The 72,089-nt window shown below is 39.0% G+C and overlaps 1 protein-coding gene across 2 annotated transcripts; it reads left to right on the top strand.

Moving 5' to 3' along the window:
• The first annotated feature begins 30,924 nt into the window (after window positions 1–30,924).
• Window positions 30,925–49,203, top strand: MED30 (mediator complex subunit 30). Of its 2 annotated transcripts, XM_039853608.1 has the most exons (5): window positions 30,925–31,263; window positions 37,710–37,868; window positions 39,775–39,879; window positions 44,698–44,788; window positions 48,816–49,203. In XM_039853608.1, the coding sequence occupies exons 1-5, from the start codon at window positions 31,087–31,089 to the stop codon at window positions 48,914–48,916; spliced, it is 633 nt and encodes a 210-aa protein (XP_039709542.1). In that variant the 5' UTR covers window positions 30,925–31,086; the 3' UTR covers window positions 48,917–49,203. The 2 variants fall into 2 exon arrangements, with proteins under 2 accessions (XP_039709542.1, XP_039709543.1); XM_039853609.1 differs by lacking the exon at window positions 44,698–44,788 and having other exon boundaries at window positions 30,928–31,263; window positions 48,816–49,194.
• The last annotated feature ends 22,886 nt before the right edge of the window (window positions 49,204–72,089 follow it).

The raw sequence follows: 72,089 nt of genomic DNA, 5'->3' as shown, positions 1-72,089 counted from the left end.
ATTACCATTGAAAAATCTTTCTTATACATATCAAAGTTTGGAAATGACTGATCTACACCAAAGAAAGAAAAGAGAACGCTAACTTCAGATGTTAAGGCCTGAAAGCCATTCTACTTTTAAGATAACTGTGAAATCTCTGGTGGTAAATGAAGGATCAGTAGAGAATTTTAAAACATTCCACTTTGCTAAATGGTTTGCCCATTCTGCTTTCAAATTAAATCTAAAATTTTAATATATAACAGTGTATCTGTGGATTTGTTGTTGCTATGAGGACTTGGGTGGGGGGTGGACATTGAATCTTATGATGAGGGGATTCTGCTGGAAGGTGGAAGATGCTGAAGTTGACTTAATATCTTTCCCTTATATTTCCAATGAACACAACAATGGTCCCTAAAGCTCTGTAAGGAGGAAAGTTTCAATTCCCTTGATTCCTTCTATGATTTCTTAGTCTGCAAAATTTGAGTCAAAAAGAACCCCCAAAATGACAAAAATGAAGTCAGGAGCCTTATCCTTGTTCTCAGAGAGAAAGCTCCCGGCTCCAGGAGCTCTATTTAGTAATTTCCTCATTTGGGGGACATTCAGGGTCATACAGAACTTCTTCAGTGCTTCCTTTTCTTCCCATCTGCCTCTGGGATGCTCTGACACGCATGTGCACATGCACACTCACACAAACACACACACACCCCACAGAAAATGATAGAGCAGGGGTCCATTTCATTCTTCTCAGGGGTACGATGATGTCTTTTTTTCCTTGTATGTATCCAAGATTGGTTGCCATGTAAAGATTAGCTTCCGACCTGCATCTGGGGACTGGAACTGAATAAATGTTATGCGATGACGGTGGCGATTATGTTCTCACTTGAAAGAGTCCATTCGGAACACCATTTCTCTCATAAAACTCAAGGAAAAATATTGGTTCCAGATGCTAAGTTATAATTACAGGCTTCTTTCTCATGACACATCTCATGAGAAAGAGATGTGTCATCTCTTTGTCATCATTGTCATTATTGAATTTGTCTTTTAAGAGGAGGTAAACATTCCCAAATTAACTAACTCAATAAGGAAAGAAACTTTTATATCAACAATTGTCCCTCTCCGTCATTAGTTTAATGGAAATAGTGCAATTATAGTAAGAGAGGAAATTACAATCTCCCAATCTCCTCTGTTGCTTGCTCTTCCTGGGTTTAAAAATAAAAATCATCCTTCCAGCGAGCGTTCTTTACAAAGATATAAGTCACAGGGTAGAATTATTTCATGACCTCAGAGAAGTTTTCTTATTCCAAGAAGATACTTCCCAAAGTTTCCTGAAGTAAGCCGAGCCACAAGATATATAAGCAGTTTAGATATGACCGAGACGGTATCTTCCCCTCCCCGCTAACCTTTTATTAAAAACCACGTACTTTATTTTAACATTCTGAGCAGATCCGAGACGATTCTGTGCAGGCAAGTCCCAGAGCAGACATAAAAACCAGATGGGAAAGAGATTTACAAGAACCAATCTCAAAAGAATATTTGCAAGCAGAATGTCAACTCAACATTGATTTCGGCAATGTATTTTGATTTACAATACAGATGTCTTTTCAGAATTTTCATTTCTCCTTATGTATGAACAAAGTGCAAGGAGGATATAGTCCCAGCTGTTCACTTTAAATATTCCGGCCCTAAACAACAAAAAAATTATCACTTACTTTTACCCCCTGGGACATTCAGATTTTTTTCAGTAGACTTTATAGGCAAATTGTTAAATCAAGCAAGCGGTTGCCCCTATACTTAAGAATATTTTCCCGAGGATAGCACCTTGTCACATCTCATGGCTCTTAACGAGACAGAGAGAGAATGAAAGCATTTTCTTTTGGTACTCTCTCATTATGTAACAACAGTATATTGAGATTCTTTATGGTGGTGACGCAGGGTACTAAAGATATAAAAAAAACACCTTCGAGGAGTTCAGAGTCCTTGAAGTCCTTGAAAGGAGTGAGGAAAAAAAGCAATGTGCTGTGGAGATTACAAAGAATCATTTGAACGTAGGGAAGGAAGCACGTAACTACCAGGAAAGACAAGGTAAGAAAAAAAAGATAGGGGTAATGAGATGCAGCTGTCATAAGCACACAAATATAATTAAATCTGAACCTCTAAGGACAGATTGTTTCTCATCTTCTTTGGTCATAGGAAGCAAGATTAATTTGAAGAAATAATTCAATATCAGAGTCATCAGCAAACATTCCCTGAGCCAAGTACATAATGATTTCCAGTTGATAAGCAGTATCCGCCCCATGGAAAAAATACCCAAAGTACACTCGGGTGGGTCACATGCAAGGCACCTCGGACTTTTTTCAGTGTTTGAAAATGATAATATTTAATGTCGACATCCTCGCCTGATATTTCTACCATACGTAAGTATAACGACCACCTTCAACCAAGATTTATTGAGCTCCTGCTAATGTAACTGAGTGTGCGACACGGGGAAGAGAGAGATGTGGTCAGGAGCGGACACCGGTGAAATGGAGCACAGGAAGTGCCTGCACGCACCCGCGTGACGCTGTGAGCACACAAGCCGGCTTACTTTGGGGACTATATACATCAAACGCTTTATGTTGACTCTGATAGTGCAATTTATGCTAAGATACTCAAATTTCACTGACGTATCAAACTATGTTAAGTCAGAAATATTCACTCACTCGAAATAGAAATCCACAATAAAAGCTTCAGTATGAAATTTCACTTTCTCTGTTTCTTTTTAAATGAAAAAGGACTGGATTTAGAAAAATAACAACAGGAGGAAAAAAGCATTAATGTGTTTCTAGGGTGTGAAAAGGTAATGCTCTCTGTTGGGCCAAACGTTATTTGGGCAGCCAGTTCTATTGAGCGGTACTTGTAGTGTGTCTCTGTAGTAATGACATTAATTCCACATAGGATACTCATTCACAGATGTTTTTATAAAGCTCAGCCAGTGCTCTGAAAACATCTATCTCATTGCTTCAAAGCTATATCTCCTGTAACAGGTTTCATGGTTTGCAAAGCATTTTCACTTTCATTATTTCATTTCACGTTTGTAACCAACCTTTGAGGAAGGTAAAGTGTCAATAGCCCCATTATTATATGAAGAAACTTTCCAAAATGTTTATGTAATTTAATAAAGGTTACACAGCTAGTAATGAATATTCATAACGGTGAACCTAGGCCGCACGAGAATGGCTGAACATGACCTATAGAGTTGGTGTTAATTATCTGGTCTTACTTTATTCCAATTTATTGAAAATATGCTATCGAGCTTTGACAAAAGGGGTCACTCGGATTAACCAGAATATCTGATTAACCTGATACTCTAAAACAATATTAAACATCCAAAGTGTTCATTTTAGAAATACAGCCCAAATTTGTCAACTTTCCTAAAGAGAACAGAGTGACCCTGGGGTAGAGCTTTGGAGATGTAAATCTCCAAGTTTTCCTTGAAAGCAATAATTCATCAAAAGGTACATTTGATGAAAAACTGGGCTGAGACCTTGAAGGCATTTGATTACAGGCAGTTTATGCTCTAAGCGTCCAAGCACATATTCTGCGGAGCCGATGCGATTCGAGAATGACAGCAGCTGCTGCCGGTTTTCCTTCTTTTCCTCCAGTTCGGCCTCCCTGGATTGATGAATGGGCTTCCTTGCAGCTTTCCTGAACGACATGATTCAGGGTTCTGCTGGTTTAATCTGCCAGCAGTAGTAGGTGGGTGTAGGGAGGGAAGCTTCTGGAAGGTAGTTTTAAAAAGCGTTTTAAAGCTCAGACTCCAGTGGAGGGAGCTCTTACTCAAGTGCTAACGTGGCCTTACTCTGAGGAGAAACACTGAAACCTGTAAGGAATCTCCTGACTCCTAATTACCTATGCCTAAGAAGGATGCAAGAAGTAGGTGTGAGGGCGGAAGCAAAGGGTTGGGATGATGTGAGGAAGGAGCCACGGAGTGCGACGTCCCCAGAAGCTGAAACAGTCAAGAGCCTCCAGAGGGAACCAGCCCTGCAGTCACCCTGACTGTAGCTCAGTTAAGGCTTATCGTGGACTTCTGACCCGCGGACTATAAGATCATAAACGTGTGCTGTTTTAATAGAAAAAGAAGCACTAAGCTATAAGACCACCTCTAGACCTATGTTTATATATTCTTCGATGCAAGATTTTCATTAAAAGAGAGTTTAAAGAGCAAATTTAATTTCTTTTTTTTTTTTTTTTTTTTGGCCTCAATTAAGGCATATTTGGCAAACTGTGTTAGTGTTTTCTAATATGAAATATATGACTAATATATTAATTCCACAATATTAATTATTGCAAGTGAACTAAAGAATTAACTCAATTATCCTGATCATGGAAGCAAAATTTTGTATTTCAAGACCTTATTTGTTTCGATTATCTTGCTTATTACAAGTGTTTTTGTTTGTTTGTTTGTTTGTTTTTATGTCTAGAAAGTTTCACTGCATTCCCTATTAGAAAATATTTTCAGTCTGCTGGAAATCAAACACTTTTAAGAGGTTCTAAAAGAGTTACAAAAAAAAAAATGATAATAATAAATGACTTTATTCTCCCAAGGAACTGAAGGGTCCTTTAGAGGCAATGTAGCTCTTACACTATACAGGTAAAAGCCCATTATAATGAATTCCTCGAGACATACAATTTGGTTGTAGTGGATTTGTGTAGTAATGAAGGCATTGATAGAAATGACTTTCCCAGTCTTCTGGAGCAGGGGATGAAACAGCCACTCTGTAGCCGGCTAGCAAGTGAGAAAAAAGTTAGCTCTCAATCAAGCAGGGACAAAATGGAATGTGTCGTGCACACAGCTCACTCTCATTCCTCTTCTCCCAAGCCCTAGTTTAGATAAATGTCTTGAATAAGCATGTTTGAGGTGAGATGGGGGAGGAACAAGAAAATGTAAAAGACTAAATTATCTTCTTGGTAAACACGCAGCACCTTTTAGACCACTGTGTACATTCGATCTTATCATAGCTTCTACAGAAACTTCTATTGCTCAGCTATTCTTTTACAAAAACAAAACAAACAAACCTGATGGCTCCCTACCGCCTATTAGAGAACAAACATATTCCTCAGAAGAGCACCGAAGGCCCTCGACCCCGGACTGGCCCATTCGCCTGCCTCTCTTGCCTAGTCTCCCTTCCTCACCTCATGTGCTCTCTGTCCCAACCAAAGGGTCTGATGCCCAAATGGCTGCACCCTGGACCTGCTAGAGTCCCTTCCTCCTCTAGGCCTCACTCAATGTGGGCAGCCTTTCTTGTCCCTCATTCCAAGGGTCAGAACAGTATTACTAGGTGCCTAATGTGTTGCCTCCTGACTCCGACATGGCCAACTAGGCATTGGGCTTTGTGGTGGAGGATGGATGAATGCAAGTTACAGCAATTTACATGAAAAGAGAAGACCCAGCATATCCTTAGCTCCTGGGCCCCTAAAATCATCAGTGAATGGCACGTCCCTCATTGTCAAAGTATTTGTCTCCTACGCTCTGGAAAGCACGTGTCCTTCCAAGGGCTCCAGCATGCCAGACCCCTCTCGCTCGTTCTGTGCCATCGATAGGATGCCGCCCATGTGATGGATCGGCATGGTGATCTGCTGGATGCCCGTACGGCCCAGAGCTCGTCTAACTATCACATGACGGAGAGTACGAGTTTTGTCTTGGGCAAAACAGTAAATGAAATGGTGTGTTTTGTTCCAGTGAACAAAAAGAGTGAAGGGGAACTGTTTCTGTTCTTCTTTCCTGATTTAAATAGAAGAGAAAATACATTTTCCAAATCAATGTCCCTACTTTATGTACCTGAGTCTTTATTAATCTACTATAGCAATATAACCACATCAGTTACAATGGCTATGATCAGAGCTAAAACTTGGTTGATTTTGTGGTTGTCAATAGTCATTTTCTAGGATCCATCTGGTTTTTGGATGGGGAAAAGGGATTAACTATAACTATGATAGAAACTACCACCACTGAATCCTTTAGATTCTCAAGGGTAGCATTAATCCCCAACAGAATGTGTGACACTATTTGGGGCTGACCATCCTGGCTAAGGCATATGGGGGAAGTTTCAAAGCTTCCACTTGAACTTCCCCACTATGATAGCTTTTATCTCATAGGACCAGGATGCAGCGTGGGAGTTACTACAAAAGCCAAGTGCGTCAATCCCAAATATGCATTCGGGGAATGGAGAAATGACCACTGGGTGTGTCTGCAGACCCACTAGACCAACCACAGTTGGTTTGGCCAGGGCTCTTTGCATTGCCTGCTTCTGATATGCCCCGATCTACAGAGCAGGCATGATGAGGCATCAGGTCACTAGATGTCGGTTAACAGAACATATCCTGTGTCCAACTGGCCTATATATATTTTGGTATTACCCTTTTCCCAATATATAATCACGCAAGTAGGCTGTTGGCTCCTTTGAAGGACTGGGAGAACCATTACAGTGTATAATAGAGTCCTTCCTCTGTGGACCCCACACTTCTTGAGGTCAGCGGATGCTATTCTGCAAACTGGCTCAGGTCCAGTAACTAAGCAAGGAAATATTGCTTTATTTGGGCAACAGACCTCAGACTCCAGCTCAGCAATTCTTGTTTTCTTTTGATTGTTTTGGCAACCGATGGCAAGACACATTAATGGTCTATTAACCATCTTTACTGTTTTCTGTGGGTTAGGTTCCCTTGGCGGCCACTCTGATCTTATCCATGCTCAAGAGAAGAATGACCTCCTGGCTTCTGGTATTAAGAGCTATTTCCTGGCCTCTACTGCATTGGAACCCGAATATCCTCATTGCTATTAGTGAGCCAATTTCTACAACAGTTTCTTCGACCTTCAGCTATGGTCCACAAAAGAGAGCCCAACACTGAACTCCAGAGTGATGCTAATGTCCCTCTCCCTAGTGAATTCCTGATGGCCTAGTTCAAAGTTTAATCTGGGGATCCTCCTATGGACCATAATCCTCTGGTGATTCTTCTGGTCTCGTGTAATATAACCACTCTGGCATGTCCACTCCACTTAGTCTTTTAATTCCTTTCTCTAATTCCTTTTAACTCCTTTCGGTTCCACTCCAGCCCCTGTTGGTCCATGCTGGCTAGGTCTTGTGGCTCCTTCAGAGTGCAATCTCGTTTTCCCTTATCAGATACAGTTCACCTCTGGCTGGCTATGCTGCTACTTCACCCCGGTTACAGGCCTGGGGTCAGGAAAGCAGTGGGGGTAACTTCTGAGGTGGGATACCTGTTGTCTTATCTCCTGGTTTGGCAAGGGGCTGAGGGGAGGACTGGGCCCGAAGATCAGGTAAGTCTGAGAAATCAACTCTTTGGGCCCATATCCTCATCCCACGCATCAGGGTCCCAGGTTTCCCCAACCAGGGTCTTGACTTTGATATAACTACCTGCCTCATTAGAACATTCAATCATCCTTGCAGTTCAGCCGCTCTAGTAATTCTTATGCCTGATCTTCAGCTTTTTCCACTCCTCCACTGCATAAGACGAGGGTTTCTTTCTCAGTTAACAAAGAGATTCAATGCAGCTTAATAACAGCCATCCGATTCCCTTGTCTGGATCTTTATTATTTCTCAGTACTTTTTAAAACCATGAACTACTGCACTGGTTAGTACATACCCCTCTATCAGGATGCCATCCCGGCTCAATATCCCAGCTCACCATGGGTGAATACTTTAACTTTTGGACCATCACCTGGTGCTAGGGGCAATCTGTGAGGGATAGGACCTTGATCACCAGCCAGCCAGTAAGCGATCCAATGTCAAAATCCCATTTACCACCTACTTTTACAGACTACTCCTAGTACTGACTGTGGCATTTTGGATTCTCCAGGAGGGAAAGTCTGAGATGGACTTGGAACATAACCAGTTTCTAAGAGAGTAACTCCTATAAAGGAAAAGAACTGAAGCAGGATTGGGCAGGGGGAGCCATTAGACTTTGGTACAAATCTCACAAGTCTCTATCTGCCCTAAGGTGAGCTCTGGAGCAGAGACTGCTCACTGGAGGAGCCATGCCTCGGCCAGTGGTGGCCTGGCCCTTGGCTCAAAGGGTGAGGTACAACGGGAGCTGGAGACTGTCAGCTAAGGACAGCGGGGCAGAAAGCCCTGCCTTGAAGGGAAACTAGCAGCACATCTCCGCATCTGCCAAACCTAGCGTCTCATGCAAATGCCCTGGGAGGTAGACAGGGTGAGCTCTAGATCCCAAGGTAATCGCTGTACTGTGTTTTCAGTAGATGCACAAAAAATCTTGGACTTTTTAGTGGAGAATCTCATTCAAAAACTGCTTTACTGCGAGAGAAGGAAAGGTTGGACTGTTTAGTTGTAAGAATGTTTCCCAGCAGCGGTTCTGTGGATCCCTAGGGTTTGCATATTTGTGGCTAGGGGTCCCCAAACAGACTGTGATGTAAAAAAGAAACATATTAAACTTTTTTTTAACTTAATGTTCCACTCAAAGTTATTACTTGCAGAGGCAAACAGTGATTGAACGGGCCCTGTTAGGTGTTTTGATAGCGGTCTCTCAGTCTGTATGACAGGGCCCAATAGGACCATGTTCATTTGCTTGAGTCAGTTTTCAGTTTTTGATGCAGGATAAAGGAGGTCTCTGATAATTGGTGAGCACTTCATTGCACAAAAGAGAGGACAAGAGGTTGATGGTGTCAGCTTATCTCCCTCAACCTCTCATCATGTGCCACCAACTGATTTATGACAAGTTTCTATCCCTAGGAAGGAATTTTTACATGGCATGGCTTAACTGCCCCTGCCACATTGTTGTTGTAAACACTGCCGAATATGGATTGTGTAAATTCAAACTCAAATGTGTTGTGAAGTTTTCATGCTTCGGTTGATTTTCTCATTTAGTTGTTTTTTTTTTTTTAATGCCGTTATGTTTTATATATTATTAATGTTTGTGTTTTAAAAACACACTGATGATATAATGTGGTGAGTTTTTAAGGCAAGTATAAGATGAAAGAGAATCTAGTCCTTGGCCTACAAACAAATCTGAAATGGCAACCGTGGGGGTTCAGAATGAGCCACCCCGAGATGTGCTTTAGTAGAATGCAGATACTTTGAATTAAAGGCATTTTAGCTTCAGGCTCAAGAGACTTCTACCCCTCCCTTTAACTACCTAGAGGAATTTGAATTAGGGGCTCTGTCCATAAGAAGAGATTATCAGAGATTACTTCTTTTGACCTATCTATAGGGCAGGACAAACTGCTATTTACTAAATGTCTGCTCTTCTTATCATCCTGTAGTGACCCTTTGAAGGCCCCCAGGCACCTTACCTCATCCCTAGCTCACGGTGTCTTACATACCCATGCTCTCATTCTATCTCTGAACCTCTCAAGTATATAGGGTCTCTGACTCTCTCATATATGTGGGATTCCCATATATTCATATGTATTAAATTTGGTTATTTTCTCTTGCTAATCTGTCTCATGTCTATTTCATTATTAAACCAGCCAGAGGAACCTTGAGGGTAGAAGAATGTTTGTTCCTCTCCCACACTATTGATGAACAGTTAGAATCTTCTGAGTCATTTCCCTGCACTAGTGAAAAAGATACACACACACACACACACACACACACACACACACACACACAGAGTCTGGCACTGCAATGAAAGCTACTTATCAATGATTTTAAATGGGCTGGTAATCCAAGTTGTCCAATTTTTTTTTTGTAAATCTTCTATGGCCTGCAAGTTAGAATTGCAGTAAAATTAAAAGGACAAAACTACAAATCACTTCCATTTGACAAGTGAAAGGGATGATACTCTGCTCTTTTAAAGGGCTATTGGAATCACAAAACAGAGTAAAGCTTTTATTTAAAAATAAACAAATAAATAGCATTCAGTGAAATGGGCTAAGAGCCAAATTTATTCAGTGATACTTACTATCTAGAAAAGTAAAGCTAATACAATTGTTAAGAATGTAACAATGCCAGCATGTAACATTCAAGTGAGTAAAAATGCTAGGACTTATACAGTATCGGAAGTTGAAAAGGTTCCACCATCACTACAATAAGTCAATGTATTGATGTCAGTAATTTTTTTTTATCTCATCAATAACATTTACTAAACTCTATTTGCAATTTCTATTAAATCTACCAAGCCTATATTTAGATAAATGAAACCCATTTTTTGGCTTAAGTCAGTTATTGAACAGAAATTTATCTTTCACTTAAGAGTTTTAAAAAATATATTTAAAGGCAAACTGAGCTTACCTACCTGATGCTTTTTTAAGTATGGCGACAAAGACACTTTTAGCCTTAAGAAGGACTAAAACCATATAATAGCTCCTTAGCAACTGTGTGGTAGAAATTAGTGATAAGACTTTCAAGTCTACTTGGGTAAGGTTTTAAAAAAATCAATCAGGAATTTAAAAACCAAAGGAACTGATGTTTCCTCCACCTTCACTATGGACTAGTATTAGAGCGTGAGAAGGGAGAACCATACACAAAGCATATCTCAAAGGTTAGCCAAGTAAACCGACCTACCGAAAAATATCTTTCTACATTTAAAAGAGCATTGAGAGTTATTACTGAATTACTATATTTACAACTTACTAATCATACTAATATAAAAAGAGCTGTAGATATAATAATGTTATATAGGAATTCTCTGAGATCTGAAAATTATCTGAAGAGTTTTCTGAGGTAAAGACAGACAGACAGACAGACAGACAGACGAAGAAAGGCTGCTCTGTGAGTTATTCCTCACCCTGCCTCTGCCCTGCCATGCACAACTTCCAAATCAGGGTGAACATTTCTACACAACGGCAACTAAAGGTTTTCAATTTTTTATTTTTTGCTAAACTAACAAACATTCCTTCTTAACTATAGGGAGACTTAGTCTGAGACTCAAACTACTAACTCAAATACTGGGAAGATAGGATATATGAATGGTTAATGGTTAAAATGGACAATTCTCTAGTGAAAGGGACCAAAATATACTCAGGGGAAGGGTTTCGAAATAAAATTAAAGTCTAAACTTGGAAAAATAAATTTGGAGGGATGCCACGGCTGATTTAGAGGCAAGCAAATTAAACTTAGTGCATTTCAAATTAATTTCACAGATGGTATCCAATTCTGGTATGGCTGGCAGGGTTCCAGGTTATATTAGAAACATAAAGAAAAAGCAAAAATCTTCAATTTCCTTCAGAGATATGACATCCTGATCTTTATAATTGTGTGTTTATATGTATGTTTGTGTGTATTTGAGTATATGAGTGTGTGTGTGTTTGTGCATATCTAATCAATGTGATATAAAAATTAACAAAGGGAAAAAGTAACCCCGTCTGCTAGGAAATAAATTTTCAGACACTTGTCAAGGGAAATATCAAGTAAATATTTATTGGGTCTGCTTTTAGGAGCTGCCAGATACATCTTGTTATGACAGTGAAAATAAACTTGATCCTTACTCAAGGGGCAAGGATTACATCTTAGTGACGTATATTATAGCCGAAGTCTTGATTCTATATTTCTTGTATTCAAATTAAAAAATAACAGCTGCCAAAAATATATATATAATGTCTGATATTTAATATTCAATATTATAAATGTGTACATTTTTACCATTCTGGAGAACTATAGGATATTATTTACTGATAGTTAAATACACGAAGATTATTCACCTTTTGATTTATTCTTGTCCACTGGGATACTCTGCTCTTTTTAGATATTCGCGAGCAGACCCATGGCTGCTAAGAGTCCTTCCTAGTCCCCCAGCATTCTAAAGCTTTGGAAGTTCCCACCCCATATAATTTCAAACTCATAAAAACACCCATGTCACATGTTAAATATAACTTCTCCAAAAAGTATTTCAAAAGATTTTCATAATTTTTATAAATTTGAGTTTTCTTAAAGATAAGTTATTTATTGTGTTCTTGTGATTTAAACTTGTCTTTATATTTAATTAAAGTTGAATTAAATTGTGCTTAACTATTTGACATTAATATTACATTCTGCAGACATTTAACTATACTTTTATTGATTCTGATATTCCAGATTTTTCATTTTGAAGCCAATGGACTTATTTTCATATCTCAGAAAAGCCACTGACAAGCTTGTGGACTAATGGAGACACAAAGCCTGTAGAGCCTCACAGCTAAAACTGCTGTTCAGTTACCAGTAATGATGCCGTCTTCCCATTGCATTTGGTACAAAACCAAGTTTTGTATCTTGACCTATAATGCTCTACATGAATTCTTCTCTGCCTTCTCCTCTGACCCCATCTGATGTACTCTTCCCATTTTTACCGTGTCCAAGTCACACTACAAGCTTCTTAATGTAAGGACACATTATGTTTTGAAAAGAGAGAAGACAATAGTTTGAGAAAGTATGGAGGTTGAAGGAAGGGTTCTCAGAGTTTTCATGTTTATTTGTATAGGAGAGGGAAGACCTCAGCACGCTTGTAGACAGACAGGAGGTAGTTGTGGAGAGAAAGACAGAGAAAGAACAAAGGGTCTCTGTCTCTTTTTATTATTAAACTACTGCCTAGCTTAATGCCTAGATTAGCCACGGGAGGAGACCTCAAATTAGTCTTTCTTAAAGGACAGTTGCTCGTTATTGATAGGGTTCAGTTCCTCACAGGCTACTGGACTGATGGCCTCATCTCCTCACCGCCTGTTTGCCAGAAGCCATCCTCAGTTCCTTGATATGTGAGCCTCTCCACAAGGCAACTCACTACAAGGCAGATGATTTTTCCTTCAGAGCAAGCGAGAGAAGCAAGAGAGAGTGAGCACCCATGACAGAAACAAAGGTCTTTGTATAACCAAATCTTCTAAGTGACCTCGCATTATTTCTGCCACATTCTATTCATTAGAAGTGAGTTGATAAGTACAGCCCACACTCAAGCAGAGTAATTACATCAGGCATGGCTATCTGAAGGGGAGGATCATTGGAAGTCTTCTTAGAGACACATTCACTATCTAGTAGAAGATTCAGACACTGCCTAAACAAGTAACGGTATAGGATGTCGAATAATACTTTAAAAAGCAGAAACCCTAGAATATTTATCTCTATCCGGAGCAGAGAAGAAAATCATCAGAGATAGTAACGTTTGAACTAAGGCTTAAAGCGATAATAGAAATTCACCAGGCAGGGAAAACACGAGCAAATGAACTGGTACACAGATGTGTATGCATGTTTCTAGGACTTCAAGAACTTCTTCCATGAGTGAGCTTGAAGGAAGTTGTCGGAGAAAGTGGTGATGGATGAAAGTAAAACAGACTATAGCAGACCATGGAGTGTCTCATCTGTTATTCTGATTAGTTTTAGACTCCATCTTATACTTGAGAGAATTTCCAAAAGGGAAAGAATGAAAATGATATTTTAGAAAAATAACTCTAGTAACAGGTGTAGAATGACTGGGAATAGCAAAAAAAAAAGAAGTCATGTAGATGATTCAGGAGCATATTGAGCCAACCCAGACAAAGATCTGGTGCCCTGAGCTCAGGCAGTGGCCATGGGTATAGAGAAGTGGGAACGAGTTTGACAGATATGGGCGGGGGTTGCTGAAAAGACAGCAGATAAAGGTTCCTGGCTTGCATGACAAGGCAGATGTTGATAACATGAACCATAGATAGTGGATGAAAGAGAATGAATTTCTTTTTGGATATGTTGAGTTTTAAGTATTCTATAAGATGTCATAGATACAACATGGATCTATCTTATTTCATAGACAAGGAAAGGGGGATGAAATAGAGAATAATCATCACTTGGGTGGCTATAAGCAAGAGCAAGTTTAGGTTTACAAATATTTATTGACTAGTTGCTATATTCTTGGCACCATAATAAATATGGTACGGTAATGAGCTATACCAAAGTATTACTATATAGATTACATTATACTGGACTTCCAAAATAAACATGGGAATCAAGGTGAACATGATCAAAACACACACCAAGTAACCATATTTGACTCATGTACACTGTTTCCCAGAGTCTGCTTTTTATATATATTTATTTTCTCTTGATTCAATTAGGAATGTAGCCTGTAATTTTGAAACAATTCTACATTTAAGTGGCTGAGTTTTACACACACCATTAATAAAATATTGAAAAGAACAATACTCAATAGATCTCTTATACCTTAACTTGATTACTAGAATTAAGTCAGCTAGTTCCATTCTGAGGTTGTGTTTAAAATATAATGCTTATGTCGCTTAGGATAGCTTGTATTTCACAGCTTGCTTAATTAAAGTTTGTAGTTACTTGTTAAAATTGTAATTGCACAGTGCCACGACTGGGGGCTTTTAAAAATCAAATTAATATGTACCCAAGTGGCAATGAGTTTGTGCGTGTGTGTGTGTGTGCGTGTGTGTGTGCACGCGCGCATGGTGCACACATGTTTTAACAACACAGTATTCAAGACTTTTCCCCCCTTATTAATCTGTTCTTGGAAACAAGATAAGTGCTGTGCTGCTTAGTCTTGATGGCGGGTCTGTCAGTTCTGCCCCCAAATGCTTCTCTATTTGCTTTTTCTCACTCTTCAGCAACACAACTATAGGGCTTTTGCTTATCTTCTCAGGATCCTAAACATCACACATTTTACATAAAACTATGCACATGCCATTGATTTCAATGGAGTCTATCCACGTGAACCTCACGGTTTGAACCAAGGCCATTAAATTCCTAAAATGCCCCTCACACACGAACGCGCTCTCCGGATTTCTGGGTCCAGGCGGACACCGTCGTACATCTACGGTGACTCTAGCAAAGACGATAACCAGGGGCTGGGGAACTGTGACTTTTTTAGTTTTCCTCAGCAAACACAGCAAAAATGGAAGTACATCTTCAATGACAATGAAAAGTAACACCCCGAAATGAAGAACGCATCTTAAATTTGGTGAAGCGGGGAAACCACCGGATGGCGGGTCGAAGCTGAATTCAAACAGTTCCCTCGGTTTTACACTCTACCCAGAGCAGATGTGCCAATATATTTAGACCTGAAAATAATATAATGGGCACAAGAACACATTTATTTAACTATCTTTACCTTTCCCTTTAGTTTGTTTGTTTTTTTATTTACATGTGCTTGTGAGCAAATTTGGTTTCTTAAGATCCTGTATTACTACCTGAAAAGCACCAGTATTTATTTTCATTTAAATGCAATCTGACTGAAACTCTATAGAAGCCAAAAGTTTTCATGAAGAAATACAAGCATGCCAGTAAAGGATTTTCTTAACATTGTAAAGAATCTATTTTATTCACCAATATACACCTAGAACATAGCAAAAGGCCTGGAACCTAGAAAGCACTCAATAAAATATTTGTGGATTTACGTAATGAGTTAATTAATGAACAAATGATCAGGCTGCAAAAGTGATCCTGTATTCAAAACGAGAGAGTCAAGGAAAGTAGAATAGATAAAACACTGGAATTAGACCTACGCACTAAGGTGTGCCCCTGGACAGATGGCCGGGCAAAGTGAAGTGTTTTAAGTGCTGAGATGTAACTATGTAGGGAATCCAACGTGAGAATCCAAATAAGACCAGGATCCCTGGAAGAAACGCCAAAATGTCTGATAAGGAAATGTAGAAAATGGGGTTGCAGTGCCAAGGGATTAGAAGGCTCGAAGGAGGCCGGAAACAGTAAGTGCACATGGAAATCAAGGCCGAGGCTCAGTAGGTCCCAGGCCCAATGAGCTGGAACGAGCGGTCAGGGAAACCAGCACAGTGTTTTCAATTTGAAACAGAAAAGGGTAAGAACAGGATGTTGCTGCTCATGTCGCTGTGAATTAACTAGATATTCCCAGGAAACAGGAAAGTGAACTATATCAAATATTAGTAGAATCCAAATTACTTGGATTTTGACTTCTGTCTAGTCTCCATTTCTATTAAAGTTCTGACTACAATACCAAGATGAGTCTGATGTAGTTACTCAATCAGATCAGTGCTTCTCAACTCGTAGATGGGGCCACACAATAAAACTCAAACCAGGTACATCTCCAAACTAGTGGTCCTCTGTGGACTACAGAGGTTTCTAGACAGGAGACTCTCTCCTTGTTACCTCTCACTTTCCACTTTCTCCCTAAGGCCTCTCTCACAAAATCGGTACAGTTCCAAGCCTTTCCCTAAGACCTTCGAGCATGAAAAAATTCCCAGAGTTCCATACAAAATGTTTACTAGCTGTAAGGTGCTGGGCAAGTTACTTAACTTCTCTCTAAACCTTAGATTACTTGTCTGTATAATAAGTAGGATGAAAACTACTTACACAGGTTATTGGCAGAATAAAATGAGTGCAAAAAGGATTTTATGCAATGACTACTCTCTGGTAAATAATCTCTAAATTGTCATTACTGTTATTCTTGAAAAAAACCTCTTCATCACAGTAAAACTGCAAGAAGCCCAAGACGAGAAGTAGGTAAGAGATATATTCCCACCAAAGAGATGGTAACACCTCGATTTCAGTCAGAGAGATAACAGATTGACCCAGAAGACAACAAAAATTCTACTTAGCTATCCATGGAAACATTCTAGCACCCAGACTGAGATAAATTGGCCCAGAGATAACAGCATGTGTCCCAAGGTCCACCTGGTGAAAGTAAAGCAATGATATCCAATCAACTTTCTACTTCTTCAGTTCTGAGCAAACGAGCTTCAAGACAGCTTTTGCTCACGCTAGTTGGTTCCTGCATATCAGATACAAAAGTAGTGCAAAATTTTGATTCTAAAATATTTGGATTATTTGGCTCGTTGGATTGCAAGTTACATAAAGATCCCCTCTTAAATCTTTCAAAACTCAGTTTTTCTTCCCACCAATGATCTCAAGGTCTTAGAAATATAAAAAACATTTCCATACCTCAAAGGATCAGTGACTCTTAAACCAGCTTGTCTGAGTTTCAAGCTGAACTCAACTCAAAAAGTTTTACTTTCATCAGTTGCTGTCTAATCAATAGTTCTGTTTTGTGTTTGGACATCTCGTTTACCATCGTTTATCAGAGAGTCCTGGATGAGTGATATCTTAGGAAAACTAGAATTTATGCCTTAAACTGCTAAATAATTTAATTGCATTTGATTTATATATGCCCCTACCTTAATAGAAGATATCGAAAATAAATTTAACCTTTTGGATAACTCGGGAGCATGCTTCAAAAGAAGCATTATTAGAAGTAAAAAAATGTATATATTAGAGAATGTATTAGATTGAGTCAGAAAAAAATGGATTTCAGATCTGGTTCTGCCACCTATAGCTGGAGCCTTACACAAGTTACTTAACTATTGTGAGATATCAATTTTCTTATCTGCAAAATTGGTGACACTAATGCATAACTCCTCGTTGTCATGATGGTTGGATGAAATAATTCGAAAGACTGTGACTTATTATTGCCTGTTACTATAAGCTTACTTGGTACATACCATTCATTGATATAAAATTTTTTCACAGGATGATATTCCACTTAAAATATTATGTTTACGAAGTGGATGGTAACGTTTCAAATAACCCAGTAACAGAACGCAGTGAGCTAAGCACAGGGTTATGAGAGGGAATCAATTCCACCAACAACTGTTAGCTGTTCACTTCTCGGCCTTGGTTTCCTCACCTCGAAAATCTAAAGACTGAACAAGCCGACCTTTTCCAGCTTTGATTTTTCCCAGTAAAATCAATATTTATGATGCCTTCATATGCCCAAATAATTTCAAATTTTGAATCTTCCTTTTACCAACTAAAAGTCTGAGTAATCTAAAGGAAAACTGCCCATGCGCCTGTGTCTCTGCCAGCATGCTCAGCCTTCCCTCTTCCTTACACTGACGAACCGCCTCCGCTTGAACCCCAGGCTCCATCCCTTCTCACAGCTCTTATCAGTGGTTCTCCCCAACTCGCTCCTGCATCCTAACATCTCTCCCTCTTCACTGGATCATTTCCAGAAGCGTACAAACATGTTGTGATTTTTCCATCTTATTAAACGTTTTAAAATTCTCTTGACCCTAAATCTGCCTCCAGCTACCCCCTATCTCTCTGCCTCTCTTTTAGAGGAAAATTTCTGAATGCTTCTAATTATCTCTAAAAGATTTTACAAGCAACCTTTTGGCTCCTTCACTCTAAGAAAACTGTTTTAACATGATCGTGACCTCCGGTGATTGCCACATTGCTACTGCTTGCCTTTTTTGACCTCTTAGAAGCATGTGACATGTTTATTTCTCACTTTCTTGAAACATTTTCTTAATTTGGGTTCCAGGACACACTAGTCTCGTTTGCCTCCTACCTCTCCGGCCATACCCTCTCAGTCTGTTGTTCTAATTGTTCTTCATTTCCTGGATCTCTTAATTTTATAGTGTTCCAGGGATCAGGTAATCTTAACTGTACTCATGGTATTAAGTATCCTCTATATTCGGGTAACTCCCACAGTTATTTCTCTGGCCTAATCTCTCCCTTAAACTCTAGATTCTTGTGTCCAACTGCCTACTACTTGGATGTCCAACAGACATTACACATTTCATATGTAAAAACTATATTCTTATTATTTCAAAATATGCTCCTCTCATGGCCTTCTCTATTTCTGTCTCAACTGCATTTCAGTTCTGGATTCATCCTTGACTTCTTTTTCTCTTATTCCATTTGGCAAATCCTTTGGGCTCTCACTTTTCACCTCTTCCCCTGTCACTATGCTGGTCCAATCCTTCAGGATCTTGCCTCTGAATTATTTTAATTGCCTCCACTGTTCTTCCTCCCCGTGCCGCCCCCCTCCCCTTTGATCTTGGTCTCCTACAGCCTATTCTATTCAGAGAAATCCTGCTAAAATAAAAGATCATTGCTCTCCTCTGCTCAAACCAACCGCCACCCCCATTACTTAGAATGAGTGCTTTACATGACATAGCAACCTCACTCTGCCTGCCCCTCCCACCCCCTTGCTTGCAATTAATAATTTCAAACTGTCTAAAATTCTTTTTACTCAGGTACCCAGGGCCTGATCCCTCACTTCCCTTAGGTCCTGGCTCAAAGATTATCTACGACGTGAGGTCTTCTCGATCTTATTTAAGATAGCACTATTTCCTGTCTCTGATTTATTTTTCTCCATAACCGTTGTTACCACCAGCATAGTATGTATTTCACTTTTTTGTTTATTATTTTGATAACTGATTTGCTTGTCTGTCTCATGCATTAGGAGGTGAGCTCATGTGGGCAGCAATGTTTATTTTCTTCGCTGCACTAGCCCCAGGGTCCAGAACAGTGTCTGGCACATATTAGGTACTAAATAAATGTTTGCAAAATGAACACTGAATGAGTCAAAGAAAGAAGAAAAAGGCCTAGGCTTTTCAGAAATAACTGAGTTCACAGACACAGACAAAACTATTATGTTATGGATAGAAAATAATTTGTGGACAAAACACACAAACAAAAAAACCATGTTTTTAACTCTAAAAGGTGGTCTTCTTAAGAATACATAAAACTTTCCTGATTTTGGTACGTTTATCCATTCGTCTTCATCTCGTCTTTTGTGAAACAGCAAGAAAAAAAATCTTGTTATGTAAAAGCAAACCATTGATCACACAAGACAGAGAGCAAGCTGTTAATGAGCTTTAAGTTGTTACAATGTATGTGTCAAGGTACAACTGAAGGCGCTAGCAGAGCTCGTAAATTCTATATGATTTTGAATTGACATGCTTATTTCAATGATTTGCTTGATCTCACTAAACACTTTCCCAGGGACTCAATTCATTTCAACAAGCGTTTATCGAAGGTTGTGTATACCTAGAGAGTCCTTTTTGATAAAAGAGAACTATCTAGGGAAATGAGACTGGGCTTCCTATTGTAATGTAAATGAAATTTACATTACATTCTTCTGCTCCCAACTTTTGTACAGATCTGGAAATATACTGCATAGATGGTAACCCCTTTCCGAGGGACCAAAAGCCCCCTGGGTCAACAAAAGTAAATGATGCCCAAGGAAAGACAGACACTAGTGTAAAACTGGAGCCTGAGCTGTAGGGTGATGAAAGCAGGAGGGACAGAGCTTTGGTGACAGAAATAAAAAGATCTGTGTCCCCAGCGCCAATACGTATAAACTATGTGAAATTACACATGTATTTTAACTCTCCTGAGACCCATTCCTGACGTAGGGAAATAGAGTTGAAAAAAATCTTTAGTCCTTGTGGACATATGGATTAAAGATAATGTATGTCCCACACATAGCTGATGTTCAATGATGGCAGGTATTATAAACCAGCAGAAAAAAAATGGATATAGTCCACTTATTGGCAACCCACTTAAGACCCAAAATATTTATTCTGTGATGCTTCAGAAAACTTAAGACACTTTGGCGCTCTCCCCCAACGACATCCCCGATCTCCCCACTTTTTTTTTGCCTCCTGTAAATCCTTCCACGTGTCTTGGCTACGCACATTCATGAAGAAGCAGAAGGAACCATAGTGACCTGAACGCTAAAGCCCTGCTCTGGCTCTAAGGAAACTAGACTGAGGAATAAAAGAGATACTAGCACACTTGGTGGAGACCACTGCTCGGTGGTGGTGTGACTCGCTTACAGACCAATCCTCCCACTCGTAACAACTATAGACCCTGGGAAAAAAATTCAAATCTGAGAACTCTGAAGGGTAAATAAAAGCAGGCCGATTACAGTGGGAAGTAGAAATTTGGAGCGGCAACAAGATGGGGTGGGTTTTTTTCCCCCATGGATTTGCCCCAAAGTTGGGCTTCAGTTGCAGAGTTTTCATGCAGCATGGGAAGCTTACACTGTGAGAGAAGGCCCCACCATCTTTCTGGCTGGAAGAACCAAGGGAAGCCCGGGCAACAAGAGCCAGCACTGGAGAATGAGAAGGGAAGCCCAGAGAGAGCCAGCAGTGTACTCCCCAATTCTATGTATAAAAATTTACAAAGGTTCAGGATGACCCCTTAACCATGCATATGTGGGACATATTTAAAACAACAGTACATATGTTTCCATTTTTTATAAAAGTCTATAAAATGTAAATATACCTATAATGACAGAAGTAGATCAGTGATTGCAAGGCGTGAGGAATAGAGTGGAGGGCAAAGGGCACACAGAAACTTTTGGAGGTGTTAGAAATGTTCACTATCTTGATGGTGATTACAGTTTTAGGGTAAAAACATATATGTCAAAACTATTCAAACTGTACACTTTAAATACATGCAGTTTTATTGTGCATACATTGTCCTTCGATAAGAAGTAAAACTGAAATGATAGATGTCACTTGTTTTTTAAAAAGAAGATATGGTGCCTATTCTCAAAGATTTTTATAATCTAGATATGGAGATGAGATAAAGATAAAACAGTAAAATAAAAAAAAAAATAAGGTAGAATAAGTCCAAAGTTAGAATTAAACAAAAGTTAGACAATCATTTTGAATTTTAAGCTAGTAAATCTTAAAGTCTAATTTGTGGATGAATAAGCGGGGCCTACTCGCCATTGATGATTTTGTTCATGCGAAGGTAACCAATGAATATGGTTATTAGTATTCAAAGCACAAAGCAGATCGTAGCTGTCTGCTTAAGTTTTAATTGAAACACATTTGAATATGGACGTAGAACCTCCAGCGCCTCCCCCGGAGCTTCGCACCTCTGGAACCTCTACTTCCCAACCAGCAGGACGATGATGACGGAAAGCTTTCTTCCTCACGTGCGAGGCTTAAAATAAGCCTCCAGAACTTCATAACACCCTGCATCTCAGTATTTTGGTGCAGTCACTGAAAAATGCTTCGTTTTAGGTCAGGTGTTTATTAAATTTTCATAACCGGTCTGTCACTGTGCCAAGCACTTTGAGAAAGGAGAAGATACTTGGCATGAGTCACTGTCCTTGCTTTCATCAGTACAAAACTTAACCTAGCACATATAGAACAATTAAGGAATAATAGATAATAGAATAATAAATGCCAAATGTACTTATGGTGGTTAAATTATAAATGCAATTAAAAGATGAGAGAAGAAAACACTGAAACGGAGAAAGGAGTGAAGGGTCTTCTGTCTGGAATGAGAAAGGCAGATGAGAGTGAGCGTAAGTGGGGGAGAGTCTGTTATCATTCATTTATTCAGTCGTTCAATCGATATTAAGACTCTACTGTGTCCTTGGCACTAAGCCGAATGCTAAAAATATGGCAAACAAGAATGCACAGAATCCTCACCCCACATGGTGCTCCCAGACTAACAAAAGGAACAATCATCAAATAAATGAATGTTAAAATAAAAATATAATGATTAGTGCTATGAAGAAGTAGAGCATGAAGCACTAAAACTAAAACAGGGGTCCAGTTGGGAGGGTCCAAGGCAGTGGCATCTCACCTGGGATTTAAACAAAGGGAAGACAGCCAGGGAGAGCAGGGTTGGGGGTGAGCGGATGGGTAGAGGAACAAAGAGAAGAACCTGTATGAAAAACCGGAGGAGGGCAAGAGCTCGGTGCCTTTGGAAGCTTCAAGGACAATAAGACAAAGTACAGTGCACTGGTGTAAGAGAGAGACGGGCCGAAAAAGGTAAGACATGGGCAGGACATGCGGGATGCCCCGAGGCACGTTCAAGATTCCAGATTTTATGTGCAACGTTGTGATCAACTGGTATAAAAAAAAATGCCCTGCGAGGTCAAATAAACTAGAGTAGTTACATCCATGTTCGTAAAGGCAGGCTGCCTCTTCCGTCCCTCCTCCCGCCAGCAGCCTCTCTCGGTCTCTGCTTCTCTTTGGATTCTCTTCTCCATTCCCAATCATCCTGTTCCCTCTGACTACGCCCGATTCACTCTTTGTCCCTGTTCAAAATGCTGAGAAAGGACATCTGATCAGTCCGGTTTATTACCTTCATTCCTGCTTGGGCAGAGCTGCGTGTACAAGGCCATGTTATACATCGATGGTCAGTTTATAAATTGGTTGCTTTTGGGTCACAAGACCATTCCTAATCCAATTAGCTGTGACCAGGAGTCATGTGGTACAGAAATGGCTACCTAAGACTGCCCCCAAAGTAGAAAGGGGAGTTTCTCTTAGAAAGGGCCTGAGGATGGCAAGTAACACAATTATCCGCTCAGCACAGTGAGAAATAAGGTTGTTCAAGTAGAGCAGGAGTGAAAAATGGGAGGAAGTCAGAGAAACTGAGACTTTTCATGGAGATGACTGGAATCGCGTAGAGATAAACAGACTGACATGATGAAAACGGAGTTTCAGAAAGACAGGTATGCTTAGCTTATTTTATCTTTTAAATTGAGACCAGGCATTGAGATTTGAAGGTCATAATATTGCTTTTCTTTTAACCTCTCAGATCAAATGTGATGAAATAGTTATAAAAGTCTAAAGGATGAAGGTAAAATATCAACCTTATTATTGATAAAGCTAGATTACAGAACTGGCTTAGCTTTGCCTTCCCCTTGAACTGACTTCCAGTCCCAGGCAGGGTAAGGGCAGAATCTGAGGGTACGGAGGAGAAGACAGGGTACTGTAGAAGGGCTAGCCGGAAAGTGACAGACAGACAGACAGAGACAGAGGCAGAGAGACAGAGACAGAGAGTGAGAGAGATCTGTATGTCTATATCTATCTATCTCCTGGGCCCAGTCTCGTTACCTTGGGAAGGAGAGAAAGGAGCTGTTTCTCACAACCTGTCCTTTCTGAAAATCAAGTGGCAAGTCAGTACTTTCCCCCATCATTATCTCTATTCCGAACACTCGTGATTCTTCACCCTTAATTTGTCTGCTTGGTCCTCTGCCAATACCTAAGATGCCTTCTTCTTCCTCCTCACCTGTCACTCTTCTTTCAAAAATCTGCTCAAAATTCAATCTGTATATGATGTCCCCCTAAGAGAAATGCCATGACTTATCATATCTTTATTTTTTACCCCTCAGAATGTATGTAATTTTTTTCCAATACAGCCATTCTTCACTTTACATCATCATCCTAACTCAACAAAAATGGTTGTAATGAATTTTCTCTAAAGCAATCACACATTTTTTCCTGACAAAGGACCTCACACTCTGTTTTTCAGATTAGCATCTCTCAACAGGGTGAGGTGGGAGGTAGGGGAAAGAAATAATATCAGAATACAAATGTACTAGAGAGGGCAAGGGAAAGGGGTGGGTGGGGGGAAGGAGAGAGAAGGGGTATAATTTGAAATAGGTTTCCAGGCATCATCCCATTAAATATTGAAGCAGCAGACTCTGTGTAGGTTGGGGCATGGTGGGTGTAGTCAATAATATTATTTTTGAACAAGTATTCAATCATTCTAATGTATTATAAAATCTGAAGACTATTCTTTAGGTATTAACAATAATGCAGAAGACATTTCCGTTCAGCAGTAGTCTACTAAAAGGTTTGGAAAAAAACTTCAAGAGAAGTTATAGCAGAGTAGGGTGCTAATAATTCTGGCAGGTGAATTATTTAGTAATCACTACTCACCTTGAAGTATCAGTAATTGCAAAGTACTTAAAATAAGTTTCTACTAGTTTGTTTGATGACTATAAAACGTGAAAAGGAGGAGTGGAAAATTTAATTTTGGCACAACAAAGGAACATCCATCACTGGAACGTGGTTGTGAGATGATAAACCACAAACAAATATAGTTTGACTCCTTTCATCCCAAACCATGTTTGTTTAATTAAAGCCTTGTGCCCTCATTAATGATGTTTATAAATATCTCCTGACCTTGGCTAAGTGTTTCTGAATACCGGTCTTTGGCTGGCAATGATACTTATGGAAAGGAGACATTAGGTGCTTAAATGGTCCAAAGCAGTCAATCAGGGCATACAAAGTCTCTAAACGTCGGGGAGGAACCATTCTTGAGCATGAAGTTATGGTTTAATTCATGCATTTCCTAAAAATGGAATTCTAAGCGAGCATTTGTGAAGCAAAAGAAACCTTTACTAATGAACCTCCAGGGACCAGTTAGCACAGTTTGTTAAACTGGAATACTAATTAGGTGTAAGAATAGCCTAAATCAGCCTAAATGCTTGTTAGTTTGACCAATTATAGGTGCCCAATAAGTGTTTGTTTAAATTCAATAATTCTGTGTCCAGAGGGACTATTCTGAACACGAGTGGTTAAACTGAAAAATATAGGCTATTAGTCATGAATAAATTGTGCATAAAATGGAGCATTTCAATACAACTACTGGAAGGCCAAGGTCAAGGCAGCGGTGGTTTATGCATACCCCTTCCCTTCGCTAGATCCCACGCAGTGGTATTTCCACAGGTACCTGGAGGAGTTTAAAGCTTTCCCACGGCATGTGTGCTACAATGAAAAGCCAAGAGGCTTCGAGTGAAATGCCTGTGTTACAAGCCAGTCCCCGACCACCAATTTAAAGACAAAGCAAGTCTGGTACCCATTGTGCTCACTTGAGGGGAGTCTTCATTCCATTATGCCCCATTATATCTTTCTGTAATCTACATGTTTTCCTTTCCTACCCCCAAAGACCACTGCATTCTACTCGGCGTGTCCCCAAATATTGATTTTTAGGTTTAGACTAACAACAGCTGCAGCCTGCAGCCTTTGATTCAACCACCACACTGTCCGGACTCCACAAAAACCTCCCAGAATTGTTCACATGTCTCCTAGGTGCTAGAAAATGCAAAGGCCAGCACTTTCCATGACAACAGAAACAAAGCGGCTCCAATCCTGCAATTACACAGTAGCCTGGGGCGCTGCTGGGGGTTGGGGGCAAGTTGAGAGGGATTCCAGTTTGCCTTTTGGGTCATTGAAAGCAGAGGTGGTGAGTCATTAGTTAAGAGAAACTACTCTGGTATTGAAAGGAACCACATGTAGCTCAGGGCAAATTCCAAATTTGCCACTTCAGCAGTATTAGCTCAGCTACATGTGACAGAAAATCCCCAAATAAGAGCTTATTTGAGCTGCAGCGGTGACATCCGTATCCCAGCTAGTTGGAAGAAGGAACTGCCAGGCCCTCTTCATTTTTTCTTTTTTCTCCCAGCTTTATTGCAATATAATTAGTATAATTAGTATACCGAAAACTGCATATAATTAAGATATAGAATTTGGAGGTTTTGGACATATGTATATACTCGTTTTACCAACACAACAATCAAGGTAATAAACACATTCGCCATCTCCAAATTTCCTTGTGTCCCTTTGCATGTGTGTGTTAAGAACACTTAGGATAAGATCAACCCTCTTAACAAGTTGTTAAGTATACAGTACCTGACTGTTAAATATGGGCACTGTGCTGTACAGCAGAAGTCTGGAACTTTCTCATTTTGTGTAACTGCAATTTGCACCTAGTGAACACCCACTCCCACGTCACCCTCCCTTATTCCTTTGCTAACCACCATTCTGTTGTCTACTTCTACGCATCTGACTATTTTAATGCCCCACATAAGAGAAACCATGCAGTATCTGACCTTCCGTAATTGACTTATTTCACTTAGCACGTCTTCCAGGTTCATCTGTGTTGTTGCAAAAGGTAGGATTCTCGTGTGTGTGTGTGTGTGTGTGTGTGTGTGTGTGTGTGTAGAGGCTACAGCAGCAAGGCATACAAGCGCACGCGTGCAGTAATACTCCTTCCCCATTGGAAGTTTCTTTTTCCACGGTTTCAGTTATCCACAGTCAACCTCAGTCCAAAAATACTGAATGGAAAATTCCAGAAATAAACAATTCATGAGTTTTCAATTGAGCACCATTCTGAATGGCATGATGAAATCCTGTGTTATCCAACTCTGTCCCACTCGGTCGTGAATAATCCCTTTGTCCAGTGTATTCATGCTGTACACGCCACCCCTGCTGGTCATTTAGTAGCTGTCTTGGTTATCAGATCAACTGTCACAGTGTCAGCGTATGTGTTCAAGTAGCCCTTATTTTACTTAGTAATGGCCCCAAAGTGCAAGAGTAGTGATGCTGGCAATTTGGATATGACAAACAGAAGCCCGAGAGTGCTCCCTTTTAGTAAAAAGGTGAAAATTCTCAACCTAACATGGAAAGAAAAAAGAATCGTATGCTGAGGTGGCTAAGATCTACGTAAGAACAAATCTTCTATCCATGAAATTGCCTAATTTATAAATTAAACTTATCATAAGTATGTATGTGTAAGAAGAAACAGTATTTAGAGGGTTCAGTACTACCCATGGTTTCAGGCATCCACTGAGGGTCTTGGCACGTGCCCCACAGGTACGTATGGATGCTACATTTTCTTTATCCATTCATCTACTGATGGATATTTAAATTGTTTCCATATCTTGATTATTGTAAGTAATGCTGTGATGAACATGGGAGTGCAGACACCTCCCTGAAATCCCGATTTGAATTCTTGTGAATGTATACTCAGAAGTGAAATTGCTGGGTCATATTTTTAATCTTTTGAGCACTACCCATACTCTTTTCCATAGTGGCTGCATCATTTGGCATTCTCTCCAGTGGTACACAAGTCTCCCTTTTCTCCACCTCATCACCAATACTTGTTATCTCTTGTCTTTCATAATAACCATTCTAACAGGCATGTGGTGATATCTTGTTGTAGTTTTCCTTTGTATTTCCCTGATGACTAGCGATATTGAACATTTTTTTCATGTACCTGTTGGCTATTTGAATATCTTCTTTGGAAAAAATGTCTATTCTGGTCCTCTGCCCATTTTTTAAATTGAATCCTTCGTCTTTTTTGCTAATAAGTTGTATGAGCTCCCCACATATTTTGGATAGTAATCCCTCATCTAATCCCTTATCTAATATTGCAAATATTTTCTCCCATTCCATAGACTGTCTCTTCATTTTGTTGATAGTTTCTTTTGTTTATAGAAGGCCCCGTCTTTTAAAGACAATCACTAATAACCTCACATGTCATTCAAACTTATAGCCCATTGGCTAGAACCTAGTGAAGTGGGCTTGCCAACACGCAAGGAAGGCTGAGACATATTGCCTTTACCCTGGGTGCCCTGCTAAACACCAGCTGGTCCACCGCTAAGGAAGAAGGCAGAGCCAACACTGGACAGAAACTGTAGTCTCTGTTTCACTCCCCCACTGCATATGAAACTTTAGGCAAGAATTTTCTGATGAATATTCTTCTTATTAAAATCAAAATAATGCCTCCTTTGTGTGGATTGTTCTAACCTCTCAGCACTGAGACTGTTCACCATGAACTCCTTCCTGAAACAATCTATGCTTCCTGTGACTTCCACAGCATGAAACTGTCCAGATTTTCCTCCAACCTCTCTAGCTATTATTACTTTTTGTTGTTATTGTTGCCTCCTCTTTTTCTTTCTGTCCCTAGTGTTCCTATCTGTCCTTGAGCAACAACTCCATTCCTCACTTTACCCATTCTTCTTACTGTTACACGTGGCGAAAGGAGGTATAGAACATATCTACTGAATACTTACTATATGCTAAGGAATATAAGCAGTTTACCCACAGACTATCACTTAATTCTCTTGACAACCACAAAGGTAGATACCATGGTTATTCCCATTTTACATGGAGATTGATGTGATTTTTCCACAGTGGGGCAGCGCCAGGTTTAGATTTTTACTCCAGAACATCTGAATTTACAGTTTTTGAGCTTACCACTATACCACCCCCACATCCCCCCTACCCGCCTCCTACAAAGAAACACATCGAGCCCCACGCATATACTCAGTTGCTTACTGGACAGCTCTATTTGGCTATCTCATAAGCATTTCAAACTCAAGATGCCCCAGAGTAAACTCACTGGTCTTTCAACAATTATTTATTGATTACTTGCAAGAGGCTACAAGTCCAGAAATGAAGCAAACTATAGAATCTCAGAAGAGCCCTCGGTTTACATCTAGCAAGAAAATGGCAGACATCAGTCCTAAAACCACAAGAAACTAAACTCTGCTAACAATCTGAAGGAGCAGAAAACATATTCTCCCCCAGAGTCTCTAGAAAAGAGCACGGCTTTTGCCAACACCTTGTGCTAGCCTGGCAAGATCTTAACCAGACTTCTGACCTGCAGAATTATAAGCTGAGAGATTTGCATTATTTTAAGCCACTAAATTCTGGTAATTTGTTATGGCAGCAATAGAAAACTAATGCAGACTATTTTAGGTAGGGTGGTTGGGAGAAACTACTCTAAGGAGAGACCTAGAGAAATATCTGAAGGAAGAGCTTCCCCAGCCAAAAGGAATGACCCTGAAATGAGAGGAGCCTGGAATGTATGGGGAGCAGCAAGGAAGCCAATGTGGCCGAAGCAAGGAGAGGGCAGCGGAAGCTGCCAACACCTTGCTCTTAGTTCCGTAAGATTCATTTCAGATTTCTGACTTATAGAACTGTTAAGATAATAAACTTGTATTGTTTTAAGTCATTAAGTTTGTGGTAATGTTAGAGCAGCACTAGGAAGTTAATAAAAGTCATAATGTCACTGAACTGTTTTTTCTTCAGTGGAACCCATCTTGGTAAATGGCATAAACAGTAGCTATTTGTTCAAGGCAGAAATATGTGCCACCTTTAATTTCTTCTTCTCCTTAATGCTCTCAAGCCAGTCAACATATCATTCTCTAAATTCTACCTACTAAATATTTATTTAAAGTTACCCACTGTACTATTTCTCTGTTACAAATCGTCATCATCACCATCACCATCTCTCTTCGGGATGAAAGAAGAGTACATATCCGTCATTCTCTATTTAGCAGCCAAAATAATCCTTCTAAATTGAGTATTTCTGGTGTTTATTCCTTTCTCCTCAAACTCTTCGATGGCTATTTCACTCAGAACAAAGCCCAAACTGCTCCACGTGTCTTAGAAAGTCCCTGTCTTCAGCATTATTTCCTGACTCTCATACTAAACTTCAGACCCTGAAAAGCATTTAGAAACCTTACTTCAAGGGTCGGCATTGGCCTTCCTTGTTCGTTGCTCCCTCATAGAAAATGCTGCAATGTTCAGTACCTTTTCCCAGTCACCATCAGGGCCCAAATTATTCCCTTCGGATCGCCCCTGATCTAAATTGTTAGCACCTTGACATTAGGGCTTTGAACTTTGTTTCAAGACACTCATCACAATAATTAGAGTTCTGTCTGTCCCACGAGAGCAGGGCTTTTGCCTGACTTGTTCACTACTCCATTTCTAGCAGCCAGCACATAGTAGGTGCACAGGAAATATGTCACATGGTTAACTAAGGAGCTATAAATCTACAATGGCTCATGTCATTTTTAACAAACATTTCTTGAAAAGTCTTTACTAATGGAGTGTTCAGAAACTTTTTAAAATGCAACAATTTTGTGCCTATCACTCTTTTCCACTTTCTAGACTTTTTTGTCCCCTTTGAAAATGGGCAGTAAGAGGTAGATGGGAGAATGGCTTTAATTTTTCTTACATTTATAATACCGCTCAACATGTATTTATTGAACACCTTCTATGTGTCAATCGCTAAACGTTGAGAATACAATAAATGAATAAAATAGACACAGTATCTGTTTTTACGGAGTTTGCATACTAGTGTGTGTGTATAAGGTGAAGGTAAGTCAGAAAGTAAACAAAGTGAAAATTATATAGAACATAGTAATAAGAGCTAAAGTCAAGAGGGGGAGTGTGTGTAGTGTTAACATTTTGAGTGATCGGGAAACTTCTTGAATGAACCGACATTTGAGCAGGGACCAAAAGCAATTCCGTTGTCTGTTATCAGGTCACAAGGAAGCATGCAAGATCAGGAATTTCCTTTCCTAAATTCAAATCGCAGGTTACCAGTTGCAAGCTGAATGCGACTAAACGAGTCAAACCAGTCCCTCTGAGCCAGCCTCCTAATACTACAAACCTCTTGTTAAAGCTTGTTAAGAGAAAAAGCTTAGCAAGGACACTAACATAAAAGAGTTCTAACAGGAATTCTAAGCAAAAGCTGAGAATCTGGGAAACGAACTCTGCGAAAGCCCACTACGCACAACACCGCCTCTGGCCGAAGTGCAGCTGGCGATTGGCTACTCAATCCGTCCATCCCGCCCTCCTGGGCGTCCGGCCCAATCCCAGCCGTCTTTGCGCCGAGACAGTTCCCAGGGTCCGCCGAGTGGGCGGTGTCCATGACGTCAAAATGACGCGTTACGTCACGGCGGGCGGAAGTCACGGGCGCTGTTTTGAAATCAGGCCGCCGTTGTCTCACAAGTTCCTGCACACGCCGAGGTCCGCAGCAACCCAACGCCCGGCAGACCCCTGAAGCCCCTTCTCCGGCTCCGCCGGCCTGAGGCCACAGCTGCGCCATGTCCACCCCTCCGTTGGCGGCGTCAGGGATGGCGCCCGGGCCCTTTGCCGGGCCCCAGGCTCAGCAGGCCGCCCGGGAGGTCAACACTGCCTCGCTCTGCCGGATCGGGCAGGAGACAGTCCAGGACATCGTGTACCGCACCATGGAGATCTTCCAGCTCTTGAGGAACATGCAGGTGGGAAGGAGGGCGGACGCCGCTCTTGAGCGTGCGTGGAGAAAGCTGCATGCTTCTGCGACGGACAGGGGCGCTTGTTTAGTCGTTACGTGGGGCCTCTAGGCGTCAGCTGGGCTGCCCTGGGCAACTCTCAAGTATAGGGTCGTCCTCATTTACATTGAGGAGTGTGCTTCAATGTTGTGTCTTTCTCCAAGAGTCTGCGAGGTAAAGGTGATGTTTTCCAGACCGGATTTCAGGACCATTGAAGCCACATTGTCTAGATTCGAACGGGTTCTGTAGTTACTAGGCACTCTTGTACCTTTCAAGGTACATGTGGGCCGCACTCTGCTTTTGATTAACTTTAATCTTTTACCAGCAAAATACTTTGAGTGTCTAAGGATTTGAAGAATTCAGATCCTACTAACCATTTTTGTTAAACAGCTTTATTTTGGTATAAGTGACATACAATAAAATGCATTTTAAAAAAGTTTTCACGTATGTATATACTTGTGAAACCCATCATCCATCACCCCAAAAAGTTTCTTCATGCTCCTCCTTTGAAATCTTTACTTCCAGCCTTCTATCCACAGACAAACTTTGATTTGCTTTCTGGCACCATAAATTAGTTTGCAGTTTCTAGACATTCATGTAAATGGAATCATACACTATGTAGTCTGTTTTTGTTTGCTGCTTTTACTCAGGATATATCAAAAGTTAATTCCTTTTATTGCTGTATAGTGCTCCATTGAATGACTATATCACAATTTGTGTTGGTGGACATTTAGGTTGTTTCTATTTTGGAGCCATTATAAAAATGCTGCTGTGAATGTTCTCCTGCAAATGATTTTGTGAACATGTATTTATCTTGCTTAGACAGATACCTAGCAGTGGAATTTCTGCGTCATATGGTAGATGTTTAACATTTTAAGAAAGCTTTCCAAAGTGGCTGCACTGTTTTACATTCCCATCAGCAATGTTTGAGGATTCTAGTTTTTCCTCATCCTTCTCAACACTTGCTGTTGTTGGGATTTTTTTGTTTTGTTTAGCTTGGCTTGGCTTGGCTTGGCTTGGCTTGGCTTGGCAAATACTTTCTCCAAGTCTGTGGCTTGTCTTATTCTTTCACGTTGCCTTTTGAAGAACTGACTTTTTAAATTTGGATGGAATCCAATTGATTATTGATTTGTCCTTTTACAGATTTTGCTTTTGGTGTCGTACCTAAGAAATTTTTATCTAACTGAGGTGACAAAGATTTTCTATTGTGTTTTCTTCTGGAGTTTTATAGTTTTAGATTTTACATTTAGGTCTATAATCTACATTAATTTTTTTATATATGATAGGTATGGATCCAAGTGCATTTTGTTTTGCATTTGGATACAGTTGTTCCAGGACCATTTAGCTAACCCATTTTTAATGCTTGGTCATGTTACTGCTTTGTGAGTGAATATCATTTTTGTTTTATGGATGAGGAGTTTGTGGTTCAGAGAGGTAAAGTGACTTGCCCAGAGCTAGTCAATGCTAGGGTAAATTTGAAACCAGGTCTTCAGACTTTTACAATACTTATTTCTGCGGGTGCACTAAAGCGTGTGGTTTATTGCCTTTTTTTTTTTAAGTTCTTGGGATTTTTCTCCCCTGATTTTAAAAGTAATTCAGTTCTGTAGAAGTCTTTTAAGACCATGTTAATAAGTCAGTGTGAAACAATACAAAGGGAATTTAAGAGAAGGTAGGAAATCTTTGGCAATATTAAAAGATTAATATCTAAAATGATTAAAGTATGGATTAAATGATCTCAGAATTTAGCAAATACAATTGATGCTTGAACAGCATGGGAGTTAAGGGTGCCCACAACCCATGCAGTCGAAAATCCAAATATAACTTAAGCCTGCCTTCCACATACATGGATTTCCAATAGCAAATTGAAATGTTTTTCTTTATTTTTAACATGCTGTATGCAAAGTACTGAATTAGGACCGGAACGCTGATAGCTAATATTTACCAAGTGCTTTCCTTGGCCATGTGTACTGTCCTAAGAGCCGTTCTAAGAAATCTTGTTATCCCTATTTTACAGTTAAGGAAACTGAGGCTTAAAGAGAGAATTTACCTAACATCACACCTGACTAGTGGCTCCTCCTGTTAACCTCTTTATAATACTAATTTGCTGTCAAACAATTATAGTATTAAAAGAGATACAATAAACATCCATGACCTGCACAGAAAGAACTAAACATTTTCCAAAAAGTATTATCAATAACTAGATTACATGTGGACACATATTCAAAACCAATTTGTAGCAGACTATGGTAGTTATTTCTTTGTGGCTCTTTAATGAGTTCTGTGGTTGAACTCATCTAAGACCCTTTAGGGCATATTATAATTGGCTAAAAAAGAAACAACAGTGTGCTTCTTCATTTCCAGAAGGCTAGAAGTAGAGGTACAAACAGGACCACATGTAATTTATTTACTAATACATTTTTTAAAGTATTCAGATTTTTAAAATTATCTTCTATATTACTAATCAAGAACGATGATGTACCAACTGCTGAGATTACTTCTAAGCATTTGTTTTAGAGAAGTGGGTCCGTCCTTATTAGGTGTCCTTTAGCCTCTTGGGAATCAAGTGAAAACTACAGACTCTCTTCTGAGAAAAACGCATATATGTACATTCTGAATAAAATTTCGGGAGCGGGTGGTTTACTGGATGTCTCCCCGAGGCTCTCTAGATCCCAGGGTAAGACTCCCTATGTAGGAACAGTACAGTGAACATTCTCTCTCCCTTCCCTATCTGCATAGGAAAGTCTTGCTTTGGTTCTGTTTACTATTCTTTACATCTTTAAACAATTTTTTTTAATATATAATACATTCAGAATTCAGAAATTAAAAAAAGACATTACAGTGAACATTCTCCTTCCCATCCCTTTCTGCTAGCTATCTAACCCCTCTCTATAGGCAATGATTGTTAATGATTTTTCTTGTGTATCCTTCCAGATATCCTATGCACATTTAAGCAAATGTCTACATATATTCTTTCATTTTCTTCCCTTTTGCACAGATAGCACTATGTCATACACAATGTTTTGCACCTTGCTTTTTTTATTTGGTATATTTTGGAGTTTATTTATATCCATACAGAGAGTACTTCCTCCTCCTTTTAAAGTGTATAATAATTCACTACATGGAGATGTAATTTATTTAACCAGTTCTCTACTGAAAGGCATTTAGGTTGCTTTTAATCTCCAGCTATTGTGCTGCAGCGAATAACCTCCTTCTTAAATGCACAAGTATACCTACAGGATAAGTTCCTAGAAATAGCTTTGTGCTTCTATAATTAGATATATTTTGATGAATTGCCCTGCATGGAGGTTGTACCAATTAATGCTACCATGTCCTGACCAACAACTGGGCTCTAACACAGTGAGTTATATTTTTGGATCTTTGATCATTTATATTTTCCTAGTCTGAATGAGTTTGAGTATGTCTTCATATATTTATAAATTATATATATTTCTGTTTCCATTTTACATTTAAAACTTTGATCCACATGGGATTTATCCTAGAATAAATGAGATATGACCCCAGCCTTACTTTTTCTAAAAGGTTGATTGAATAATTCATTTCCTCCCCCATTGATTTCATATGCTACCGAATGAATCTATTTCTGGATGTTCTATTCCACATAGCTGCCTGTCTCTTATATAATAATACCAAACATATTTATTGAGACTCTACAATGTGTTTACACTTATTCTTCATTATTGCCCTGGCTGTTCTTGCTAGTGTATTTTTCCACATGTACTTTTAGAATCAGCTTGTTTAGTTCTGAGAAAAACCTACTCATGTTTTTAATAGGTTCATTTTAACTCAGATCTGACATCAGTATTATGTGAGTCTTAACTAAGAATATCCTTTTGTGTCCCTATGAGTATTTTAAGTTTTCATTTTTATCTTGGAATTTTTAAAGTTTATTCCTAGATATCTGATTGTTGCTACTACTGTAAATTGGGTCTTTTTCCTTTCTCATTTTCTTTTGTTTTTATATATGAAAGCAAAGCTATTGTTTTCTCTATATTTTGTACCTACCTATTTCTTGGATTCTTTTATTGATAGTAGCACTTTATCATATCACTTGTAGCGATGGTTATACCACTTCCTCTTTAATGTTTCATCTTTTTTTTTTCGTGTTCCCCCTAATGCATTGGCCAGTCCCCCAGAACAGTGTGCACTGGTAATGTTCATGGTCTCAGTAGACGTCCTATTCTGTTCCTGAATTAAGTGAGAATGCTTTTAATGTGCTGACCTTTTTTAACTGAGATAAATGTATTTTTATCATGTTGGGGACTGTTTCTTAAGAGTTTTATATTTAAGAATGGAGGTTATATTTAGTTGAATGCCTTTTTAGTGTCTAGGGGTATGGTCACATACTTACAGCTAAACATCTACACCAGTGCACACCAAGGCATCTTAGGCACTAACACATCTCGTACTCTGTGGTAAAGGAACTTTGTCTCCCATGTTTCTAGAACCAAGCTTCACACCTGGAAGGTGTATAATTTTTTGAATGAATTAGTTGTTCCTGTCGTCGAGAAGCTGCTGTTGTATATGAAAACTAATACCCAAACTTACTAAGTAGGTGAATTTGAGGAGGGTGATTCTTTGCATTTCAAAAGGATTTTTGTTTTCCTTTATGAAAAGATTTAATAAGAGTTCTTTTACAATACACACACTTCTAAAGTGAATTTTAAGTATAGATTTATGGGCAAAATAACTCACTAAAGTAAAATAATTCAGACCATACTTTAAAACTTGTTTGTGTGTCCTGTATCACTAAATACAGTGATACAAATGTAAGTTCCAGTCTTCACTAAGTAGAAAATATGGGCAGAGTGTTAAATGTAGGAAATCCCATACATAATAAAGGCACAGAGTGCTCCTTTATGGAAGATACAATCATTATAGTCCTCATTCTCACCCAAACAAGAAAGCAGGGCTCCTTTGAAATGTTCCTCTGATTGTCAGAGTCAGTGAAAGGTCATCAGTTGGAAAGCTTAAGTGGAGAAACCCTACATTGTGTTGGGTGGTGAACTTTTAATGATTCCCCTTTAAACTGTTTCAGTTATTACAGCCTGAGCTATTTATCACATTTCTTTGAGGTATGGTCCTCAGATTGTTTTAAGCCTGATAATTTCTGAAAATCCTAACAATATCTCATTTCAAATAAGTTTGGATCCACCTCCTTATCTTATACGCCATTACATTATAGGAAATTTGGAAGTGAGAACAGAAGAAAATAAATTATTTAAGCCTATCTCCCTAGTATATCTTTAATCAACTATATATATAAGCCTTTTGAGTCTTTTTTTCATGTTTATAGTTTTACCTGTTTATAATGGTAGTGTGTCCTGTTTTCTTTTTTTCTTCATTGTTTTATATACTTTCTTTCTTTTTCTTTTTCTTTTTCATTTCTACTTCATCTGTTTAAAAAAGGAAAATTAGTGAACTGAAGTTTAGAAATACTGGAATGATCTAGCTATTACACAATAGTTTTGTTACTTTAATCCCTGAGATAAGTATACAGGTTAGTGCTTATAATGGAAGTGCCTTGTATACCAGAAAACATGGTGCAAATGTTGTTATTGTTAATATTAAGATGACTTCACAGATCAAATTGTGGGGGTAAAATATAAGGATGTACAGAGAAAGGAAGATTTTGTTCATGAGCTTCAGCAAGGCACAAAAGGTATTTATTTAGTTATAAGTTCTAGATAAATAATAGTCACTTTCCATTTATCTGTGATTTTATCATCATTTCAATGCATAAATTTGGCTTTTATTAAATTCCTGAATTAAAAATGCATAAGCATCCAAGACAGAGTTCTGATCACAGCAGTTACTTGTAGTAATTTATTAATGATGTTCAAGTTCAGGTTGATTTTCCCCTATATCTCCTGCCATATATTCCTTTTAAAGTAAAACTTTTGGTGACAGCTTTATATTTTAATGTGTGCCTAGAACATCTTAATTATCTTATCAGAGTTAAGGTATTTTGATAAAATTTTGCAACAGGAGCAGCATACTGCTACTTTTCTTCTGCTAAAAAGTCCTGTCATTTCTTTCCTTTTTTAAAACTATTTTATTTTTAACTTCCTGGTTCAGTTCAGCAGCTTGCTGTCTTTAGGAATATTAAAATTGTACATTCTCTTTAAAGTTATACTTCAAAAATTAGAAGGAAAGGTATTTCACCTCATCAGAGGAGCTTATCATGAATTTTTTCTAGGTCTGTTTTATAACACGGAAACAGTATGCTCAGGAACTAAGAAATGAACATGTATTACTCTTAAATTCTCAAAATTGCACTTGATCAAACTGTGAGGAACAATTTGCTTTTATGCAATACTTAAAAATTGTTTGCTAGCTTATAGAAAAACTTGATTTTCATTACTTTATATGTTTATTGTTTTGTTTTGCCTGATAAGCTGCCAAATGGTGTCACGTACCATACTGGAACATATCAAGATCGGTTAACAAAGCTCCAGGATCATCTTCGCCAACTTTCCATTCTCTTCCGGAAGCTGAGACTGGTGTATGACAAATGCAATGAGAACTGTGGAGGGATGGATCCCATTCCAGCAGAGGCAAGTTTTAGTGGTAGAGGGAGGATGAATCCAAGATGTAAGACAGTCTCAAAACATTTGTTATTTTTTCCCTTCTCGCTTTCTATTTTTGCAATATTTCTAGATTTTAAATTATAGCAGTTTTATTTCTGACTAGAGAAAATGAAAAGATATACATGTGTAGAATGAGTTCTGTATTTTCATGTTAATAATTTCTTATAGATTTTAGCATCCAGGCTTATTAGTGAATTTTTATTGTTGAGAGGAGAGGGTTGTCTGTGTCTCCTTTTAATTAAACCCATGCACAGTTTTTCGTAAGAGTTTTAACAGTATTATAAAATATTTTTTAAGTGGTTTTCATGTAAGTTCTTTACAGACAAAAGTTATGTTTGCATCATTATTTAGTTTATTGGACTCATTCTAGTTTTCAAATGGCTTTTTAAAGTTTAATCTTGGTTTATAGATATAGTTTAGTTAATTAGATATATGATATTTTTATAAATGGCCCTTTCCTGTTGACAGGTTATATCTCTGCCACCAAAGGTAGCTGGGAAGCTGTGGATGTTTTCACACTGCATACAAAGAACAGTTTCATGTGGTCAGTGCTTCCTTTTTTGAGTGGTCACCATGTAAGGGATGAATAGAGAAAGAGTAAACTCAAAACTACTTGAAAAGAAGTCAGAGACGTAGGGAGAAGATAGGGTTGACATTGTCAGATGCTGCAGAGAAGTCAGGGAAAATCAGGCATGAAAACTGTCCAGTAGACTTTGCTGGAAGAAAACTGTTGGTACATTTGAGCAGAACTTAAGTGAAATGGTCGCAGCAAGAAGTCAGATCACAGTGGATTGAAGATTTAAACAAGAAATAAGGAACTAGAGCCGACAAGTAGATATCCATCTTTCAAGCAGCTTAGGTAAAAAGCAAGAGAGGAAAGCAGTAGATGGAAGGACAGATGGAGTCAAGGGTGTTTTTGTTTTTTTCCTCCAAATGGGAGAGACTGGAACATATTTAGATGATGAAGAAAAACAGCAGGGAAAGGCTGGAGGGAAGGGGATAAATAATGAAGGCAGGGAGGGCAAAGGAATCTCAGCACACAGGAATGGATACTAATCATCTTTAGGAAGGACAGCTCTGTGTCAGGAGAGAGGAATGGAGGAAAGAGTGGTTGTGGATGTGGATAAGTTTATATTTGTCCCAAGAATTTGAAGAAGTTCAATCAGATGACTGCTGGTTGTACCAGTTATTTACCTCTGGCCTGTTTCTGCATTGGTAATGTGAGATGGTTGAGACGGTGATTCCTGAAGTCTGCCACATCCACAAAGAGCTTCATCAAATAGACTTTATCACAAACTCTGCGTATTTAATTATAATTCTGCCAGAAGTTTCATTGCTATCTAATATTTTTTTCTCCTTAAAAAAAAAAAGCTTTCCCCAAACTAAAAGAAGATATCTAGGAATTCGTATAGACACTGACACTCTGGATAGCAAGCAAATGACATTTATATAATAATGCACATCCATGAAGTTCCTTTCTTTCTCGTGTAGATGAAGGAAAGCCTATTCTTTCTCTCTGGACTGTGGATTTCTTAGGTGTGGGAATCACATCTTATGTCATTTTTGCAGTGTGCTACCCAGTGTCTGGCAATTAAATATTTGCTGATTGAATGAGTAGGCTGTTACTTAATGGTATGTGACAACTAGTGTTATAAGGGCTTTTTTTTTTTGCCAAAGAAACTTGAAAATCTAGTGTACAGAATGCACTAAAATGATGAACTTCTAACACTTATTTTAGACCATCAACTAAATTAAAATGTATTTTTATACTATTAGAAATATAAAAATTGACCTTAATCTGACTCATCTGTACCAGTGTAACTGAAAATTTTATGTCATGTTTTGACCTTTAACTTTTGTTTGTCATTCCCAGCAACTTATTCCATATGTGGAAGAAGATGGCTCAAAGAATGATGATCGGGCTGGCCCAGCTCGTTTTGCTAGTGAAGAGAGGCGAGAAATTGCTGAAGTTAATAAAGTGAGTTATTAGTCTGTACATTTTTATATTTCACAATTACTGATAAAATTTACAAGGAAGTCTAATGTAACTCAAAACATAATTTGAATTATAGAATTACCTGAAGTGGTTTCTGTGGCAAATTTAACTCATGTAGAGTAGTCTAACCAAGAACTAAAAGGTAAGCAGAAATGCCACGTGAGTAGTCAGAAGAGAGATCACAGGATTCATGTGGTAAAGCTCTTAGAAAAGCTTCATAGGCACTCCGTCACAACCCATTTACTTCTTTTCTAGGAAAAATTCTAGCTTTCTAGCTTACAGCATATTTGGAGCAACAAATTATAAAAATTTACGAATACAAAATGTGAATTTCTCAATACCTGAATAAGAAATTTGTGAGAGTTATCAAAGCATTACCTTACCCTACTCTCCCACCCAAATAAGTTCTGAAATTGAATGTATTTATTGGCTGAATACTTTCAGTACTTCATAGAAGATGTTAAGATAGTTATCATGAAATACAGTGCACTAGGGAAAGCTGTCAGTTTATTCTGTGATGGAAACATAGCTCAGGCTTACCAAAACCTAACCAACAGCACAATAAATAAAATGACTAAATTCATACTTTCATGTACAAATCCCACTCCCCCACCCCATCCTCTCTTGAAATTTTAATTCCAATTAATAGAATTCAACAGGGTATTAACGATCCACCACAGAGAGGATTTTCTGAGGTATATGAGGATAATCCAGTGCACATATGTAATACATAGTATCATTGGATTAGGTTGGAAAAATTGTTTTCCTCATATATAAAAGACATTTAATAAAATTTACATGTTGCTGATTTTATAAAGAACATTTAAAACTATTAATAAGATATTTTTTTTTTATTTTAAGTCTTTTTATTTCTGATAAAGTGCCAACATTTTTCATACTTTTTTCAGGCATAAAATAAGATGCCTTACACCATTATGTTTAATATTATTTTAGAAGTTATAGACAGTACAAAAAGATAAGAAATAAACTTTAGGAAACAGGGATTATAATATTATATAAAAGCTTGTTAAGCTTGTACATAATAGTATAACTCAAGCTTGTTAAGCTCAAAGAAACTCAGTTGATGAACAACTAGAATCAATAAGACTGAGAAAAAGGCTTAAGATTGATACTGTCCTTATAATGCTTAAACCAATTAGGTTATAAGATCCTACTCACGAATGCAACAACAAATACTAAGTAGTTAGGAATTAACTCAATGACACATGTTACTAAACTTAAGGTACATAAAAGAGGTTTTAAATAATTAAAAGTACATATAAAATTCTTGTGTCACCAGTAAATGTTCTTAAAATTGACAATCTTGATTATTTTGTAATCTAGTAACACTCCAAATCCAAATAGGCATTCTCTTGAAAGTACACAAAAATGAGATGTTAGTGCAATACCAATCAAAAAACAAATCTAAATAAAATCCAGACGGGAATTTTTTTCTTCAGAGTATACTAAAATATCAAAGAAAATACTGTTAAAGTAATAAAATAGCACTCTTTGTTTTAATAATTAAAATGTAATATGAAGCATAGTTTAAAAACAATAATTTTGAAATACTGACACAAGAATAGACCGATTAGTAAATTAGCCAGAAAAGTAGTCTTCCTGTTGTTTATGGGAATTTAATATGACAGAAGAGGGATTATGTGGAAAATCAGTCTTTAAAAATAGAAACTTTGGGAGAAAATTAAACTTGCTTTTATATCATATGTTGAAATGAATTTCAGAGTTGAAAATAAGACCTACAAAACAAAATATTGACGAGTTAAAAGAAAAATGTATATCAAAACTAAGGAGAAAGAAAAAAAGATGGGTAGATTTTATAAAATAAAACTTTCTTTTTATTTTTTTAAAAGGAGAAATACAAATTAAGACTATTTCCAGCAAATTTGACAGTAATGAATGAGCATAAAGAACTCATAGTAGGAAATTAGTAGGGGATGAGAAGGGGACCGGGAACGTTTAATATAGATCATGAAGAATGAATGATGTTGGGGAGTCCAGAGATGAGGCATTCATTTATTAAAAAGTTATTTTTCTATTGACAATCTATGTATTAAGTCACAATAGATGTTGTGTTTATTTTTTCTCTGTAATAAGAACTTTTTAAAAATACAATGCAATATATATAAATAAAACACCATTGTAATAACTTTAATTTCAGAGTCTACATGTGACATAAATATAGTTAGTTCTCTACCATAGATTTTATATGTAAATAAAAACTTGTGTAAATTCAGAAAAATTTTTCCTAAACATGTTACATGTACATAATAGTATAACTCAAGCTTGTTAAGCTCTTCTTTTTATCCAATTTGATGGTTTAGAAATAACTTACTTTTGATTATTTTTAAAAGATCTTTCATATAATCAGAATATGGTAATACTTGACAGTGTGAAATAAAAAAAAATCTTACTACCAAAAAATTATTAGAAACAATAAATAGTAAAGTCACAGGATATAAAATCGATATATGACAATCTGTTGCATTTCTATATAATAACGAAATCTCAGAAAGAGAAATGAAGAAAACAATACCATTTATAATCACAACAAAAAGATTAAAATACCTAGGAATAAACTTAGAGAAGGTGAAGGAGCCGAACACTGAAAACTACAAGACACTGTTGAAATTTTAGAACACACGAAATGGAAAGATATTCTATGTTCACGAATTGGAAGAACTGCTAAAATATCCATACCACCTAAAGCAATCTCCAGGTTTAATGCAACCCCTATCAATATCCCAATGTCATTTTTCACAGAAGTAGAACCAAAGAAGCCATAAATTTGTATGGAAACACAGACCACGAATAGCCAAAGCAATGCTAATTAAAAAGAACAAAGCCAGAGATATCACATTCCCTGACTCCAAACTATACTACAGAGCTAATCAAGACAGCATGATATTGGAGAAGAACACACACACAGACCACTGGAACAGAACTGAGAGCCCAGAATTAAACCCACACACATATGGTCAGCTAATTTTCGACAGAAGAGCCAAAAACGTTCAATAGAGAAAGGAAAGTCTCTTCAATAAATGGTGTGGGTAAAACTGGACAGCCACATGCAAAAGAATGAAACTAGACTACTATCTTTTACCATACACAAAAATTAACTCAAAATGGATTAAAGATATGAATATAATACCTGAAACAATAAAATTAGTAGAAGAAAGCACAAGCACTAAACTATGGACCTGGTCTCAGGGATTTTTGTGAACTTGACCCCAAAGGCAAGGGGAGTAAAAGCAAAAATAAATGAATGGGATTATATCAAACTAAAAAACTTCTGCACAGCAAAGGAAACCATCAACAAAACAAAAAGACAACCAACCTAACTGGAGATAATACCTAAAAACGATGCTTCCAGTAGCGGGTTAATATCTCGAATATATGAAGAACTCACACAAGAACAAGAAAACAAACAATACAGTTAAGTTAGCAAAGGAGCTGAACAGACACTTCCAAGGGAGCCATACAGATGGCCAACAGATGTATGAAAAGATGTTCAATATCACTAGCTGTTAGGGAAATACAAATCAAAACCACAATAAGATAGCACCTCACACCTGTTCAAATGGCTACTATCGAAAAGACAAGAAATAACAAGTGGTAGGACACGGAGAAAAGGGAACCCTCGTACCTTGTTGGTGGGAATAAAACTCAGTACAGCCACTATGGAAAAGAGTATGGAGGTTTCTCAAAAAATTAAGAATAGAAGTACCATATGATCCAGCAATTCTTCTGAGTATTTTCCCCCAAAATATTAAAACAATTATTCGTGAATATATACATAACCTTACGTTCATTGCAGCATTATTTACAATCGTCAAGACATGGAAACAACCTAAGTATCCACTGATGGATGACGATAAAAAAGATGTGGTATATATTTACAGTGGAATACTACTCAGCCATAAAAAAGATGAAATACTGTCATTTGTGACAACATGGACAGATCATCTTGAGAATATTATGCTAAGTGAAATAAGCAAGACAGAAAAGGACAAAAACAATATAATATTATTCGTATGTAGAAAAGTGGCTTTTTTTTAACCCAAAGAGGTTTTTAACTCATTCCTTAATAATATATGTAAACTGAATGTAACACATATTCTGGCTGTTAACAATTATGTACAATTAGTGCTACTAACATTTATTCTTTTCCTCCAACTTCTTCCAACTTTGTACCTCCCTTCTAGAATATAAGATTAAAATATGTAATTGAATATCTTTAAAACACTGAGTAAGCTCATGATTGATGTTTTTCTGCCTTAACATGCATAAGAATGTATTTGTGAAAAATACATTTATTTTTAATAGCTACCTACAGATGTAAAATGTTGCCCTGACATATAACCACATAGATGATATTAAAAATAAGTTTAAATTCATTGATTTGATTTAATTTTCAACTACTTGTAAATATCCATAAACTTTACTTTTTATCTTTTGTCTATTATTTTAATCCATTCTTTTCTATCATGCAAAATTTTTAAAATAGTTATTAGGTAGTAGGAGGAGGACTGTATGGTTCATAGCAATCTTAGTAATGCACATACATAATTTGCTATAAAATATTAAAATGAATAATTTTTAATAATAGCCATAACTTTTTTAATACTAACAGACCATATTTAACTGGAAAAAAGAACATGCTTCAAAATAATTGCTAGGAAATATATTCTTTGGCTGCTTGTTTTTTTCTCTTCTAGGCTTTTGGGAAGCTTTTTGATTTGGCTTTTTTATTATTTTTCCATTGCCTATTAAAATATTCAGATATTTGGGTACCTGCTCTGTGCCAAGCTTTGTTCTCAGTGTGGGAATGTCTCCCGTGACCAGTCAGATGTGTTGTCTACCACAGGCGTGGGTAGGTTTCTTACTTGAGGACACAGGTCTCTAATGGGAGTAAAGTAGCACCCATTTCATAATGTGATAGATATTTACAAAAACAAAAATGTTGGACAATGTTTTTAATATGTTTTTAATATGCCATGTTTTAATATGGCAGCCTTTTCTTATATTTAATGAATAAGTTGTTTTATGGGCCTAAGCAGTCAGTAATAAAATTATATTCTTGGCATTGTCAAAAATATTCAGGATTTTATTACAATGCATATTTTATTTCTTTTTATTCTAAATAAACTACATAAAATAAGTAGCTTTATGTACCCCTCAGTTAACCCTCATTCAGCCATTTTCAAAATACTACTATATCACTGTGTATTTGAAATTATATAGAGCATATTGACAAGGTGTTTAAATTTAATCTACATGGTCAGTCTGGTTTCTAACAATGTATGTACTACCTATGCCTACCATAGTGCCATGAAACGTTGGGGCACAAAATTTGTGATCAGTATTTGATGTCAATCATCAGATGACAGAACGGCTTAGTTTCAGCCATTGATTTCTGGCTTATTTAAATACTTTTTATTTTCTTTTCATATTCTGGAATCCATAAGTCCTAATACCCAAGTAAAGGATGAACACCTGTTTGAGATTGTGTTTTAAGAACAGAATGAATTCTATTTTACTTAAAACTATTCTGTGGATGCTAAAATGAAATCAAAAGAGGAATGTGGGTAGTTTTTTACAGAGTTGACATATAACTCAGTTCATGCATTTAGAAATTAAAACATTTTTAACCAATTGTCACAGTCCTTGTATGACTATTAAATTACATGGCATGACTTAGCACAAACCTGTTTTTTAAGTATCTACTCACACATTCACCTGTTAATGTAACAAATTAGGCACAGCTGATGGATTTTGATAATAGCAGCTGTCAACCTCTGTTAAAATCAATCAGTGGCAAGGTTGTATATATTAAGTTCTGTATCACGTCATGAAAATTTATTTACAATTTAACCACTAATAAGCACAACTGTCAGCTTTGCTGTTGATAGTTTCATGATGTGTTTTGGCTCTAGGTATTTGTATGCTGATTTTTAAAAAACTTTCTGACATCTTTGAGAAAAACTACCCAACTGCCTTATGATTTACTTAAAATTTTTTTACTGTTGCCTAGAGTTGAATATTACCTTGAAAATATCCTACATTTTTTGGTTTTCTTACATTATTTTTTAAGAAGTAATGAGGCTATTTTTTTAAAAACAAGTATATCAGAATTGATATTTCTAAATGAGTATTCTTCAAAGTAGTCATATTGGTAAGCTATGCATTTATTCCAGTGATGCAAGCATTATGGCAGCTATCTGTACCCTCTGTTTTAAAGTCTGTCTTTAACTACCCAAGAATATAATTTTATCATTTCTAATTATTTCTTAATTTATACTGAAAATGTGATCACTGAGCTTATTTCACCTGACTTGGCCTTTGACTGGTTTTCAACTGTTCTCAAAATTTAAATCCTTCCTTTGTCTCTTTTCCATGGACATGGATGTGTCACATTGAAGTTCTTTAGGAGAATCCATCCCACACACCTGACCAGTTAACTCTTTACGTTGCAGGTTAAACCACACCTCAAGAATTTTTATAGGTCTCATTACCCACTACCAGTCCTAAATTTATCCTCCTTCCACCCTTTGCTCACCACCAACTTTCCTAGACACCCCTAAAAATATTTTCCTTGTTTGCTGCCCCTACCAGAGGTGGTATCTCTATGTTCTGGGGTTCCACAGCATCTGATATTTTTTCCTCTGTCATCTGCTTTACTAGGTTACAGTCTAGTCATCTGGGCATTATCCTCCTCCTTCATGCTGAATTTCTTCAAGGAAGGGATTATTTCATATTCATTGTTCTCCCTTACAGTGTCTAACCCAGTGCCAATATTTATGGAACAAAATGTGTTACCATCTCAGAATTCCGCTCCAATGACAAGTTCTAAAGACTTTAAAAGTGTTAATATGCAAAATACGTCAGAGGGGCTGATCCAAAAAAGGTTTTTAAAAAAATCAACTCGCATTCTTTCTCTTCCTTTTATTCTTACTGAGTAGCTCTTCTCCACTTCGCTTCTGAAAAATTCAGAGGGGAGTCGTGGTGGGTGAAGTCTCCCACAGCGAGGGAGGCGATGGCTCTGGGAAAGGGCAGCTGACTTTGAACCATTTTGAAGCCAGTAATTAGTTGACTAAGCTTACGGTTTTCATCATGTCTGTGCAACTGATTGCCATCTTATGTGAGTACAGGACGTAGAATTGGCAAGGGCCTAATAGATGTATAATTCCATTTCAAAGACAAGAAAACTGAGGATAAGGAATTTGTATATGATCAACAGCAAGTTAGAGGCAGAGTCAGAACTGGGACTGAGGTGTCCAGCCTCCCAGTATAGTCCCTTTACTCTTATATTCTTCTGTTTTCATGCTACCCTTCACTGCTGGCAGAAGTGTCCATTTCTTGGTCTCTGGGATGAAAAAGACTATAGGCCTGGTACTGGTCATCTAATCATTTGTCATCTCACCCAGTTATCTGGGTCCATTTGGTTAGATAATAGACACAATTGCTTAAAAAACTACCACATACTTGTAACAGCACTTAGATGTTAGGCCACCTGAAAACTGAACAAGGAGACTAACTAAAATGCTGACAGTATCTTTTCCCAACAAATTATGTTAAAGTGAGCTTTATGTACACATATGTACTATATGCTGTACACATGCCCTGTACACTATATGGCCATATGTTTTATCTGTGTAGTGTTCTCTTTTCAAATATGAATTAAATTTAATATTAAACATTCAAATGTCTATAAATTGCTTTTCATTTTCCAATAAGAATTTCTTAGTCCTGCCTTTTAGCTACTTACTTCCTGTTACTTCCCTAACTGGATAGAAGTAATATGAGCAATTTTCTTAATCCTGGTTTGCTCTTTAACGAGATCAAAATTAAGATTGTTTGGCTTCTTTAAAATGTGCATATACTACTTTATCTGGAAGTATTTTAATATAGTATCTTTAAAATTATCTAATTAAATTTGTTATTTCTAAATGTAATGCTTCCCAAAGGTTACTGAAGAATAGTGATTATTATTACAATAGCCAGTAACACTTTGACCACACGTTCTCATTTTTATCTTGTTTTACCTAAGCAGACATTTGCCACATCAGATTTGAATAAAGGACACTGAAAAAGAAGTTTATAGACTGGTCTAGTAGAAACCCTTTATAGATACAGAGACATGTGCCACGTGCAGTCAGGGCACCCAGCAAATCGTGGCTGTGAAGATGGTTAGATCCTGGACTGTGCTGTTTGTCTTCAGTTTTTAGAATCAGAAGTAGATCGGTTCATGCATGGGCAGTGACTTCTGCCACATTTTGAAAGACCAACTGCATCAGGCATTGCGTCTTTATTATACTGTATTTTCTGTATTGATGGCTTATGTCCTGTGCCTACCAGTAACATTTGCTGAATGCTTGCTTATATGCCAGGCACAGTTCTAACACTTTACATGAATAAAATCTTTTAATCATAACTCTTATGAGGTAGGTTCAGTTATTATCCCCATTATCCTGATGTGGAAACTGAGGCACAGACAGGCAAGTAATTTGGCCAGCGTCACACACTGAGTTAGGGAAGGAGCTGAGCATAAACCCAGAGAATCTGGTTTAGAGATTGTAACTCTTGACCATTTGTTACACTGCCTCTTTGAAAACCTACATATTTAGGTTTTATAACGATTAAATATCTAACTTATTTTCTTTGATGGTGGAAGTGGGGTAGTAAAGCGGGGTGGGGGCTGGTGCTATGGCCTCTGCAAGCTGCTGAATTCAGTAAGCCATTCAGTGAACATGTGTGACCAGAAAAGAATTGAGACCCTCTGCCTGAAGGAAATATTTACTTAATTTCTGTCTAGATCATTAGAATCCTAACTACGACATTTTAATCTTCTAACTTCATGGTCTGTATTTCATTTTTGATAAATTCTTTTGTTTCTACAGAAACTCAAACAGAAGAATCAACAGCTGAAGCAAATTATGGATCAATTACGAAATCTCATCTGGGATATAAATGCCATGTTGGCAATGAGGAACTAAACTGATATTTAAATTTCCTGCTTTACACATGTTATACATTTTTTTCCCTCAAGTATTTTTTTCCCTTTGAAGTTTATTTATCTGTTTATATTCTAGTCACTAGGATTAAAGTTCCTATTTTTACGTGGTTTTACATTAAAATATTCATTGGCAAGTTTTTTTTAAGCTCTTGATTCCATGAAAGATTATTGCAATAAACTTTGATAAGGTTTGTGTTTTGCTTAATCTTCATGAACTGAATAATTGTTTTATAAAAGCAAAATAAGTTTTGCAAATAAATTTTTAAATTTCATCAGTGTTTGTTTTGCTCATTTCATTACATTTTTAGGAGGAAATTAAAGGTTTAAACATTTTTGCATATGAAAATATCAATCTGTGATACAAATTGATTGAAATTAAACATGTAAGTTACAATTTCAGCTCAATTTTTTAAATTCAGTCTGAGTCCCAAACAAATTAAAATGAGAAAACAGTTAGTTGTTCTAAGTAGATGAAAGCCACTTTTATGTTCGTTGAGTGTTTGGTCTTAATTGGAAGGATCTGTCTCTAAAAGGAGGGAAACAAATCATTTGAGGGTGGCACAAACTGAAATCATGACGGTGTGCTTATCTGCTACCTGCTTTAAGCCAAGAACAATCCCCTGTCTGACTTTCCAGATACACCCTAATCTCATACATTTCGGAAACAGCATATTTTTTAAGAGTTTTGAAGGAGATAGCTCTGTATAACAAGTGCTTTCACAGACTTGTAGCTGGTCAGCAGTCCTCTCTACAAGTCTACAGGAGCTGGTCTCTCAGATAGTAAACAAAGTATCCTCAAGTAAGGGAGTCAGATTCTTCTCAGGAAGGACTTTTCCAGAGTGAACCAGAAGCCCTAACCTGTCTGGCCTAGGTTCTGGCTCTCTTAAGAGAGACTGCTACTTGACTGTTCTTGTATATGGATAAAGTTTCCCTGGCAGGTTACACAGAAAACCAGTGTCACACAAGAAATGGCTTCCTCTGGGGAGGGGATATGGATAGTTGTATACTATTTGGTACTTTTGGAATTTTATAGCACATGCCTATTCAAAAAAATAGGCAAAACTTCATTTTAAGTTACACAGAGTCCCATTTTAAGTTACAACAGGCAGAATCACAAGAAGACAAGCCAAATTATGCCGGCATCTTTGGGCTTTCTAACTGCCTCCATCAGAGCAAGCTCTCCTGAGCAAGCCCAGTGTTCGTTAGACGGAGGAGTCGACTGCCACAGTGGTAGCACTGCAGTTACAAGACAGGAAAAGCTACATGAAGTTATGGCAGCGAGAAGAATTAGGACCAATAACCCCAGTGGTCTGCAGTATCTGAGGGTATTAAAGTTTTTCAGCCTATCACCAACTGGACAGGCAAGATTATAACAGGTGTTCACTATTATGCAAGGTAGGTTGCTGGTTACTATTACAGAGTGGGTACTGACAGCATCTAAAGCAGTTATGAAAAATGTTTTAACTTAAATTTTTTTTTCCTTTTAAATTTTTATTTAAATTTAATTTTATTATTAGTTTCAAGTATACAGTACATTGATAAGACATGTATATAGTTTGTAAAACGATCCCCCTAATTGCTCTTTCTTCCCTCAGGCTCTTCACCTAGCCAGTACATTAATGCTGACTGCATTCCCTATGCCGTGCTCCCCATCCCTGTGACCATCTATCAACTACTAATTCTTACTTCTTTAGCCCTTCACCCCATTCTCCCAACCCCCAAACCCTCTCCCCTCTGGCCATCACCAGACTGTCCTCTATATTTGTGAGTCTGCTTTTGATTAGTTTGTTCTTTTTGTTCCTTAGATTCCACATTTAAGTGAAATCATATGGTATTTATCTTTGACTTATTTCACTCAGCATAATAACCTCTAAGTCCATTCATGTCATTGCAAATGGTAGCGTTTTTTTTAATGGCTGAGTAATATGTTGTTTTAATTGTCACACTCAACTCCTTAGATCATTCCAGGTGCCACAAACTAAACTCTTGGAGGGAAAGTCGAAATTGCATCTTTGGGCCTTCAGTCTATAGAGAGTATCTCTACTGTAAAGCAATAATCAATGCAGCTACATTCAGCTAGAGAGCTGTAGCCCCAAATTCTGGGAGAGTGGTTCTCAGCGCTTAGAACCAACACTGGTTTACTGAGTCACTCAAGTCTACCTGGGGCCAATTATGTGTTCAGGGTTATTAAACACATGGACCCCACTAACTCAAAGCTTCAGCTTTTTCTTGACAGAGAGCATGCCAATAGATGGAAAAGCAAAGAAAATTCAATCATGATGGGTGGCCTTGGGCAAGTTAATCTCAGTTTTCTTGTCTAAAATGATAGGTGGGATTAGCTGATTTTACATTCTATGTTAGAATTTTAGTTACGAATGTTAGAAACCCAATTCAAGATGGCTTAAGCCAAAGGGGGATTTTTTAGTTCCCGGAGCAAGAAAGGATGTTAGAGAAGAGCTCACAGAATCAAAGAAGAGCTGCAGGAGCCAAGGCTGCAGGAATTGGAACCAAGATTTCATGCCCCAGGATTCTCTATGCCCATCCCTAATTTCTGCTTCTCTCCCTCTGCTCCATTCTCCCTCTGCTCCTATCTGCAGATAGGCTTTCTCTAAACTGTGGGAAAGATGGCGTTCCACTGGCCCCAGACGCTGGGCTGCTTCTCCTACTCTACACTGAGAACTCAAATGCACCCTGCTTAACACAGCCCAAGTCTCGTAACCAACCTTTGGACCAACTGTTGTGTAAATGGGTACTATGATTAGCCTGACGTAAATCTACAGTACCAGCCCATCTCTGTGGCCAGCAACTGGGTGTGGGAGGCATGGAAAAGCTCCAGACCAGGAAACAAACATTATTAGAAGAAAGGGCACCAACCAGAAACATTTGCAAGAAAAACATTAACAGTGGCAACCAGTCCACCGATGTTCTTGGTTATAACACTGTCTCTCAGATGCGAGTTATTCAACTCTCAAAAGCCCAAGGAAAGTTTACAGAAAACCAGAGGCATCACTGACTATTAGGAGAAAACTGTTAATTTTAATTTTTCTGAATTTGTGGACTTCTGTATTGACATTTTTTCTTTGCAGCTGTTCGGTTTTTCTGTTTGTCCTTGTAGCTGTTTCAATGAACTGCAATGCGACCATGTCAGGTCTTGGTCTGCCTGAGTTAAAGCACGGATAGGAAAGAGCTGAGGGAAAAAAGAATGAAAGCACCAGCATCCTAGTAATGACATTATCTTTAAAATGATTTGGAAACCTAAGGCCCTGATCGTTTAGACATTATATCCCTTGGCGCCTTTACAAGCCAAAATGTGTTAACTTGACATTTTGATGTAGCTCCAGTTTGAGTAATTCATTTTCTTAAATTCCCAAGGAAGTTTAAGCTAGACAGAGGAGTCTTTCAACCTTAAAATAAAATGTGTGCTTGTCCTAAAGCTCAAAGAGTTTGTAATCCTGAGTGTTCTTAAATCTGTCCAACACAACTGGATGCCCTACATTTTTTTCTATTCCTTTAAAACATTATGGATCAAGGACTGAGTTTTTAAAGGCCAAATTGAAAGGTATTCTAGAAGTATATAACATGGTAGCAGTCTTGAATTCTTTCATACTTTTTAAACTTAAAGAATTAGAGTTAATAGATTTAATACTGTTTAAGTTCACATTTTTACACAGGGGTGACACTGTGCATGAACGCATTTACACCAGTAGATGTAGGGATGCACTGATGCATACTTTTTTCAAAAAACTCTTACGGTTGTCCATGTACAATTTGCATTCCAAGAACTGCTAGAAAATTTACAAAGAGAGCGTAAACCTTATTTTCTCTGTACTTTGAGGTCTTATTCTATGACACTGGATCACAAGATCACCAAGTGGTGTGATTCTCATAAGAACTACCTAAACCTGTTTTAACTTTTTTAAAAAATCGCTTGGGAGCCCTTTTAAAATGCAGATTTTTGGATTTACCACAAATGTACTAAATCGGAATCTCTGAGGTGGAGTCTAAAAATGTGCATATTTAACAAGTTTTCCAGGTGATTTGTCACTGAAATGAAAAAATAATGTTCTATGCAATTTAGTGATAGTCATGAGCATTTTAATATGAAAAATGTTCAAATATAGCAGGATTGATATAAAATACAACGTATTATGCCATATTTAGAGTTCTAGCCTTTTGAGTATTCAACCTATTTCCCATTGAGAAAAAAAAGTGCAGCTCACTGCCAGCGTTAATTTAATTTTACATAAACACACTCTTTGAGGATGAAGGAAATCTGACTGGTTTTCAATATGAAAATAATATATGAAAATAATATATAAAAATATATATAAAAATATATAAATATATATATGTAAAATAATATATAAAAACTGTTCTTAGAGTAGTTTCCAAACAGAACTTGTCTCTAATCCTAATGTAACAGAAATGTATACATAAATTGGATTCATCGAATGAACCTTTGACTAACAACTGTTTGAGAAAGGTGTTAACATCACGTGTAGGATACGTTTTCTAGGATTTGACATTTTCAGATTTGAAAATTATATTTTGTGAATGGAAATACCACTACTAAAAATGGAATGCTATAAATAGAATGTCATTTGTTTCCAAAGACTATCGATATATTTAGAGCGATGCAAAAATAATAATAGAAGCGAGATATTTTATGGCAAACTTTGGGGGTAAGGTTAGGACTACCCGCGAGTTATCTCGGGGCGAACACTGCGCCTGCAAGCACTGCTGGCGAGTATTCTTTGGGCAAATGGGAAATGGGTTAAAAATAACATTCTATTATCAGCAGTTCTCAAACTTGGCTACACATTAGAATTGACTGGGGAAGTGTTAAACTTCCCTATGCTGAAGTCACACCCCAGATCAACTAAATCAGAATTCTGGGGTGAGATCTAGACATCAATATGTTTTGGGTTTTTTTGGGGGGGAGGGGGGAAGAGAGTGGTTGTTTATTTTTTACCTTTAAACATATTTTTATTTTTGGTGAGAACACTTAAGATCTAATCTTTTGGCGAATTCTAAAAATTCAATACAGCATTATAGTCATCCTGCTATACATTACATCCTCAGAATTTATTCATGTTATAACAAAGTGTATGATCTTTTACTAACCTCTCTCCTTTTTCCCTGGCAAACACCATTATACACTCTGTTTCTATGAATTTGACTTTATCTTTTAGATTCCACATATAAGTGATATTATACAGTATTTATCTTTCTCTGTCTGGCTTATTTCACTTAGCCTAATGCCCTCCAGCTTCATCCACATTGTCTCAAATGACCGGATTTCTTTCTTTTTTATGGCTGAATAACATTCGATTTTAGGGGTGGGGTAGATTGGTGGGTGTGTGTGTGTGTGTGTGTGTCCGTGTGTGTGTGTGTGTGTGTGTGTGTGTGTGTGTGTGTGTGTGTGTGTGTGTCTGTACTAGATTTTCTTTATCCATTCATCCATTTGTGGACACTTACATTATGGAAAACAGCATAGAAATTCCTCAAGACACCAAAAATAGAACTACCTACCATATGATCCAGCAAACCCACCGCTGTGTATACATCCAAAGAAAATGAAATCTCTCTCTCAAAGAGACATCTGCACCCCACTCTCACTGCAATACCATCCACGACAGCCAAGATATGGTTTGTTTTTTACATCAGGTTTCAATTCTGTTACAGGCTATTCATTCTGAGCTTTTGTAGCCTTGGATGTATGATGTTGCAAATGTGTAGAAACCCTAATATTTCCCCAGTTACATCTTGGTAAAGCCCTACATCTAACCTGTTTCCTTTAAAATTCTTTTCAAGGCATAATTTTAAATTTTGTTGGGGTAAGAGCTACTACAGAATTTACTCCATGTCATGTTTCTTACCCAAAGGTAAGGTCTTTCTTGTGTCTAAACTGGAGACCTTGAGTATCAAAGAAGTATTAATGTGGGCTCTCATTTCTGCTGGGGTCAGATCTCCATCTTCCTCCAGAATTGCTCAAGCGCTGGTACCCCGTTTTTCTCTCAATCAGCCATTCTCTGACAAGCATCAGGGAGGATCTGCCTGGGCCTCAGCAGCCAGGCTGTCGTTCGGGGATGCAGAAAGGACCGCTGGTTCCCCACCTGCATCATTTCTTTTTCCAACATCAAAGTTCCACAGATGCCAGTTGCTTCCTGTCTCCGGAAAACTTTCCTTTGCTCCCTCAGTTCACTGAGAACATTGTGCCCTGCTTGGACCCCAACTTGCCGTGCCACAGTCGGGGAACTGTCGCACTGGAGAGGTCAATCTAATATGGGGCTCACCTTGTGAATATTCCTGCTCTTAGGTTTGCAACACCTAAGTACATTTCCTTCTATATTTTGCCCAGTTTTCCAAAGATTTATAATATGAGCACTTCGCCTATACCAGGTATGTAAGTGGGAGCATATTTTCTTCTGGAAGAAAAAAAAATTCAGACACTGGTAGAAAGTACTATAGGGTTTTTTTGTTTGTTTGTTTGTTTGTTTGTTTGTTTTTCCCCCCAGAGAGAACTTGCTTTTATATCTCACAAATTACTTTAACCAATTGAGAATGTACCATTTTCCCGTTTGGATATCTTTTTATGAGTCATGAATTACGAGTTTTGATGAGAGGTGTTCTACTTCAGGTTCAACCTGTCTGCTGCTTTTTATGAGTGCCAACAGAAGCATGGGTTGTTTATCATAAACCTCTCACTCGTCTACACGTAAACTCTGATTTCTGCCTCCAAATCTTCATAAGAATTGGGAAATTCTTCTCGGGTCCTCTGACTCCTGACTGCCGTTTAAGGTAGCGAACGGCACCTCAAAATAATCAGTGGAAGCTGAGCTGATTCAAAACTGAGACTCATTCTCTGTGAAAGCTGGTGTATTTCTGTTTCAACTTGCACTGCAGATTTGTCTTCTCGGAGATTCAAAACTGGGTTTTCGACTCTTTTATGGCATTTTTACCACACAATCATTTTTACATAGTCAAATATATCTATCTTTTACTTTTAGACTTGTAGGTTCTATGCTCTACCGAGATACTAAAAAGAAGCATTCGTATTTTATTCTAGAATGTATACAGTTTTATTCCCTTTAGGTTCAGATCTTCAATTCACATGCAGTTTATTTCGGGGTGAGGAGTGAGGTAGAAATCCAGCTTCTTTTTAAATCTAAGTGGCAAAGCCAGCTGTTATAATACCATGTAGAGAATAATCAATCCTTTTTTTCTTGACTACTCTGAAATCCTATTAAGTTCCCAAATATTTGGGGGTCTAGTTTTGGGTTCTCTAGTTTATGATTCATGTTAATAAACATTTTCAATAAATGATAATACATGTTTAAAAAATAAGCCTGGGTGTTTATCAGTTTCCTTCTACCTTATGAGGACCTGAAGCTCACTTTAATTTACTAACATTTGTAAGACTGTGAACATGTCACCTCAGCATCTCTGCCTTTTCCTGGCAGTATTCAGATTAGCAAATGGCTCATGGATAAATGTAACACAGAATGTCAGGCTCAGGTATTATGCTGAGATACTGACCCCACAAATTTTGGTTGCCTTGGTAACTCCTCAATGTCTTCAAACAGATTTTTAATATATATTTCATTTGATTTTCCCAGTTGTTTTCAGTAGGTTTATTGGTCTGTTTTAAGCTAATTTAGCACAGCCCCAAACATATGTTGTGATGTCTAACCCTTCCTTTTAAAATCCTAAGGATTTAAAGTGCGTTCCCTTACTTGGCCTAAGAGAATTCTAGGTAAACCAGGTTTTTAAAAATATTTCTCCTTCAATGTTGTAAATGCTTTCTGAAATTGAAGTGACATTTCAGAATTAATTTGAGTATTTCTGAAACTGCTGATGCGCTAGTCTTATACAAATATAGAGTGGTAAATCAATGGCGGGAGCTGGACACCATTTTTGAATGTTAAGATTCAGTCTTAAAAGACCAATCTTCTTTGGGTTTTAGGGCATCAGTCAAATGGGCAGGTAACAGAAACACAGGTTTTGATAGGTAAATCTGGCAGCAATGGTTTTACAGTGGATTGTATGCGCCTCTTCTTTGATGCATTCTTATTTATCTGTGAAAGTTCTGGAGGCTACATGTCCATGCAAAACATCATCAAGTTTGGTTTCTTCTGCGACCTTCCTCCTTGGCTTGCCCAGGTATCAATGTGTTTTGTAGTGATCACTTCTCCAGGTGATCACAATGCATAGCCTAGGTAAAAACTATTGCTCTAGATAGATTTATAAGCATGGAAGAAATCTTAAAGGATTGATTTTTGCCACTAATAGTTAAATACTTGGAGCAAAGAACTTCAAGAGGACAAAATTCTAAAACCCAACTATAAACAAATGTATTTTTTAAGGACATGTAACACTATTGGGTGTCAGAGTCAAAGGACCCTCACTCTTGTCATCTACAATCATACCACTAAGGGAAAAATTGAAGAGAAAATGCCACACAGTCAGTAACGTTTACAGACAAAGGGAAAGAAGAAGTCTGTTGCATAATCTTCCATTCTGAGAGGTCATAATAATACTTCTGAGACACTACAGAGGTTGAGTGAAGTCAAAAGGAAAAGAACATTTCTTTGTTGTCTCTTCCACGGTAAACATGGCCACATCTTGTAGACTGATAAACTGATAAATAACTAAACTAAATTTATAATTCACTCATCTAACAGCCACTTATTGATCACCTACAGCCTCTAGGCACCAGGCTAGGAGCGGGGTATACCAATATAGAAAAGACTCTTCACTCAAAGGTTACAGAATATAAGTTAAAGGAGAGCCGTTTGCAAACACAAACTCTAGGCTAGTCGGGGACTTGCCCACACTCACAAACTGGGTGTTCACCAACCAACCCAAAGAACCGATGGACTGCTTTTATTCCTCTGAAACTTAGATTTCATGGTGCCTATAGAGCAGATCACAGAGCTCAAGTTAGAGGTCTCCTTCCCATGAGATAACCACACACACAAAAATTTTCTCTGTAGCTAAAAAGTTATTGCTGTGTATGCCCAGAACTGTAACAATCTAACTTGGGGAAAAGATACAATAAGGCAATGCTATAAAAATGTTCAACTCCGGAAGATGAGAATGTAGCACAGCTTTAATTGCAATAAGGTGAGGGAAATAGTTTTCAAAACAGCTTTGGGAGGGGGAAGAAAACTCATTTGTGAAACCTGAGTGCTTAGAATCTACAGATGGCGTAGCTAACAAATAAATCAATTAAAGAATGCAAAGTGTGAACAGAAACATAAATGTGAATTAAAACCATGCGAACTTGAAGTTATGTATGAAGTAAGTATTTAAACCACTGGCACTAAAATTTTAAATTGAATTCTCTGATGAAACAGAAAAACTGGTATAATTGCCTGAGTAAAGGGTGGTTTGAGAATTACAGCTGGCGGAGAAAAAATAAATGTGTTTCTGTGTTCTGAATAGACAGTAAAAGCATGACAGATGAACTGAAAGGGCTTGCCAAGAGAGCAACAATAGTCCAGGTGAGAAATAACTAAAGTATAAAACAGAGTTGTAGCAACTGAACTTGAATTAAGTAGTTGCAAGTTTGTTTCCTATGACACTCATCCTGGTGCATTCCATGTTACTGGTTTTTGCCCCTCCCTGCAAGGCTGTAACAATGCAGTCTGCGGCCTAGTGAGGTCCGAGAGTTTGAGGCATTTCTTGAAGCTGCTAGCCTCTATTTTTTCCTGGACCATTGAAGGATTTCTGTACAAGTGTTGGGTTATTTACTTTTTTACAGCACTCTCTGTGTTTGTGGGGGAGGAGGATGGGAGTGGGTAGAGAAGGATCTTCTCTTTCAGCTTTTAGAGAATTCTCACCCTCTCCCATAGCTGAGTCCTGAAGAGTGGGCAAGTGCGTGGACCTTAGACACAAACCACCTGCATCGCAGCTCTGCTGCGTACCAGGGGTTCCCTTGGGCAAGTATTCCTACTTGCTTATGACTTGGTTTTCCCCTCTGTAAAAGGGACAAATAGTATGTTCTCATGTGGATTTTATTTTTTAAACAGCTCTGAAACCAGAAAATTTTATATTTACAAGAACTAAATACTTAAAATCTACTAATGCCTTACATAACAAACAACTCGATCATGTAGAAGGATGAAATAAGGGTTTAGTACTGTGCCCCCACAGAGAGGGGAAGGGATGTAGAAATGTCAGATGTCGTTATCTTTTCCTGGAATTCAGTCCAAAATAAAGATTGAAAAATAAATTCATCATCATTTATTCCTCCCCCTCCACAAGCCAGTTCTTTCTCCAACTGCCCTCAGCAAAGCAGCGCTAACATGTCCTCACACTCACGGTGGAACTGCAAAAACTGAGTTAGACTCATTGCCATTTTCTCTGTCAGCAAACTCCTCACCCTACACAGGGCCTTTTTAAGATCCTATCTGTTTCATTCTATCCCCTTTGTCCTCTCGGTCTCCAATTTCTGGCCCTTTGTTATTCCAAATGCTAACATCGCTGAGACATACCAGGCACCTACCATGGCCACCCTTCAGAATGCTCTACTTCTTGCCTGTCAGTCTCATAAACTGGCAAAGCCAGCATTAGCAAAGCCTCTTCTTGTATGCCCTGTCCTCTCTTCCTCTGGTCTAGTTAAACCCTTCAGGGCTCATCTGAAACTCCGCTGCTGCCCCTGGCATCTTTCCACACGGATTTCCACCATCTCTCAACTTCGAGACTTACGGCTCCATCCCACCCTGCCTTCTGCCCTCATGTCCTGGTGTCACGTGTGTGCTTTGTCTGCCTAGGGAGATGGAAAGCACCCTGGGATCAGGATCAATTCCTCACCCCGCCCCCCACCCCTGCCAACACGATGCTACGACCATCACAGATATCCAGTCAATAGTGGTTGAGCTTGCTTGAATCGAAATCCATTTCAGTTCCTAAGTTCTCACTGATTAGAAAGTGATTTTTTAACTTTGTACGCTGCCTTAAGCAGTTATGTCTTTTTTTTATTATTGATGTACAAAATAATACTTTTAAGGTCAAAACAATTACATATTAATGAATAAATATATGTGTGTGTGTGTGTGTGTGTGTGTGTGTGTGTGTATGAATGCATTTTATTTGGCTCCTATAAAATTAAAGATAAATCAAAATCTTAGAATAAACTTCTATACTATGCTATCGAGAGAACTTCAAACTAATTTATTGGGGGCCCACCATGGACAGAAGACAGTATGTAGGGTAATATATCACATACATCGTCACGAAATTATTAAAACAATCATGAAACGATTATTATTATTTCCTTTTTACAGATCAGAAACCTTAAGTACACTCTTAGAAAGAGGCAAGTACTGAAAGCAAAGAATATATTTTTCTTTGAAGAAGAAATCGTAGAGAATCAAACAAAAATAATAGATTTTGCATGCCAGGTCCTGTTCACCATGTACGTCATTTAATCCGCATACTTTCATGAAAGAGGAAATATTGCTCCTACTTCACAGACCAGAAAACGGAAGCCCAGAGAGGTTAAATCACTTGCCCAGGCTGCTCAGCTAGAAAGTCACTGAACTGTGTTCAAATCCCAATCAGACTCCAGAGTCCCCGTTCTTCGCCGGCACGCTGACGAAAGGAGTCGAAAACACGAGTGCAACGTAGACAGACGCGTGTGATATTAAAATCTCGACGCCTCTGAAAGATTTACACTCTTCAGACCTTAAACTCTCCCTAGCAATCAGCTGAACCCTTTCCCTTAAAAACGAAATTAACTGTGGTAATATTTATCCAGGATAATAATTACTAGCTTGGGCCTGGGTGGTGCGGGCACTTGGTAAATGCTAAGTAACCTTGCGGCTGTCACCACTAAATTCCCTGCCGCGTGGTGGGATGACCAGCGCCACTAAAGAACCGGGGCTCCCTAGAGCATCAGAATGGCATTCTGCTCGCTTTCTTGTGTGTTTGGTTTTTTTTCCCTCTGTCTCTCACACAGATGGGAATGTAGAACCCTTTATCTTATTCTCTCCTTCTGTAGCGCTGCAAAGAACTTTTTGAACAAGCAAGGTCACAAAAAGAAGAAAGAACGTAAGACAGAGCTGACGTCGTCTTCCTTCACAGTTCCTGCCCCCCCCCATAGCCTCTGCACTTCCTTTCATCAGTTGTCCTTGTTTCTAGTGGTTACACACTTGCTCAGAAGCCACCAGGCAAATTCGAGGCATTTTGCCATAAGGGGGATCCAAACACGTCTAGCAAATCAAATCAAGACCTTGGCCGAGCATAGCGCTTCTTGATGTGAAGTCTGTTAGGTAAAAATCTAGCAAGACCTGTGCTCTGAGGACACTCAGCAGGGTGTGACGTGCTCCCACAGACCAGGTTTGGCGACCAAAAGCAAAAGCGGAATGAGACAGGAGGGAGCGGACCACCTTCCTCAGCAGGGCGGTGCTTTCTGCAGGGAGCTGCCGGGGGGAGACGGAAAGCTGACTGGTGATGGGGCCCCACGCCACACGCCTCTAAAGGTGATGGAGCACTCTGAACATCAGCAAGAAGGGACTATATCCCGGTGTAAGAATAGTTCCTGGCACATAACAGGCGCTCGATAAATATTTATTTAATGAATAAGTGACTCACAAGGAGAGTATGAAGAATTTACAAACATAATACACATTTATTGGCTTCTGTGCCATGCGTTTGTATACAATACCTTACCTAATCCTTACAGATACTAATATGAGGTGAGATTTATTAAAACCCTCTTTTTACAAATGAGAAAACTGAGGTAAAGTAACTTGCTCCAGGGACCTATAAGTAAGTGACAGAAGCAAGATTCAAATTCAGGCCATCCTATCATAAAACACTCATGAGAACAATGCTTGACTGCCAGCCTTGAAGGAACCACTTTGCTTGACTAGGTATATTCCAGAATGTTCTGGAAAGTAAGTACTGAGTCTCTGCCTTCGGGACTTCATACCACTTGTGAAAACGTTACTGTGAGTAACATTTGGGTTCTGAACTTAGTGAGATGCTGCAATCATAAGACCTCAGCCTGCCTGGCAAACGTGGGTATGCGTACCAGGCCCCCCTTCCCCGGTAGCTCGCCTAACGCAGCACCAGCCTGTGCCAGACCAGCCGCCACAGCCTCTTTACCAAAGAAATGGGTCTCTGTATCCTGAAGTGCAATCTACTATAAAAACGGAGATTAAAGTTGCCAACTCTACCCCCCTGGACAATTTCCGAGTGAGGAAGAGCCTTTTCGTATTCCTTCTTGAGAAGGAAGGAAGACACATGAGTGCTTAGCTCAGACCCTGCAGGAGCAAAGCCTCGCTGCTTTCTGCCCCTTTGGAATGGGAAGAGGCCAGTCAGTGCCTTTTCAATTCCTCTTACAAGACAGAGAGGAGGTTGCAGAAGCCATTGTTGGACTGACAATGAGAGACGGTTTTCAGAGACAAGTTGATTGCATCCTAAGAAGCAGAAAAATAAAGCTGATTTCAACAACCGCCCAAGAGTCTGTGAGGACAGCCACTTCTGAAGGGACAAAGAGAAGGGAAACAAAGGAGAGACAGCTTCGCCAGCCAAGCGCGTCTCCCAGATCTGGGAGGAAAGTGGGTTTCACAACATTGTCATATCAGATCAGTGAGCATCCTGTCCAAGGTCCTGTTAAAGCCTGTGGGCTACTGAAGCACATAAAAAGTTGGAAAATGTTACCAGGAAAATCTGATATGATGAGGCTTAAACCAGCCTAGACAGACGTAAAGAGTTCTTAACCGTAAGTAAACAGACTGTTTTCTGAGCCTTTAAACACTGCTCTGATAAACCTCCCTCTCCAGAGAAAGGAGGAAATCACTGGCTCCCTAACAAAGCACTGAAAATGTGAGGAGGAAAAAAAATGTGTGTGTGTGTGTGTGTGTGTGTGTGTGTGTGTAGGTTACATGTAAAAATCATAAATGTATCTTTATACACACATGATATTTATAAAGTAATAATGTAAGATAATACATTAGAAAGTTCAACAAATAGCTTTGGCAATATTCACATTTAACTAAAAGCAGTGCTTCACACTCCCAATTTTTTTCACTTTTAGCTAAAATATACAGAATAGCTACTCTGAGGTAACGTTATGTCACGTGACCTGCACGGATCAGATTATTTAATTATCCCCAACTCTCTTAGGTGGTGTTGGCCTTGCTTTTTAGATAAGAAACTTTAGACTCAGAGAGATTACTTAACTTGTGTATCGGTTAGGATTTTTTTTAAGGCGAGTAACAGAACACTTAACAATGGCTTAAACAAAAACTCTATCTCAGTGATCGCCCAGAACCAGGAATCGGGAAGTCTGGGTCCCAGAGTTGGGTCAGGAGCTTAATGATGACATGAAGGCCCTGATTCTCCACATCCTTCACACCTCCATCCTTGACGTGTTGGCTTCTGGACTTCAGGCTTATTGTCTCATGGTCGTCTGGTGGCTGCTACAGTTCTAGACATCACTCGTTTACACCTCCACGGTCACAAGCAAGGTGGAGGGGAGCTGGGACTTCTCTTGCGGTAGCCTCCCTTTTCATCAGGAAAGACAATTTTACTCAGAACCCCTTAACAGTCTTCATAAATCTAACTTGGCAGAAATGGATCCCACGGCCATAAGGGACACTAGGCAAGTGGGTATATGGCCTTTTAGCCACCGTCATTTGCCAAGCAGGAAGAGAACAGTAATTGGGCCAACATCAACAGTGTCCGACACACTTAGAAAAGTTAGAGGTTGGCAGAGCGTCTGCCATTTCCGAGAGCATGTGCCTTTCACCCTTCCTTGGGGAGCTGCAGCCCACAACTTATAACACCTGTGCTGTGTTCTTAAAGGGGCAGGTGAGAGGTGGTCAGGAAGACTGCTGGTGTCTGTGGAGCTGAGACTCTCCCTTGAAAGCATGGGAAATCTGACTCCCTTTCCTGAGTGACACTTGAGTTTGAGGTCTCTAGAGAGCCAAAAAGACTTCCCCTTGGGCCACAGGAAGTCATCCCGGCCTTGCCTGAGCGGAACCCACAGGTCTGGAGTCTAAAGAAAGGTATGGATCCGAGAAGGGCGTCTCATAACTGGCTCAACTCAGATTCACCCACTAGGTCAAGGCACTTGTGAGACGTTTAAATGTCCTTTCGTCCTGTGCCCATTACAATGTACGAAACTTATCCAACTCATTCTGCTGTTGGGTTTGCTGGTTTCTGAGTAGTACAGATGTGTTCTCATATCATAGCACACATATTTTATTGTATATCATTAGTAAATTCTATCAGTTGCAACAATTGTAAAATGACGTTGGAATTGTTTGCAAGACATCGATGACTTGTAGGAACACATAAATATCTAATGTGAATTTAAAAAATTTTTATTTTCACTTGCACAGTTACTAATCTCCAAGGGCCCCCCAAGAAGCTAGCACCACATGTAGACTTTTTTGTGTGTATGAACTCATGCACACACATATCCCTACCTGGGTACTCCATGAAGACATAAAGAAAAGAGAGAAAGCAGAATCCTTATCCTCAAAATTTTACAGATTAGAAGCAAAACGAAACATACACAGCAAATACAGAAACAGACTTTTGAATTCTGACTCTTTGAATTCTGACTCTACCACTTACTTGCACCTTGACACTGGTATGTTATATCATCGCATTAAGCCTCAGTTTCTCACTTGAGAATGGGACAATTCTACCCACTCTGCACGATCGGTGTGCGATTTAGAGAAAAAGCAGATGAAACATAAAGCACAATGCTTAACACCACCCAAACATTCGAAATCGCTGCTGCTGTTCAGACAATGGGAGGAGAGATTTATTGTTTCACGAACAGGTTGGTTTTCTTGTCCTCAAGAGTCAGTGCAATGTTTTAGGAACCTTAAGGTGGGACATCTAAAAGCGGGACATCAGGAAGAACCCCTAATGTACACGAATGTCCCTGGTCCTCCCAAGTCCCATTTGGCCTTTATGGGCAATCGATTTATCGTGTCTGCGATGGGCAATCCATTTACTGTGTCTGTCATCATACCTAGTAAAGCAGATTTCTGAGTCAGCTTTTGTTAATGGTGCCCATTTTCCGTCACCCACACAGGCAGGGAATTGCCCTTTGATTCTGGACTCTAGGCAAAAGAAATCGTTCCTCTCATTCCAGTCGCTCCATTCCTGAGGAAGAAAACCGTGGAACTGGCTGGCCAAACACCAGGAACATTTTTCTCATGTTTGGAGCTCTCCGTGTCCTTTCCTCTAGTGCTAGTGAGAGTCCGGCTTTTCAGCCTCTTGGAATTGTAGGTTTTGAGGCGTTAGCTGGTGTTCGAGGGAAAGGGGAAAAGTGACTCAACTTGCTTTGATGCTAGTCTGAGGTTCTCAAAGCCTGGTCCATGGAACGGCATCAATAGCCTCACCTAGGAGACTGTTAGAAACAGAATCTCTGGCTACCATGCCCCAGAGCCTGAGCCAGAACCTGCATTTTAACAAGATCCATAGGGGATTCATATTGACATTTTGAGAAGCCCAGGTCCATAAACTGACTTCATTTAGGTCAAGGAGCCTTCCGACCTGGTCCAACCTGGCTATCTAGAGCACTATACTGGGATTTGGTACAAATTTCTACTTGGTTAAAATATATATTATTCATTTATGTAGCATAACTATTGTTCCCTGCGCTTACATTTCCCTCTGGGACTGCTTTGTGAGGGGCTGTCTGTGGTGAGCTGGAGCCAGCTGGCACAAGCTCCAAAGAGCCAATTCTTCACGTCCCTTCCCAATTTTGCATTCAGTGATAACATATTGGTGGCAAGAAACTTGCCATGGTAGAAGTATCTGCACTACAGAAATAGGAAAACACTACGAACCAAACCATTTTCCCCGCCTGGACTATCTTGCCACACACCACATACAGCTGGCCTGATTCGGAGGTGCTCTCTTCCTGGCATGATACCGTCATTCAAGCATCTCGTTCCTACCGTCGCTTTCTACACACGCTAACTCTTTTCGCAGCAAAACAGGTGTACTTCTTTACCTTCTCTTCAGGAGAAACAGAGAACCATCAGCGACCACCTAACACCATCCCATAGAAATGCGACAGTGCTGCAGTTTTAATAGACACCAAAATGATCAAGGGCATCTGTTCAAGGTGCTTTTTCATGGCTTTAGTCCCCGTATTTTTATTTAGTAGATTTGCAATCGAACCTGGGATTCTGCATTTTAAACAATGCACCCTAAGTAATTTAAGTGCAAGTGACCTTTAGATAACACCTTGAAGATCATTCAGTTCTGAGGCACATCCCCAGGGCACATTGCCTGGGGGTTCGGAGCCCTCCCACCCCCCCTACTGCTCACCACCAAGGTCCTGTGTCTCCCTAGGAAAATGACACTCCACACCCCAACTCTGAACTCAGTTGTACATCGCCAAAACTACAAAGCTTTACAGTAGCTACCTTTTCAGATCCCAAGGAGCAGTTAAGTAGTGTGTCATCCAAACCCTGGATTCACCGTCAGAAAATCAAGACCCCACCGGAAAGCTGCAGGTTGCCAGCTGCCCCAATCCATCTCCCACTGAAATCAGTAACGCATTCTCGGAGCCTTTGGCTCAGGTCTCCCAGGCGCATCATTATTCTAATGGATTTCAGAAATTACATGGTCCCTAATGATAACTCATGAAGAGAATACACAAACAGAGTAACAGAGAGAAGAAGTGACTTGCCACGGGCCCTTTTCAGGAGTTGGTGACTGAGTAAGCTCAGCCGCTATTAGCCGATAGAATTAGATTTAGTCTACTGAGCCTCAGTGAATAAAAATCAGGGAATTTTCCATTAAAATGCATATCCTGGGCTTCTAAAAAAGTCAGAAGGCCTGACAACACCGGCCCTCCGTACCTGTGTGGCAACAGCACAGAGCTGAGTGACGGCAGCCGGTTTTGAAACAGGCATAAATTCTCCAGCTCACAGGCGGAAGCTCCCGTCACTCCCACTTGACGTGTCTCTCTCACTGGGCTTGTCCGTGCAGCCGCGGCACCCGAGTCTGCCACCCCGACTGAGCTGCACTTCCTTCCCTGCTTCTCTTGCCTCCCTCCCGAGCTCTCCTCAGAAGGCCTCGGCACAACATCCTCGGAAGTTCTCACGTGCTGACTCCACACTGGCAGTGACTCCGACCAGGAATTTTTTTTTTTTTCTCATCGACATTATAACGAAAGGATGTTGAACAAAACAGCGTTATTCGAGGACCTGCTCTGCTGAAGTGGCTTTCCCAGGCCACCCATCGGGCTCCTGTCTCCTTTTTTTCCAGTGCCCAGGCATGGACACAAATGAACTTTTAGAGTCACTGTTTCTAAATGGTTTCCTCACACGTTAGTCAAATGACCCCTGCTTATTTTGAATTCCCTATGTCACAATTCCTCCACCTTTTCCATCTCTGCAGCAGAGAGGGGCTGATGGACAGCTATCTTTCGGTGCTCTAAAAGCAGACCCCTATAGTGTGGGAATTATGTTTATTTAAAATTTGAAGGAATGTAAACGCGCCATCTCTGCAAGTCACCCTTCTCCTTCTTTTGTCCTTTTTAGCACTGTTCCTTTGGGAACCAAAAATTTTGGCCTTCATCTTGAATGAAATGACCTTATTAAAATACAAATGAAAAGTGAGAGTTTGCATCTCAGAATACAAGTCAAGCTTCCCTGTCGTCTAAATCCTACATGCTGTTTCCTGCTGTCTGTCTGGGCTTATCTCCTACACTCTCCTCTCTGCCCTGACCACACTCCTCATGTACCTGCCTCAGGGCTTTTGAACTTGCCTTTCCTTCTGCCTGGAATTCTCTCTCCCCAGATAACTGCTTGCTCATTCCCATGATTTTCTAATCAAAAGTCATCCATCGGAAAGTCCTTCCCTGCCAGCCCAGTTTATAATAAATATCTCCAAACATTTTCTTTTTCTCATCCTGCTCATTTTGTCTTCACACATTATCCCAGCATTTTATTATATATTTCTTTGCTTGTTTGTTGTCTGCCTTCTCCATTGGAATGCAAATCCATGAGCTTTGTCTACATTAAATTTAAAAAACAAAATAAAACAAAACACTACCTGTATCCTCAGCGCCTAGAACTTCACTCGGCATGTAGCAGTATTGGGTGAATGAATGAGTGAATGAATGCTGAGTGACAGCAGGGGAGGAGCATGTGCCTCTGTGGGAAAGGCACCAGTCTCCAGAATCGTGTGTCAGGAGTTTCTGGATCTAATCCCCTTCCTAGGATGTAAAATGATTAACTGCAAATGAGAAACCTCAGAAACCCCCTGTTCTGCAGCAACTGTTGTTACTGACTCTTGGTTCCCCATCTATTCCACAGCTGCAGTCATTTTCCAGAGGGGCTCCTCCCATTCGTTCTTGACAAAAGAAGACTTTTGCCAAACGGTCCTTGGCTCTCATGTGCTGAGTGACTGCCTGGGGCATCAGAAAGGTCAGGGTCCAGTTCTTGCTTTCTAATTCCCAACACTCCTCAGTCAGTTTCAATTTGGCTTCTCCATTGGGCTACCACATGCACTGAGCAGGAGGCTGGCAATTCAGGGGACCAGTCCAGAAGTCTGAGAGACTTGGCAACATACTTAGTGTTACATTCAACCCCAGTGCCAAGTTCAGAATTTAATTTACAGGCATACCTCAAAGACACTGCAGGTTGGGTTCTAAACCACAATAAAGCGAGTCGCATGAATTGTTTGGTTTTCCAGTACATATAAAAATTGTTTACACTATAATGTAGTCTACTAAGTGTGCAAAAGCATTACATCTAAACAATGTACAGACTTAAATTTAAAAATCCTTTATTGCTAAAAAACAACAAAAACAACAACAAATGCTGATCATCATCTGAGCCTTCCTGAACTGAATCATAATCTCCCTGCTGGTGGAGGGCCTTGCCTCAATGTTAGTGGCTGCTGGCTGACCGGAGTGCTGGTTGCTGAAGGCTGAGGTGGCTGGGGCAATTTCCTAAAATAAAACCACACTGAAGTTTGCCACACTGACCAGTCCTTCTATGAACAATTTCTCTGTAGCATAAGATGCAATTTGATAGCATTTTACACATAATAGAACTTCTTTCAAAATTGGAGTCAATCCTCTCAAACCCTGCCACGCTGCTTTAGTAACTAAGTTTATGTAACATTACAAATCCTTTGTTATTTCAATCTTCACGGCATCTTCACCAGTAGGTTCCCTCTCAAGAAACCACTTTCTTTGCTCATCCGTGAGAAACAGCATTGGCTGAAGTTTTATCACGAGACAGCAGCAATTCAGTCACATCTCCGCTTCTGATTCTAGTTCTCTTGCTATTTCCACCACATCTGCAGTTACTTCCTCCACTGAAGTCTTGAACCTCTCAGAGTCATCCACGAGGGTTGGAATCAACTTCCAAACTCCTGTAAATGCTGATATTTTGACCTCTTCTTATGAATCATGAATGTTCCTAGTGGCATCTAGAGTGGTGAATCCTTTCCAGAAGTTTTTCAATTTACTTTGCCCAGATCCATCAGAGGGATCACTATCTGTGGCAGCTATAGCCTTATGAAATACATTTCTTCAATAATAAGACTTGTGAGTTGAAATTACTCTTTGATCCATGGACTACAGAATGGACGTTGTGTTAGCAGGCATGAAAACATTAATCTCGTTGTCTATCTCTATTAGAGTTCCTGGGTGACCAGGTGCATTGTCGATGACAGTAATATTCTGGAAAAAAATCTGCTTTTTCTTTTTCTGAGCCGTAGGTCTCAACAGTGGACTTAAAATATTCAGTAAACCATGTTGTAAACAGATGTGCCGTCATCTCGGCTTTGTTGTCCATTTATAGAGCACAGGCGGAGTAGATTTAGCACAATTTTTAAGGGCCCTAGGATTTTCAAAATGGAAAATGAACACTTGCTTCGCATTAAAGTCAACAGCTGCACTAGCCCCTAACAGGAGAGTCAGCCTGTCCTTTGAATCTTTGAAGTCAGGCATTAACTTACCTTCTCTAGCCATGAAAGTCCAAGACGACATATTCTACCATGTAAAGCTGTCTTGTCTAGATTGAAAGTATGTTGTTTAGTGTAGCCACTTTCACTAATTATCTTACCTAGATCTTCTGGGTAACTTGCTGCAGCTTCTCCATCAGCACTTGCTGCTTCACCCTGCATTTCTTTAACCTGGAGATGGCTTCTTTCCTTAAATCTCATGAGCCAACCTCTGCTGGCTTCAAACTTTCCTTCTGCAGCTTCTTCACCTCTCTCGGCCTTTGAAGAATTGAAGAGAGTCAGGGCCTTGCTCTGGATTAGGTTTTGGTTAAGGGAATGTGGTGGCTGGTTTGATTTTCTACCCAGAAAATTTTCTACTAAAACTTTCTCCATAGCAGCAATGAAGCTAATGTGCTTTCTTATTATTCATATGATCACAAGTTGCACTTTTAATTTCCTTCAAGAATTTCTCTACTGTATTCACAATGTGGCTAACTGTTTAGCTTTCAGCCTAGCTCAGCTTTTGAAATGCCATCCTCGCGAAACTTAAACATTTCTAACTTTTGGTTTATAAATAAGGGACATGCAACTCTTTCTTTCACTTGACCACTTAGAGACCACTGTAAAATTATTAATTGGCCTAATTTCAATATTGTTGTGTCTCAAGGCACAGGAAGGCCCGAGGAGACTTTGGATTTAGTTCGATAAATCTTTGAGAGAGACAGGGGAACAACTGATCGGCGGAGCATTCAAAACACACGTGACATTTAAGTTTGCCATCTTACATGGGTGAGGTTTGTGGCGTCCCCAAACAATTGCAATACTAACATTAAAGATCACTGATCGCCGTTCACAAAAACAAGTAATAATGAAAAAGTTCGAAATGTTGTGAGAATTATCAAAATGTGACACACAGACATGAAGTGAGCACATGTCACTGGAAAAAATGGCACTGATCGACTTGCTTGATTTGGAGTTGCCATAGACCTTCAATTTGTAAAGAATGCAGTATTTTCAAGCACAATAAGGTGAAGCGCGACAAAACAAGGTCTGCCTGTGCGCCCTGCCACTGGACTCTGCCGCAAGGGTCGAGCGGTGCCCGAAACACAGAGCGAGCTCCAGCCTTCTCCCCGCCTCCCTTTCCGCTTCTGTTCCGCTTCGCACACCACTTGCCTCCAGCGCAGTGTAGTCTGGGAGCGGATTCTGGAGTCTGCGGCCCATGTTCAAACCCCAGTTCTGACGATACTATTTATTTGCCTTCCTCGAAAGCTGGTATAAATCTCTCTTCGGAGCTAACACTGAGCAGGTACCTTGGTTCTGGGTCAAGTACCAAAAAGGCTTTAACTGTCTTAATCCCCACAATTCTACGAGGGAAGCACCAGAACTAACCGAGGTTTTACATGTTTAAGGAAACTGAGGCACAGAGTTTCGGTAACTTGTCTGAGGATAATATCCAAGCAAGGACTTGAACCAGAGCCCAGGTCATAACCCGCTCACTGTATCATCACCATCGTCAGCGCCAAAATGATCACGTGTGACGCCATGAGTCACTCTTCCTCAAGCGCCCCTCTGGGACTCCGCTGCTCCACCTTTGTTTAAAGGAGCCAGGCTGTGTCCCACTCGTATAACTGGCAGGGCTCAAAACCAAAACCGGCCACCGGCCCGGGAGGAGCAGGCCTTCCATTCAGTAACCTTTTCTCACAGGAGGACAAGGTGTGGTACAATGGACAAAGGGGCCCCTGCTTTCTCGGGAGCATGTCCTTAGGAAAAGTCGATCTAACCCCCTGACTCATCCATGTTCTCAATCACTAAAGACGACCTTAGATCGAAGTCTCAAAAATAATCATAAATGAATAACATTTGTTCTCCTCCATCCAGTGATTCTGTAATCAACATCCAATTTCTGATGGGTTTGGTTTTCATAACCTCTCTGGGCTCTGTGTGCAGGGCTCTGTGGACCCACTTCCTCCAGCCCAGAAGTCCCTGTTCAGAGCTATGACACCTCGCTTCAAGCAAATAACATAGTGTGGTCACCCAGCAGCCTTAGGTAAAATGTCATTTCGTCTCTACGTTCTCGCTAATGTTTCAAATACTACCACGACTAACATGCATTGAGCCACACGTTCTTCTAATCATCTTCCATTTAATTAATAACTCCTTTAATCCTCACAACCACTCCATGAAGTAGTTACTATTATTAATACCCAAC

Source organism: Pteropus medius, unplaced genomic scaffold (genome assembly GCF_902729225.1).
Source record: "Pteropus medius unplaced genomic scaffold, Ma_sr-lr_union100, whole genome shotgun sequence".
In the NCBI taxonomy this organism is placed as follows: domain Eukaryota; kingdom Metazoa; phylum Chordata; class Mammalia; order Chiroptera; family Pteropodidae; genus Pteropus; species Pteropus medius.
Note: the sequence above shows the minus strand (reverse complement) of the source record. Positions and strands in the feature narration are given on the sequence as shown.

Coding starts and splice junctions, on each gene's coding strand:
- MED30 (XM_039853608.1), top strand. CDS start 31,087: ATGTCCACCCCTCCGTTGGCGGCGTCAGGGATGGCGCCCGGGCCCTTT. Junction 39,880..44,697: donor AAATTGCTGAAGTTAATAAA/GTGAGTTATTAG, acceptor TAAAATATTCAG/ATATTTGGGTACCTGCTCTG. Junction 44,789..48,815: donor GTTGTCTACCACAGGCGTGG/GTAGGTTTCTTA, acceptor TTGTTTCTACAG/AAACTCAAACAGAAGAATCA.